The sequence below is a fragment of the Hetaerina americana genome, unplaced genomic scaffold, assembly GCF_022747635.1.
Source record: "Hetaerina americana unplaced genomic scaffold, ioHetAmer1.1.p SCAF_34, whole genome shotgun sequence".
Lineage (NCBI taxonomy): Eukaryota > Metazoa > Arthropoda > Insecta > Odonata > Calopterygidae > Hetaerina > Hetaerina americana.
This window is the reverse complement of record NW_027286919.1, coordinates 1,453,326-1,525,414: the sequence shown is the minus strand read 5'-3', so window position 1 is coordinate 1,525,414 and position 72,089 is coordinate 1,453,326.

Below are 72,089 nucleotides of genomic sequence, written 5' to 3'. Positions count from 1 at the left end.
CGCATCCTCTCGCGCTCTTTCCCCGCATTTGAAGTCACCGCTCCTTCTCCTTTTCTGAACTCGCCATTTCCCAATAAAGTACCTCCGTCCCTTCAGAATCACTTTTTTTTCCCCTGGTTTTGCGACGGACGATTTTTTTTCCGGAAAATAGGAAAATATAGGAAGAGGGTTCGTTGGAATCCAATCCTAAGCGCTGTGTCCTATTTCTAACTGTCGCTCTTGCAAAGACGTAAGGATGAGATTTGTTCAATGGGGAATTTTTTTTTTATTTTGCTTTCGTTCGATGAAATTTTTGAGATGAGAGTTTGTTTTCTCATTTAAAGTTGACCTTGAGTTGAGGTGCCAAAATTAGCCCTGTGAAGCGAAACACTGAAGAAATCCTCTCCATCGTGATGTCTTCCTTCTTTGGGTTTTTGGCTAAAAAATGAAAATTTTGATTACGTATGTGGAGGCAGACGGGAAAATATTGATTTCTTATTTTTTCATATTACCCAGAATATATTTTCCAGGCATAGATATTGTTTCGATTAAATCATCTAAATCATTTGATGATGATTTTAAGTTTAGATCTGTAAATTTGATGTATAAATTTATGGAAATTTTAAAATTTGATTAATGAAGCTCTGAGTGTATCCGTAATCAGTAAATGGATAATGAAAAGTCATTGATAATAGGATAATTCTAGTCCAAATAATTCTAACTGATTTGAAGCAATTGCAACGCTTATAGATATTATTAAGGAACACATTTTTGCCTTAAGAGTTTCAATTATCTTCTCATAATAATAGCTGGACATGATATTTGAAATATGGCATTGTGTATAGTAATATTGAAAAAATAACCAGTCGCAATTATAAGAAATTGTTTCTTGAAGATACATATGCATTTAAATAAGGTTAGATATGAAAAATTCATTCGAAACTTCGAATGAATTCGAAAATTCGAATTTTCGTACCGCAATTCCCATTGCAAAATCAGTCGTTATCATAATTTAAGATGCCAGCTGCATTCAAATAGAATATGTCATAACTGTATGTGACATCAGGGATACATCAAATTTTGTGTAAATATATAACCGGAAACCCATTTATAGCATTTTCCCATTAATTATCATTTGAATAGTTGACATAATTTTCAACTAATGATTGCATTTCCAAACAAACTACTGTCATCGAAAACGCAATTCACAAACAAGTCAAACGACGAAAGAAATTAAAATTGATGTAGCAGGTAATTAAGAAAATAAATGATTTGTTAGAAAATTCGCTTTTCATCTGTTGATCAAATTTAAGTGTTAATTATATATCCAATTATAGATATAGCATGTGCATTTTAATCCAACGCAATCAGTATATTTGATTGAGGTGGAATATTTTGTACTAACGTCGTGACTAGGCTGGGAAGGATCGCATGCCAAGATGGTTGCAGTGCTGGTAATAATTTGGTATTGCCAGGGACCACAATTACTTTATAATTAGCAGTAATTTGGGGGAAATGAATAATGCAATGATTCAATTGTTTAACTTATTACTACACGATAAGAGTATTGAATATGAGCGCCATTGTACCAAAGAACTCAGGCTCAACGCCGTAAGTAATGCAACCAGTAATAGCAGATGTTTAATGCGGACGGTATTGTCCAAAATAGCAGGCGTTATGGAAGGAGGTGGGTCGCGGTAGTACAGTCGATAGAGCGTTGGTCTGCTGACCAGAGGGTCCCCGGTTCGATTCCCGGGCAAAGGCACTCTGGGGACCTGCAGCTCCACCCAAGCTAAAGTGATTTTTCGGGTACCAGGTCTTCCTGGGAAACCATAACCGGCACAGAGAAAGGAACTGGCCCCCCTACCCTGATATGTGAATTTTCACACGCCGTATAGGGCTTAGTACTGGGTGATCTCTACCATCACCTACTAAACCGACCTTCCGGTTGATTACTGTGTTTATGGAAGGAGCCCGAAACTTTTCCATGCATTTCTTCGTCATTAGTTTATGCATTCGTTCCCCATTTAACATTGAAAATATTGTAAATCACGCGCATACAAACATAAAAAATGAAAAGATTCACGTGTGAACATTGATGTGAATAGAGCGTCATTGAATGATGCCCAAGAGAATAAATAGACCGAGGTAACATTGTGTTTATTGATTCGTACCTCTAATCTGATATTTTTTTTGTCAACTGAGGACACTGATCGCAAATTGATGTATTTTTTAAAGAGGAAAAATTGAACTTTAATTTAATGCATGTACGTATGTATCATTTGACGCATTTATTTCCATTGTTTCGAGGAATTTGAAATGCACATGCTTGAATTGCCATTTCATCACAGAGGGTTTATTTAAAATTATGTTGCATGTTTAAATGAAAGATCTGAATCAGAATACATTTATCTTGTTTACAACTAGAGTCGATTATTATGGGAAAAAAAGAAGAAACACTGCGGAATTTGATGGCAGTGTTTACCCTGGAAATGACACGGAACAGAGGTAATGCATATCGTATTTTAGTTGCAAATGAATATATGTATACCGATGCATAAAATAAAACATATAAGTAATGAAGGTACTTTTGCTCTATATTGATTTAATCTATGGATTTTTTCAGCGATGAATAATATGTGCAGCATTAATATTTTTTGATTTTCGTGCATTAATGATATTTGAACATGTTCTATTCTTCTTCGATATATCCCTTAATATGGCGCAGTACAATTTGAAAGTAGGCATCCAGTTTATATGCAGAACTGATCTCTTCACCTTTGAATTATTCGTCGAATATCTCTCTTTACGAACGACTTTTCATTTTTGTTTCGATCGTTTTGATTCCAAGGAGCATCATTAATTATAATTAAATATTAATAATTTACTAACCAATCCAAGTTAAAAATAAAAAGATAAAAGAAATAAAGAGAAATAAAACAAATAAAAATCTAGATTCAAATATCTCATGTCATATTTGACATGCTTAGTTATACAACTCTTGAAAAAAATGGTTTTCTTATTCTTAAACGTAAGACATTTTACAATATAATGGCAACCAACATTTAAATATTTGGAATTAATGTTTTCAGTTCGTGTAAGTCATTTGTCTGGTTGAAAATACAACTGTTTCAGAGTTTAAAAATTATTCGCCTTGACCAGGATCCCTCGATGTCCGGCCGAGTGTTATAGCTATCGAGACATCCTCTTAAACTCTGAAATTTCGTATCCCGGCCAAGGCGAATGATTTTTACATTCTAAAATTGTTGCATTGAAATTCATATTAGCGGATGAATTCGTTAAAAGTCACCTTTGCGGCATCTCTGGCAGTTTCTTGGAATTTGTCTGGCGGATTTGATAGGGGTTTTAAATATTATTTTTCAATGCCATTATTGAACTTATGTCGGGGTAAACATATTGCAGGTGTTAGAAATGCAGGGCATAAACTTTCATTGCACTTCCGTAGAACTTAAAACCCGGGGAACCTTGAAGGGCCGGACGTATGAGAATGTGCGCGGTCCGGGAGGGGAGCGGCGAAAGAGAGAGAGAGGGAGAGTTTGAAGAGGGAGAGGAGTCGGAGGTATGGAGAGAGGGGAGTGGCGTGGGAGGGACGGGTGGAGGGCGTGGGGAGGCTCGCTGAGGTGATGTGGATGGTCTGAAGATGAATGGAAATGGCCGCCGTGTGAATGGACGAAGGAAACGAACGAAGCATGGGAGCTGACTTAGGCTGCTGCTGGGGGAGAAGATGGGCTGCGCTCTGCGTGATAGAAACACATATTGAGGCTGAGGAGAAAACGCGAGTGGTGGGAGGATGGGAAGAGAGAGAGAGGGGGGGGAGAGAAGAATGAGAGGACTCAAAGGGAGAAAATTACACGCTCACTAAGGAATCGGAAACATTACGAACATTTTTATCAAAATTTTTTTCACAATTTACTTTGAAATGCTATTTTTTTATTTTATCTTTAAACTAAATGTCGCATTAAAAAGTGGAGATGACCGTTTATATGTGGTCTGCACAAAAAATTACGTGAAGTGGTGCAATCTGGCGGCCATGACGTGGACTATAGCCCAGCCCACTAGCGGCGCAAGTTGCCCGAGACCCAATGAGCCATTTCTGCTTGGCGGATCGTCGAGCTGTGCGTATGGTGCCAGTTATGCTAGTTTCTATTGACCTTGTTTAAACTGTTCGTCGAATATCGAAATCGACGAAATCACGGAGCAACTAATCAACATAAGTTTTTTTGGTGAAGTGCGGTAAAATTTATCAAGGTATTACGAGCTAAAATGTTGATAGCTGTTTACGCTGATATTGCTCTTAAGAAAACATCACTTTTCAAGTACATTAAGCGTTTAGAAGATGGTCGACAAGACGCCACGGATGATGGAAGGCCGGGACGACCTTCAACCACCAGTGTTGACGACAGCATTGATCGTGCGACGGTTCCTTCTCCTTACCAATCGTTGAAAAACTGTCCAAATGATAGTTGATAAACTTAATTAAGGAAAATAAACAGTGCACACTATTTTAAACGAGCATGATGGGAAGATCCTTCACCATGACAATGCACCTGCAGAATTAGCATTGATTATCCGCCAGTATTTATATTAGAAAAAAATCAATCACCATCCTTGATCATGATCCTCCTTATTCGCCAGATTTCGCCCCCTGCGACTTTTTTCCTAATTCCCAAAATGCAAAAATATGATGAGGGAACATCATTGGGAAGATCTGGACACAATAAAGCAAGACGCGACGGGAAAACTAAAAAGCCTAACTGCGTGGGACGTCCGCGGGTGCTTTTAAAGAGGAAAAGAAGATGAAATAAGTTCATAGCAACGAATAGAGAGTGTTTTGATGGGGACAAAATTGATGTAGCCTTAATTTTGCGAAATGAAGTTTTTATGGCTTCAGTTCGCGTATTTATAGGATAGTATGAATGCATTGGGTAGTATAAATTTCGTTTTTGAGTATTCCGAAGGTGAGTTGAAATTAATGAGGTTGCCTGGACGTCTGGTTTTCGTGTTGATACAACGATTAGTATTTTATCCGTACATGACGATTAGCTTTTTTTAAACCGAAAATGCAATATTAAAAAATGTACATGCCACTAATCCTAAGTTAGCAAATTTCTTCCTTCGTTATTTCACTGGGAAACAGCACCGGCAAAAATCTCTGTATGATTATGTTAAACTTGAGACCATTTATATTATAAATCATTAGAGTTCTGAAGAAATATACCGAGGTAGTCCCGCTTAATTTAACATGAACGTTAGTTTACTAGGTGGAATATTCACAGAACCCAATAAAATAGGTAGCGCAAAATAGGTTGAGATAGCATGACTTGAGTAATCAAAATTATGAAAATTTGAAGTTATTATGAAGGATCCATGCTGGGAATTCCGGGAATTACCGTCGCGTAGGTTGATTGTTAGACAACTGTTTCGCCCCCAGTCCTGGAGGCGTCTTCAGGTGGAAGACCTCTATAACCAAATGATCCATTAAAATTGATTTAACATAAAGAGTTGGCAATTCATTTATTTAATCTTATTTTCAGCATGATTTAGAAATTATTTTCATAGGTCCGACATACTAACTCCTTTTTGATTTTGAATGTATCCTTCCGAATGGTTTAGCCTCGCAGGTTGCTTTCATAAACGAGATTCGTCGATGGATGAGGTTATTTGTCATATATCGATCAAATGCTTAGAAGCATTAACGAAGAAACCAAATTCTCCTGCTGACTATCCTCAAAGGACTTACTGTCATCTATTGAAACAAATTTAAGCGTTGGAAATGTCATAATGAGTACAAATACATCCCACCCTTTCGAAAAAACTGCATCCCCGGAGAAGAGAACATATCTCAGATTTCTGCAAAGTTAAGAGGAGCTCGCTCGTTACGAGGTGGCTGTCAAGGAGGGAGCGTGCCCTCTGAGAAAGCGCGCAGCGCGCTGGGATTGACGGGGGAAGGAGGAGGGAGAGAGCAGGGGTCAGATGCGGGGGGGGGGGGGACAAAAAACGAATAGCGAGCAAGCAGGAGTTTGAAATATTGACTGCGTTGTATGTGATGTTGGGGCGCGCGCTTGCCGTTCCTGAATTATTCCACGTCGCCCGATAAATATTGAGAGGACCGCAAAATAAGGGCGCGGAAACAGGCGAGAGCCTAAATGCGGCATTTTTGGAGATTGGCGGCGAAGGGATCGGGGGATGGAGGGGGAGGATTGAAGGAGGATGGGGGGTGGGGGAGAGGAGAATGCCTCGCGGATCGAGTGAGGCGGGAGGGGGGGGGGAAGGTGACGTCTTGGTGACTACTGCCTGCATATCCGATGCATGTCCGGACGCGTCAAAGAATCGGAGTGCAACGAAACTGTTGCTTGAATCGAGGTAAAAATTGTGGATCATATAGGTACGAGGAGCCAGGAGAAGCTCAAATTGTGAAATATGAACTTGAAAGACGGATAGTAACTACGCATGCAGTATCTTAAGCCACGGAAAAGTGATAATTACAATATTTCACTCAACTCTTCTGCTTACGGTCAGAATATAATTGATGCACTTTCAATTGTGTGCATTATGTTTATTCCGTATTGAAATAAATACATAGGAATATTTGGACTGGTTTGAAGCAATTATATTCCCATTAATAAGCACTTAATAAAAAAATTTCAACATTCATATTTAAGATGCTAGGTGGATTATTATGGCTTTCAATCTGTCTATGAATTTTTATGTATTGGCGGGGAGAGATGAATAACCTGATGTCCTCTTCGATTTAATTGATTTTGCTGATGAGAGTTTATAAATACTGATGCAGTTTCACTAATTAATTAATTATTAAGTAATTTTACTTGCAAACCACATCGTTTTCACATCCTTTGAAATATTATATAAATAGAAATAATATTTCATTTTCATTCATTCATATTTTAAATATATAAAAACTTACATTAAAACATTTTATGCGTATTTATATTATTATTGTAAGGTAATCTACCGGTTAAGGTAGGATTTTGGTGGACACATCTACTAAATAAAACATTTTGTGACTCCTAACAAAATACAAAATCCAGCATCCTACTCTACATCAGACTCATCTTCATCTCTGAGTACCTTCTTCCTCCCTTCATCCTGTCCAATATCCCTATCCTGTTCCTTCCCTTTCCTCATTTGCCTAACATTCTCCCCTCTATCACAGTCTTCAACATCCCACTGCCGGTCAATACCCCCTTCATCCACTTTTCTTGCCTCCATAGGATTGCTCCCAACAAACCACTCTTTTCGCCAACCATACCAAGTACTTCCTCATTTGTTTTCTTCTCTGTCCATTTCACCTCCTCCATTCTTCTCCACACCCACATTTCAAAAGCCTCCAAACTACGTCTATCCTCCTGCTTCAATGACCACGTTTCCGCGCCGCACATAGCTACGCTCCATATCAAAGTTTTTACGAGTCTTTTATTAACATCCTTAGTCAACATCCCTGTCATTAACTCCCTCCTCCTTGTGAAAGCCTCTTTGCCTAGCACAATTCTTCTCCTTGCGTCCCTACTACTTTTATCGTGTTGGTCTAAAACACTTCCGAGATACGTAATCTGTTCTACCTGCTCCAGTTTTTGCTCTCCTATTTTAATGTTTAGCTTAGCCTTTTTCTTTCTAGGAAATCGCATAACCTTTTTTTTATGAATGTTGATTCTCATCCTATACCTGTTGCACTGAATTTCCAATTCACTCAGGAATGCTTGCAGCCCCTTGGCCTACAGACAAACTAAAGCTTGGTCATCAGCAAACCTAACTGATTTTAAGAATTCCCCGCCCACTTTAATTCCTAATTCCAGTTCTTCCCATGCCTGTTTAGTCATTTCCTCTGCATACAGGTTGAACAGCAACGGTGATAGATAACCCTGCCCTACACCTCTTCATAACACTGCCCATCAGGACTCCCCGTTCCCCACCCGCACCTGAGCAGTCTGAGACATGTACCAATTGCGGATTAGCCTACTATCCCTCCAATCTATTCCTATTTTCTTCAATATACTTATTAGTTTTCCCAATTCACTCTATCAAACGCTTTTTCGAAATCTACAAAACAGGCAAATACCTCCTGGTTGCATTCTATATTCCTCTCGATAAGTGATCTCATTACTGCAATGGCATCACGCGTATCTCTCCTCCCCTTCCTAAACCCAAACTGATCATCCCCTAAGTAATCATTTGCCATACTCTCTATCCTTTTGTTTATGATCCTTAGAACAACTTTAGCTGCTTGGGATATCAAACTAATTTTCTTGTAGTCCTCACATGATGTAGCCTTTACCTTTTTCGGAATAGGAACTAAAACTGATTTCACAGTCTTCCAGCCAGATTCCTTCTTCATAAATACTACGAATCAGCCCATGTAGCCTCATCCTCCCACATTTGCCTAAACATTTCAGTAGTTCCACAGGAATGTTATCCACCCCCACGGCCTTATTTAGTTTCATCTCCCTTAATACCCTTTCTATCTCATTGTCTAGTATGTCTAGACCTAAGCTATCTTCCTCTACGTCATATTCTTTTTCAATGTCTAACTTTGTTGGTCGAAGTTCTTTACTATGCAGTTCTTCTATATTTAAGGGAGGATTTAACCTATGGTAATAGGAAATATTCTGCTGGTTCCAAGTCGTGACTGTACGGGGGTTGGGGAATCGTCGTGATGCCGTAGCAAAAGGTCTTCACAAGCAGGCACTATACTCTGCTCTTGGTCGTCCGTCCAAAGACCTTCGGGACAAGTTTAGCGCAGATCTTTCGCACCGCCAAATTTTCTGTGTTAGAGGCATTCACTTTCATTCGCGATTATGTGCACTTTTAATTGACGGTCTGAACTCAGAACTCTCGCACACGTCTGGAAAAATTGTTACTGATACTTTTTATGTCATAGTCCCCTTGCATATCTGCACTTTATTTCATATATTTTTTCAGACAATCTTATTGTCAAATTTTATGTGTAAACTAGCATATTAAGGTTTAAACCTATCCTGGAAAGTACGCATATTTTTTATATGCAATAAAAAACTAAGTAATATGATTTCTAGAGTAAAGAATGCCTAGAAAGCTGCATACTTCTGAATTAGAAGAATATTTAACTGATAATAACATCATTTATTTTTATTAAAGAAATGGCCACACACCTTTTAAAAATGCTTTAATTATATTGTCTCGAATTAGTTTCAAATTACGCAAGTGAATTTGAATTTTAATGGCAGGTTGTTTGTAAATAAATTAAAATGAGCATACCTAGGGCCGTTGAATACGTATGAATGCTTTGAATGCATATTCTTTAAGTAAGTAGTTTGATGAAGAAAGGCACAATAAGGAAAAGTCATGGGCGGTACGCTACGAGGGTTGCTATATATATTTTCAACCTAATAATGATAAGCCAGTAATTCATTGTTGAAAATGGCTTTATTGTTTTTCGAAGTTTTCTCCATGATAATCAATGAGCTTTTGCATGCGCTCAAGCCAATTTTCGTAACACTTTTTCCACTTCTATTGAGGTACATAAAGTGGTCATGTGTTTCCTGCTAATTTGGCAAGCTATGTCATGAAAGATAATTGAATACGAGTGTTCCAAATAAGAAGAAGTATAAATATATGGCATATACTCTCTTATGGAAAGATTCGCCCTTAATGATTTTACATTTTTATAGATTAGACGTAAAATTAAGTAGTTTTGGATCAATAGCGTGAGATCCGATTCCAAAGACAAAATCAATTTCCTGAATGCATAAAATATATTCCTTTACACTCGCATTAATTTACGCATGGCATTCGAAATATTTTAGAATAATTTTAAATGTCAAAAAAGGGAAATTTATATTTATATTTAAGTAATAGGTAAATGCTTGGCGCTGAGAATCAGGAGATAAATTTCTTTAAGATGAAATGCATAAGCCTATATGCATTATTTGACTAATTCGATAGTCTCAGTATAAAATTAGTAAAAATTTACCACTCACTGAATAAATAAGTATGCATGTTATTGCAGTAATGTATGTATGTATGTATTTATTTACCATTTCGGGATTGGGAGGTGGGTTGAAGGGGGCAAAGCATTACTCTTCATCCCATTCTCCACCTCGCTCTCCGTCCTCTGTCACTTTTGAGAAATGGAATATTCATTTCCGGGCCATGTCAAATATATTTGTTCCGGAGGTGATAACACTTATGCGTATAACTCTTTATTACCAAAATAAATTTCCTCGAACGTGTACATATTGTATGCATATTCAGTCATTTAATCATTATTGAATGTATCCGACGCTAATAGATGGACGTAACTGTGCTCTGGTGGTAGTTTCTACTCGTGTATATGTTCTTCGGGATCCAAAATTTTGTGGTTAGGTTAAATTAAATCTCCTCTACTCATTTCCCGATATTGGCCGTGGAAACCGAATTGTAGTTACTAAGAGTGATATTTACATTTTGTCATTATTGACGTTGTCATGAAATATGTAATATATCTTTCCTTATTAATTCTGTTCTCAAGTGTTCGCGTCAATCAATACTTTTTAATGTTTCTTCGCTCAGTCTGCTTGAAAATCAAGAACCAAAACCGTTTCAACTCCATTTTGTGAATGCATTATTTCTGGACCTTAAAGTGAAAATGCAAATCTCATTAAATATGTTTGCGGAACTGGTTGAATCGGGAATCTTGGAGGAATGAAGCGGAAGGAAATAGGAAAGCGGCGAGTGAATGGGAGAAGATGTGAGCAAAAGCGGGAATCTCTTTGTGAAAACAGTTATAGCCTTAGAATAAAATCTGCTGGAGTGCGAGTACCTTAGCCTTCAACTCGACAGATCTTTCACTGAATTTTGCTAACACTAGACGCATGCATAAGCTTTAAAGAGCATTTTTGCACCCACCCCACAAACCGAAAATAGCGGATGTAACTGATGAATACAGAATCGTGAATCATAGTGAATTGGGTTCTAGTTGTTTCTAATCAAGGACCTTTCCGATACTCATGAAGTTGGACGGCTTGTCGGATTGGATCGCGTACAGCGTAGAGGAGCAAGAATTTCAAACTCTCCTATGATAAACTGAGCACTATATGACGATTATTAGAGGAGATAGGTTGGGAATCATTCATAGAGAGGAGGTTAAATTACAGATTAAATCTCTTGCGTAATTTAGAAGGATGTCTCTTTAGCAGTGGTGTTGAAAATGAATTAATAGTCCCATCGTACCTCGGTCGGCGAGATCATTAAAATAAGATCAGAAAGATGAGGCGTAGAACAGGTAGATTTAAGATGCCATTTTTCCCACTAATCATAAATATCAGAATAAATGTAAGTGTTAGCCTACAGGGGAGGAATTAATTTGATTATTTTACTAAATGCAATGACTTTATAATTTTGTTTGACCATGGATCATTGTCCTTGTAACTCGTAGCAGTTCCTCTCTTCAACGTAGAGAAAAGTGTCTCGCTTAGCTGTAGCCATTGTTGTCTCCATCACACGAATTTCTTACGCATCTAATATAACGAAATATTTAGAAAAAATAATTATTTTGATTTTTTTATGGCTGGTATTGGATGCTCCATAAAAAGACATCCAAGCCTTGCAATATATATGTGGATGAAATGGATGAAACCCAAATATTTGTTGAAAGTTATAATTTCAAAATGTATTAACCTAGAGACCTACTTTTACAAGTTTATTTAATGAAAGCGATTTTTTTTTGTTACAATGGTCTGAAAATTAGCGCATTCAAGATACTTGCCAGAGTTAAACAGCCCAAAATCAAGTATATATAATGAAAGTTAGTTGTTTCATGATAATATCTTACTGGTCAATTGTAAGTTCTTTCTATTACGGTTGGGAGGCCATGTCTCTGGCCTCCCAATGACATTGTACGGGCTATTGTAACTCTAAGAAGTAGAGCTAGTCTCGCTACACACTCGTCTTTTTAAAAGAATACGTGCTTTTTTTCTGATAAAATATTATTTAAGTTTGGCTCTCAAAAATTGAAAAAATGTCTATGTGGGTTTAACAAATGGACAATTTTAGGACTTAATAATGTATGTTTTTAGAAATATTGGTGGCAACTTCTGAAACCTGTCAGTGCTGCCTTGTTCAGGGAACCCACATTGTCGGTTAAAAAAATGTGGAATATGTTGTCCCATGATGATTAGATATTCCGATGAGAACAGAGTCATGATCTCAACATATCAGTAATACTTCATGGCTAGAACGATTCAATTGCCTTTGTCAGTCGTTGCTCTTGGTATTAGAGATGAACCTATGAAACTTCTTTCAGTGCAGAAACTGAGATATGCCCGCAAAATATATTATTTTATTTTTGTCTTATCATTCTTGAATGTTAAGTAATGATAGATTAAATAAGTCCAAAACAAATTCGTCCGGTTTGATCAAATACGTTCGAGTTTGAGCAACATGGAAAGTCTCTGGGCCGAGTTTATGTCGAAGTATTTTAACGAAATGCTTTTTCCCTTAATGTGTGCATGCCATAAAAATAATTTCTGCAAGAAAACTCGCCGCTATCCTCTATAAGGGTTCATATTTACGTTCCGTAACTAGCGGCTCTTGGAGTGTGAGCTGAGTGTAATCTTGTTTTTATAAACCCATTGTGATATGCTCTTTGGAAGCTGAGATTATAACCATTCATTAAAACAAAGAGAAGCAGAAAAATGTTATCCCATAAGCAAATGAATTTGTGGAGGAAAAGTGAAAAGGAAATTTAATAGTGAGCCAAAACTATAAAGATTATGAAAACTATTCCAAGCACGGGAGTTAAATTTCTTCCCGCGGGATATTTGGCGAGGGTGGGAACGGGAGAATCGAAAGTCCCGCAACCAGTCTCGCCCATCTCAACCCAATATTTCAAACTTTTTCTTAAGCTTCTTCTTTTTTTTCGATGATACCTGAGCGATAAAAAGGATTTGAAAAACTCCTAAGCCAGAAAAATTGAAAGTTATAGATCAAAAGTTCTTCATTTTATTCTACTTATGCTCTAAAAAAATAAAACTGTCCACATTGATATATTTTTGGGCGAATTTCTGTAAAGAAGGTTATTTTTTAATACTAAATTAACCTATGAATGCAAATGAATGACGAATACATATATATGAAATAATATCTCTCATCATGAGCTTTTTATCTCTACGTACGAGGTGCCTCGGAAAACTATCCGACTTGCGTTCATATCTCCACATTGGTTCTAATCTTCATGGCCATCCGGGCCGTGGAATCCTTCGAAGTGGTCCCCATTTGATTGAACCACACACTCCCAGCGGTGCTTCCACATCTTAAAGCAGTCCTCGAACGCAGATTTTGGAATGGCCTTCAGCTCGCTCGTCGCATTACTCTGAATTGTCTCGAACCGTTTTCCTTTGAGCGCCATTTTCAATTTTGGGAACATCCAAAAGTCGCAGGGAGCTATGTCTGCGGGACTGTACGGAGGTTGGCGAAGCTGTTACAATCTTGTGTTTCGCCTAAAATCACTGCAGAAAGGTTCGATGAATGCGCTGGCGCGTTATCGTGGAGAAGAAGTCTGTCACCGCTCGACCAGAGACGCGGTCGTGTTCTTCTCACGGCATCACGCAATCTTTCCAGAACTCATACGTTATATTCTTTGTTGATCATCTGACATATCGGAGCTAATTCGAAGTACACAACAACGTCACTATAAAAAATAAAAGTAAAAATGCAGGTCAGATATATTTCGGACACACCTTGTAAGTTCTGAAGAAATTTTACTTCATGATTTGTTATCGATCTATACGTTAAATACCACTGGCGTCATTTCTCTAGCTCCCGGGTCGTTAGTGGAGAAAAATCTGCACCGGGACAAAATTTATCCCTGTGATGCTTTGGGTTATTTTCCGTGAAATTCCTCTCTTTCCTTCATCGAACAAAAATCGAGGTGTCACGGCGCCACTCGCCTCCAGGATCGACGCCTAGGATCGACCTCCGTGGGCGGCACTGCCCCGGCCGAGGGCGGGGCCGGGGGCGAGACGAGGGGATGGGGAGGCAGCGGTTTGTGCATAACGACGGGCTTGGGGCGGAGGAGGGTGGAGGGGTGGGGGTGAGAGGGTGAAAGGGAGGGGGGAGCGAGGGATAAGAGGGGATTGGCGCGCAGGGGTTTCAGGGAAGCGCAAGGGGTTCGTGAATAATTTGAAGGGACTGAACGGAAACGCGTTGAGTCAACGAGTGGATACGCAGCAGTGGATTTGGAATATTGTTTCGGGTGATTTCGGGAGAGAGGAGGTTTTAGTAGGAGAGGAGGGTTGGGGGGGAGAGGGAGGGAGGGGTTGGTTTTCCCTGGGGGAGTTATTTTGCGCAAGTGACTGGGAGACGTGGGGGCAAAGGGGGGAGGGAGTCTGAGTGTCAGCCCGGACTCTTGGTAGGGGTTGGATGAGCAAGAGGGCGCTACGGAAGATGAGAAAAGGGGGGAGTCGAGGGGTCAGAGAGGTGATGGAGTGGAGAGAGAGAGAGAGCGAAGGAAATCTCTTGTTCTGTCGGAAGAAGGAATGGGGCGGGGGGGTGGTTTCAATGCGGTGTGGTGTTGGGTGGCAAGCAAGCGAGGGGGATGGCGGGCGAGGTGTTTTGGAGTGAAAGGTAGGATTCCCATTTGTTTGGGATTTGGACCGCGTGTAAGTGCGTGAGGCATCTGCGGGAACACCGGGGACTTGGCCGCCGTCGTGCGGGAAGGCTTTCGGACGGGTGACGGCGCCGGGTCGGGAGGGGGCGGGTCGCCCTCCCTCCCTTCCTCTCCCTCTCCCCTTCCTCCTCTACGCGTATGTTCTCCCGATTGCACGTGCCCCGCCCCCCGTCCGCCGATTTGCCCTCTCTGAGTGCGGGCCCCTCGAATCCTGTGGGGAGGGGGTCGGTCCTTTACTTCTTCTCTCCCATTCACTCGGGGTTGACGCTCTTTCTCCACTTTCTCTCTCACTCCCCATCTTCCCATCGACTCCTTCCCTCTTCACCATCTTGTCCCTCTCTCATTCACTTATGCCTTCCTTCTACCTCTCGCTCCGTCACCCCAGTGCTTCCGGGCGTTTTCGAATCGGCGAAATTATTTATCTTGTCCTGGGCAGGGACTATCAATCAAATTGCGCAAAAAATATACGTTTTTCGCCGAACAATGGAGGACGGCAGTTGGAAAAAAATTGGTTTCCCGGGGATTTATATTACGTGAGGCCTTCGCGAGCGTCCCTTCTTCTTCCCAATACACATTAATTCCTTTCTCTGCTTGTTTCATCGGGAGGAGGAAGGCTGTGGATTTACTTCCCGCGCACAAAAGACCGAGACGGTAAGGAAGGAGACATAGTGAGGACATTGTGGGAAGTAAGCGAAGGTGGGCGAGGCGTGTCGGGTTTACATTTCTCGACGTCCGAGTGACCACGAAGCTACTTGCGCGGGAGGGAAATGCAACGACCGTAACAAGTTTTCTATCAAAGTCATTTCTATATCGACCTGTCAAAGTTGCTCTATGTCCCTCCCACATTCTTGTATTTCAGTGCGTCCGAGTGTCTTATCCTTGGAGACAAACGAAACTTTACTGTAGTAGTAGTTTTTATGGGAGACGACCGACAGCTAAGGTCATTTGTGCCATTAGGGATGGTTGGGAAAGGATGAAGGGTGGAGAGAAACCCGGCGTCGGCATTAGCCTACTCTTAACGAAAGGCGCCAAGGGGTCCGCAGTTTAATGTCCCAGCCGACGGACGACGTACTCACTCAAAGTGCCCTCCACAAAGCACCTGAAGTGGGAATCGGGATACCACTGAGAAATATTTGTCTCCATGGATTTGAACCCGGGCCCACTCGGTGGGAAGCCTGTACGTTAGCCACCGCACCATCCCAATCCCCATGTAGGTTTACTGTACTACTCAGTAATTACTCTATTTTGGGAGGACTGTGCTCCTTTCAGAAGTATTTTCAAAGCGTAATAGTTAATAGGTAATTTTAGTTTGTTAATATTATACTTGATCGGCTAACATATAATAACGCCCGAGGTGAAGCTCGCGCATTAGGATCTACCCTCTGAGCAAGCATCGCCACGCTCACCTCGGGGCTGCGGGAGGCGGTGGACACTGCAAAGGAGAAACTTGCCCAAAGGACTGGGAGGAAAAATCCCACCTCCTTCTTACCGTCTCTTCCTTTGCTGTCGTCGAGTACCTGAATGAGCCCCAGTGGGCAAACGATTCCGAACGAGAGATCTCGGCGCGTTTTGTATCACAGCGCTCGACACCTATTCGTAATCTGTTCTCCATCTCTCTCCTGGGGCGTCGACTCCCTCTTGAAGAGGGACACCAAGTGAAACGTGGCGGAATATTAACCTAAATGGAATAATTCCTTCACGCCTTCGAGGAAGGTGTCGACCACAAAAAGTGTCGTCATAACGTATCGTTCTCTTCGACTGTTTAGTTGCGTTCCACGCTCGTGTTTGCTTTTTAAGCTCCGACAGAAACAAATAATTAGGATTAATAAGAAGAGATAAATGCGTTGAAAAAGCTGGTTAGGCCTCATTTAAAATAAGCTGCTTTGCTACATGGGGGTGTATTAATTGCCGATCGCGTGCAGCGTAAAGGAACTAGATTTGTAAAACGTTGTAATGATAAACTGAGCTGAAAACGAGATAGGCGAGACTGTAAACTTGATTGGCACTAGGTTGTTAATGGGGAGGGAATTAAAAAAATTTACAAGGGGGAAGATAGGGAACCCACAATTGGATGGGTTTGGGAAATAGTGTCCCACGCATACCTCAATCACACACAAAAAGGCAAAATCAATAACATAAAATAAAACAAACTTACAGCCACTCAAATCACTAGGACGTGTTAAGGAATAACAGTAACAATCGTGAATCGCATTTACACAAACACACACACTCAGGGTTTGTGAGGATATCTCCTATGCCAGGAACCCGTTTTCCCTCTCTCCCAGATGATATAAAGAACTCTTCATTTACAACAATATATATGAGAGTACTTCACAAGTTCATTTACCTCAGGTACAAAACTTACTCATTATACTCTTCCTCATTCCACTCAGCTGCTATACAGATCACTGTCTCTACTTTTCCTTTTGTCATCTCAGGCAGTAGAATTTAGCATCATTATTTTTAGTTAATGTTATGTTTCTCATTACCCTTCATGTGTTGTTAATATCATAAATTTATTCATTTCAATTTTAGCCACTAAATAATGTGTATACTATATAAAAATTATTGTCACAATATATATGCATCTTATCACTAATATGTATGGTTTTCGCAGGTTTTTCACACCCCCCTTCTCTTCGTGGGAGTTTTCCTGCGTGGGTTTTTACTAGTTGAGCAATGCCACACTCTACTTAACTTTTCTCACAAACCTCATTCTTTGCTTAGAATAATTCTATTGTTCTCTTTATTCACTATCTTTTACGTTGATTATCGGTGTAACTCTAGGTGTATAATTAATTTATATAAGCATATGTACGCACATTTATATTTTTTATTCCATGAAGCTATGCATAATGGATGTCTGTCTGTTTATTTGTATTTATGTGTATTTTTGAATGTAATTATAAATGTTATGGCTAATATAATATGTAAACGAGGATGGGTTAATTAGAAGAAGGGACCATTTGGTCTCAATTTTGCCCAAATACAGACCTCCATTAATCTATCTATCTTTGTCTACTCCTAGGAAAAACACTCAATAGTTACAGTTAGGTCGGGTCAAATAATAATTGGAAAAGATAAATCGAAGATAAATCAAAAGATTATATAGAAAAACTGTTTTGTAAATACCTAAGACTGTAACGTCCTGAAAATGGATAGATAATATGACATAGATGAATGTTGCTTAATTCCAGGCTTACTCGACGATGAGAAGTGGAAAGAGAATTCTTGGGAATGAAATCAAGTAAGGCCGTCAGGTCAAATAATATCCCTGCGGCACTACTAATAGGTTTAAAAAAATGTGGGAGGAACGATCTATATAGGCTGATTCGAAGTATCTATGAGGAAGGAATCTGGCCGGAAGACTGTGTGAGATCAGTGTTAGTTCATATTCCGAAAAAGGTAAAGCTACATCATGTGAGGACTACAGGACTATAAGTTTGATATCCCACGCAGCTAAAGTTGTTATCAAGATCATAAACAAAAGGATAGAGAGTAGGGCAAATGATTACTTAGGGGATGATCAGTTTGGGTTCAGGAAGGGGAGAGGTACGCGTGATGCAATTGCATTAATGAGATCACTTATCGAGAGGATTATAGAATACAACCAGGAGGTATTTGCCTGTTTCGTAGATTTCGAAAAAGCGTTTGATAAAATGAATTGGGAAAAACTAATTAGTATATTGCAGGAAACAGGAAAAGATTGGAGGGAAAGGAGGCTAATCCGTAACCTGTGCATTTCTCAGACTACTCAGGTGCGGGTGGGGAACGGGGAGTCCGGATGGGCAGTGTTAGGAAGAGGTGTAAGGCAGGGTTGCCCATTATCACCGTTGCTGTTCAACCTGTATGCAGAGGAAATGATTAAAGAGGCATGGGAAGAACTCGAGGTAGGAATGAAAGTGGGCAGGGAATTCATAAAATTAGTTGGGTTTGCTGATGACCAAGCTTTAGTTTGTCAGTCAGCCAAGGTGCTGCAAGCATTGCTGAGTGAAATGGAAATTCAGTGCGACAGGTATGGGATGAGAATCAATATAAATAGAACAAGGGTTATTCTAGAAAGAAAAACGCTAAGCTAAAAATTAAAATAGGAGAGCAAAAACTGGAGCAGGTAGAACAGTTTACGTATCTGGGAGGTGTTTAGGACCAAAACGGTCAATGTAGTAGGGACGTAAGGAGAAGAATTGCGCTAGGCAAAGAGGGTTTTACAAGGAGGGAGTTGATGACAGGGACGTTGAGTAAGGATGTTAAGAAAAGACTCGTAAAAACTTTGATATGGAGCGTAGCTATGTACGGCGCGGAAACGTGATCATTGAAGCAGGAGGATAGACGTAGATTGGAGCCTTTTGAAATGTGGGTGTGGAGAAGAATGGTGAAGGTGAAATGGACAGAGAAGAAAACAAATGAGGAAGTACTTGGTATGGTGGGCGATAAGAGGGGTTTTTTGGGAGAAATCCTATGGAGGCAGGAAAAGTGGATAAATGGCATATTGATCGGCAGTGGGATTTTGAAGGCTGTAATAGTAAGGAGAATGTTAGGCAAATGATGAATGTAAAGGAATACGATAGGGATATTGGACGGGATGAAGGGATGAAGAAGGTACTCAGAGATGAAGATGAGTCTGATGTAGAGTAGGATGCTGGATTTTGTATTTTGTTAGGAGTCACAAAATGTTTTATTTAGTAGATGTGTCCACCAAAATCCTACCTTAACCGGTAGATTACCTGTAAGTACGCGGAATTGAAGAGGAGTTGTTGTAGAGTAGGGTGTTGTGTTTGGTTTTATTATGAGGTAGAAGGTATTTACTTTGTACTTGTGTCAATCCAAAACCTGTATTACCCGGGTACTTTATATATATATATATATATATATATATATATATATATATATATATATATATCGATGATATTTTCCTCATTTGGTCCCACGGACGCGAAACTTTATCCTCTTTTGTTTCCTCTCTCATCTCCTCCTCTTCAGTATCGTTCACTTCTTCTATATCCGACTCGAATATCACTTTCCTAGATATCGACATTCACCTCCAAAACAATACGTTTCACACCTCAGTCCACATTAAACCAACTAATAAGCTACAATATCTTTATTTCGACAGCTGCCACCCACCTCATACTAAGCGCTCCATCCCATTCTCACTCTCTATCCGTGGCTTCCTTCTCTGCAACAACACCCCCTCCCAACAGAAATACTTGGACCAGCTACATGACTCTTTCAGAAAATGTGGGTACCCTGAAAAACTACTAAATAGTAAAATCCTCAAACCGTAAACCCAGTACACTCCCCTCCCCAAACCAAACCGCCCAAAATGCCCTAATCTTATCACCACTTTCTTCCCCGGAACACACAAAATTAAACATCTAATCCGTGACCTCTTCCCAATTATCAATAACACTCAGTCAACATCACTTTTATTCCCACACTGTCCCTCTGTTTCGTTTAAACGCCCGTCGAACTTGCGAGACATCTTCAAGTCCACAAATCCAACTTCAAGCACCCCCGTCTCTCCCCCGCCCCTATCCGCACCGTGCAACCGCCCACGCTGCAAATACTGTCACCTTCTAAGACCCTCCCCCTCCCTCAATACCAACTCCCAACCGCTCGCCACCTGTACCTCAAAAAATATTATATATCGCCTCTCCTGTAACTTCTGCCCTGCCTTCTACGTGGGCGAATGCACGACCGCACTCTCTCTCCGCATGAATAACCACCGATATTCCACCAAATCTCCCACCTTTCTTAATTATCCCATCCCTACTCACACTGCTTCCCACAATCAATTTTTGACGACTGCTTCTCCGTTTCGGTGAGTGAAATCCTTCCCAAATCTGCGAGTATAATAGAGGTGAGAACCCGCGAGATGTCGCATACCTGGGTGGCCCAATCATTTAAACCCCCCGGGCTGAACCAAACCCATTGAATGCATCATATGGCTGCCTACATATCCCCTCCCAACCCCTTGTTCATTTACTATTGGTCCCTTATCTATCCTTCCCCCACCTCTCCTCCGCACATGTCCTCTCCGCTCTTCCCCGAGAACGCCATTATGAAGACGACGGCCGCGCTGTCGAAACGTCAAATAACATATTGTCAGTGTCCTTTCTTTGTGTCTCTATATTCAATAAATCTACATCCGTGTTTTTATATATTTGTGCGTCGCCGAAGAGCGTTCCATTTTGAAGATATTTTTACACACACACACACACACACATATATATATATATATATATATATATATATATATATATATATATATATATATATATATATATATATATATATATATATATATACAGGGTTAGTCCGGAAAATAAGTGTACTGATTTTTTCCCGCCGCTCCAGGCGCGCCCAGCACCGCTCTGACGGGCTGCGATTGGAGGGGGGTATTTTGGCAAGCGACGCTGAAAAAGGCAGTCGGCTCTGAGCTGTGGTGTAGTGAGGAGCTCTGTTAACGCGAACCTCCACGCTCGATCCACGTCACGGAACGCGATGCCGAAGTGTTTGGAGCAGCGTTATTCCATCAAATTTGCGGTAAAGCTTGGGAAATCGTCTACCGAAACTGTCGGTATGATTAACCAGGCTTACGGGGAGTCAGCCATGTCCAGAAACATGATCTTTCGGTGGCACAAGATGTTCGTGGGGGCAGAGAAGAGGTCGACGGCGAACCACGGCCTGGACGCCCATCAACGACACTCACCGACGAAAATGTGCGAAAAGTTCGCGATGTACTGAACTCTGATCGTCGTCTCAGTGTTCGGATGATAGCAGAGCAGTGTAATGTGCCAAAAACAATAGTGCACGAGATTATTAGACACCAATTACAGATGCGAAAAATTTGTGCAAAGTTGGTGCCGAAAGTGCTCAGTGATGATCAAAGACTCAATCGTTTGGAAATCGCGACACAACTTGCGGATCACTGCAAAAATGATCCACATTTTTTAGAGAACGTTGTTTCGGGTGACGAGACGTGGATCTTTGAGTACGACCCGGAGTCGAAGAGACAAAGTGCGGAGTGGCACACCCCATTATCACCCCGTCAAAAGAAAGCTCGCATGAGCAAATCTCGGATCAAGGCGATGCTCATTGTCTTTTTTGACAAAAGGGGAGTAGTCCACTACGAATTTGTACCTGAAAGACTGTAACTTGTATGCTGCATTTTACGTCCAAGTGCTCGACAGGCTTCGAAAACGAGTCGCCCGCGTCCGGCCAGCGATCAAAAACATCTGGCGGCTGCATCACGACAATGCGCCGTCTCACACCGCGCTTGTCGTGTCGGACCTCTTGGCCAAGCACGGCGTGGCAACGCTGCCGCACCCGCCCTACAGCCCGGACTTGGCACCACCGGACTTCTTTCTGTTCCCGAAGATAAAGAGGAGTTTGAAAGGAACGCGATACGGGACTTTGGACGCCGTCAAAGAGGCCGTGACGACGTGTCTTCGAGAGGTTCCCGATGATGCCTTCGCGGGAGCGTTCGAGGAATGGGAACGCCGCTGGAACAAGTGTATCGACTCACAAGGGTCCTATTTTGAGGAATATTAGCTTAAGATATGTAAAAGTGTAATAAATTTTTTTTCCTGAGCTCAGTACACTTATTTTCCGGACGAACCCTGTATAATAATGAGCTGACACAATATAACACAAATAGAAAAGAATAGACACATTTAAAAGAACACTCACACGGTAAATTGTTCGAGCTTTCGGCCCTCTCAGAGGCCTTCTTCAAGAGAGACTCTGTCTAAATGTGTCTATTCTTTTCGACGTTTGACACAATATAACACAAATCGAAAAGAATAGACACATTTAGACAGAGTCTCTCTTGAAGAAGGCCTCTGAGAGGGCCGAAAGCTCGAACAATTTACCGTGTGAGTGTTCTTTTAAATGTGTCTATTCTTTTCTATTTGTGTTATATTGTGTCAGTCCATTATTGTGCCGCTCGTGTGAGTTTTTCCGTACAATCGTTATATATATATATATATGGGGCGTAGAGAGAGTATGAGAGGAATTATTATTCCATAAGGGAGCTGTGATAAACTGCAATGACAAATTTACATTTGGGCCCTTTGAAAATAGAAAACACTCCTAAATAATAGATGAAATCGTTTTGGACCTACCAAAAAAGTTTTAGATATTGTTCTATTTTAATGCAATATGCCGCTAGCATGATAATTCGTGAACCAACCAATTAAATCTTACTTCCGTTCTTGATAAAATTTTCAAAGGCGGTGACTTTGCTTTGAAGAATTCAATTGTTCGTTGAGAATCGAAACTAGGGAACACACACCTCTCTTAATGCAATTTTATAAAAGTGCACCGTTAAAAATTATATTGCTCTTCTGAGAAGCTGGCGGGTGAATTAACGTCATTGGTAGCGACTCCTAGGGAGGGCCACCCCCTCCCCCCTTCCCTTTGTTCCCTTAATCTCAAAATCCCTTTCTCCTAAGCCCTTCGGCTTTCATCTCATTAATCACTTTCGCCCTCCTTCCATCTCAGCTTCTCTCCTTATCTTCCGCTTCCTTCTCATTAAACCTTTTAACAAATAAACGGCAGGCCAAAAGGACGTCGGAAAATAGCGTTTTTTTATTTTACTATTTATTTCTGTTCGAACTGAGAACCTACTAATGCAATGGAATTCCAAATTTATAAAATATTCCATAGATACCCCTCTCTTAATTCACCTTTCCTACCCTAACGCAACCGTAATTTAAATAATTATTAAATATTTGTAGATGTTGGCAATGCATGGCAATGATGCAATGAAAGAAATACCTATGAACAAATCGAAAGGTTCACAACTCAAAATTTTGAAATGGGAATTTAACAAGGTTATATTCGTTCATTTGTAGTTTATGTAATAATACCCGGCTTTATTAAATAGATATTTGCAGTGTCAAGGTTGTCTCTCCTTGGATAACGGTCGCCTCTAAAACAACAAAATACGTAACAAATGTGAACGTGTAATAATTAACACTAATCCTATTTGTTCACCTAGTTTGGCATTCCATGTGGGAGATACGAGGTACTCGTGATGGATGTAGTAACGGAATAGGTGATTGAAAACAAATACGATTTAATGCCATACACTGATAGAATCCATGATTTTACATTTAAAATTACATGTAATTAAGAACTTCAACACGGAAAGTTCGCTTTTGAAGAAGTATATTTAACTTTATTATATAAAATATCCTTTAAGTTTGTCCTATATTGCTGGATAATTGAGTCGCTAGTGGTTTTTCGATGAAACCGGCAAATCTAGATCACCTCACATCTCCATCCCTCGGCATGTCTGTGTGTGTTGAAGATTCTGAAATATTTATTTGAGAATCATTAACCCTTTTTAGCTGAAATACTTCTTCCATTATTTATTTAAGTCAAGTAAGCAAAGCAGTAATTAAAAATTTCAAAAAGTGCAAGTTCAAAGTCATAATTAATACAAATCATATCATCCATCGACAAGTACGTTTAACAATTACTCTTTAAACGTACTTATCTCCCTTGCAGGATGTTTTTCTTAGGCTGTAATAGTTAATTTCTTGCGCTGCGCGGGTGTTTATTGCCACTTTCGTGATGTAATTCTGATATTCGAGGGAACATTAGCTGGAAACTGTAATATATTTCTCCAAGTGATGCACAAAAAAGGGAAAGAGCTCTGTTTGAGGAGGGAATTGGTGGTTTTGGGGCGAAGAAAGAAGGGGATGGGTGGATGTAGGAGTAATGACAGTCTGATGGAAATGAGTTCCAAGATTTCCTGGCCTTCTGGAGGGGGGGGGGGTGAGACGGGCGGGGGGCTTGGGTGGGGGGGGGGGCGTTGTCAGTGGTTGATTGTTATCGGACAGCTATTCCTTTATTTCTCGGCCGTGAAACATCAACCGTTGTTTTGTCATTAAGCTGGAAAAGGTGGGGAGATGGCGAGGCCGGAATGGGAGCTGGATCTATTCTGAGGACTCCAATCAATCATGTCATCAACCATTCGGCGTTCGCTTTTTCAAGTATGGCGGAGGCAAAGCCGCTTCCCTGCTGGCCTTTTTGTCCTCGTGTGCGCCATCGGCCCGCCACCTAGTTCACCAACCCTCCTCCTTCGCGTTATTGACCTCATCCCCTCTCTCCCTCCCTCGTACGCTTTCCCCGCTTAAATAGTATTTCATGTAAGAATCTTGCGAATAATATTTTCCCGCGAAAAGTTTACCAGGATAGAATTTTAATGTTTCGATGCCTCTTAATCGGTCACTAGGGATTACATTTGTGTAAAAGCCATGCTATGTCATGTTGCCTGGTTAAGGAGGCTTAATTAGGCAGAGGGCTCTTACATCGGGGATCGGGGTGGTTTGGTGGATAACGTACTGGCTTCCCAATCAGAGGTTCCGTGTCCGAATCCCAGCGGCGACAAAAATGTTTCAGTGGCATCCTGAACCTAATTTGAGGTGTTTTGTGGAAGGCAATTTGAGTGAGTACGCCGTCCGTCGGATGAAACGTTAAGCTGCGTTACCCCTAGGCGTCTTTCGATAAGAATAGGCTAATGCCGACGCCGGGGTTTTCTCCACCCTTCATAATTTCCCGGCCATCCCTATTGGCCCAAATGACCTCAGCTGTCGGTCGCCTCCTTCCCCTAAATACCACTACTACTACAATTTTCTCTTTCAAACTTGTAGACGTTTAGGTTTATCGTCTTATGAGCGCGAATTTCTAAGGTTTTATGTAATGAATTGAAGTGCTCTGCGGCAACAAACATCGCGCCATGCGGCCGATCGGTGTTACTGTTTCTAACTTGCCCCGCGGGTAATGCTGCCGTAAATTCGCCTCGACATAAGTTATCACATTACTCGACTCCGTCATTCTCGAAGGGTTTACTACTTAAGTACTTCGGTTAGAACATTAAGTGTGTCGCTTCTGAGAAGTAGGACGCTGGCAAGGAGATGTTTCGATTAAGACTTTGATGCCGCCGGGAGATCAAAGGACTGACGTGTATGAATCTCAGAAATTTACTTATAAAACCTCTAAACTTACATTGAAACTCTAAGGGAGTCAAATCTGTTTCTTAAATTCCTGTTTGATCACCTTTGGCAGGACCGAGAATTTATGTAAAGGATCCAAGCATGTCTAGTGTGATTCCAGATGTACGTAGGAACACGGACGCGAATGAAAGCGGTGGTATCCAAAATATTCGTAGCGAAATAATTTGTGTCAAGCCTTTTAAATCTTGGAAGCGATACTAATGAATCCAATATAAAATCACTTTGCTTTATTTTGTCAAAAGGTTTGGCTCTGTATCAATTGAAACCCTTTTACACACAGTTAATGATTTAATCGTATTTATTTCATCATTCATTTACATCTTGATGTCTTATTCTACGCCTTATTTTATTGCACAAAACTGTCTAATTTTCAAAATCATAATGATTTCATATCATGTATCGTCTTTAGCTATTACCCTTCATTGGCCAAATATCCCCAGTTTGGTAATTAAATACGGAGTAAGGCCTAAAAATCTTTAAAAAAACCTATTAAATATCTTCTCAGAAACTGCAATGGCAAAGGTCGTTTACAAAATTTACGGCGACCAGAGCATGAATTTTATTGCCGTATTTGAGATTTGAGTAAAATAGATTTGGGAACCTTTTTCCACCTACTTTAAGTGATTGTAAAATCATTATAGTCTTTCTCAGTATCTCAAAAAAATATATATTTCACTATCATTTATCAATCTACATTTCTAAAATTCTGGTTAATTGAAGCATTTTCATATAATATGTAGATTTTCGTATAATATGCACATAAATATATACTCATATAGAAAAAAAACATTTTTTTCTGACCCAGTGCAATAATTGGTTTGATTTCTATGAATATTATGTAAGCCAAGCAATGATGTATAGCAAAACAACCTTGGCTAATTTGTTAGGTAAAAGCTCCGACTGAAATCTTGATATACGTAATAAGAAATAGTTGCGGGCGAAAGTCCAAATCCACAAACATGTATAAAACTTGAGATTTTGTCTTTGTATTTTCACAATAATATTAATGCATGTAGCACTTGATGGCCTTTCTGCGGTGCCCATCGGAATTTGTCTCGTCATCGCGAGATAGCCGTAGCATTGTTTTCTGGAACCACACATGTTCTAGCGCCACAAGCAAACGGAATTCGCTAGAGACTAATTGGTGATTATCTCGTTTGCGTAACTTTTCTTCTTTTTTTCAATGATATTGAATTACCGAAAGATTGCTTATATGGTTGAATAGCTGGGATAAAACGCTTTAAAGATTGGTCTCGCTATTATTAAATGTACTTGGCTACATTCATATTCTTTAAGCGTACACTTAGTCATTTAATTTTTTGTATTAACTAAGGCAAAGTGAATTGCAGAACAACGTATTTTTGAAGTAGCATGCGATATTTCCGTGTCACACGATATGATATCCGATAGCAGGACGTGAATCAAGTAAATGTATACCTGACGAAGGAATCGCTCATGTCCCGAAGAACATGTCGCCGTTACTCCCACGCAGATTAGTTTCCGATCGCCTCGCCTATAGTTTCATAAATGCGCACGCATGCCAACCTGGGCACGTGAAATGTGACTGAATAAAACAAGAGATAGATTAAATCGATAAATGCAACCTTAATCGATAGTTTCAACATTTCAATGCCTTCTACGGGAAACACTCTAGGCGAATCCATTGGACTCAATGTTTAGCTGTGGCTCTCCCATATCTAATGCACACAAGGAGAGATAAATATTTTTTCACTGACTAATTGCTACATGACCTCTTTATAAATGAAAACAAAACATAATTTATTTACGAAGGAGAAGAGCAAATACTACGCAGATGATCAACTGCGAAATCCAAAGCTAGTAAATGTGGTCAAGTTTTCTGCCTTGGGAAAAGGACCCAGTGGCGATAGAATGACCAAAGCGAATGAACTGTGAAATGGCGAACCTGCGAAAAAATTGAATAATTGATTGTTTTAGTTCCTATTCCGAAAAAGGTAAAGGCTACCTCATGTGAGGACTACAGGACAATAAGTTTGATATCCCACGCAGCTAAAGTTGTTCTCAGGATCATAAACAAAAGGATAGAGAGTAGGGCAAATGGGGATGATCAGTTTGGGTTTATGATGCCATTGCAGTAATGAGATTATTAATCGAGAGGAATATAGAATACAACCAGGAGGTATTTGCCTGTTCCGTAGATTTCGAAAAAGCGTTTGATAGAGTGTATTGGGAAAAACTAATGAGTCTGTTGCAGAAAATAGGAATAGATTGGATGGAAAGGAGGCTAATCCGCAACCTGTACATGTCTCGGACTGCTCAGATTCGGGTAGGGGACGGGAAGTCCGGATGGGCAGTGTTAGGAAGAGGTGTATGGCAGGGTTGCCCATTATCACCGTTGCTGTTCAACCTGTATGCAAAGGGAATTATAAAAGAGGCATGGGAAGAACTGGAGTTAGGAATGAAAGTGGGCGGGGAATTCGTAAAATCAGTTCCTGATGACCAAGCTTTGGTTTGTCAGTCAGCCTAGGGGTTGCAAGCATTGCTGATTGAATCGAAAATTCAGTGCGACGGGTATGGGATGAGAATCAATATTGATAAAACAAAGGTTATGCGATTTTCTAGAAAGAAAAAGGGCAAGCTTAACATTAAAATAGGAGGGCAAAAACAAGAGCAGGTAGAACAGTTTACGTATCTCGTTAGTGTTTTGGACCAACACGGTCAAAGTAGTAGGGGCGTAAGGAGAAGATTTGTGCTAGGCAAAGAGGCTTTCTCAAGGAGGAGGGAGTTGATTGGAGGGACGTTGAGTGAGGATATTAAGAAAAGACTCGTAAAAACTTTGATATGGAGCGTAGCTAAGTACAGCGCGAAAACGTGGTCATTGAAGCAGGAGGATAGACGTAGATTGGAGGCTTTTGAAATGTGGGTGTGGAGAAGAATGGAGGAGGTGAAATGGACAGAGAAGAAAACAAATGAGGAAGTACTTGGTATGGTGGGCGAAAAGAGGGGTTTGTTGGGAGAAATCCTATGGAGGCAGGAAAAGTGGATGAAGGGGGTGTTGACCGGCAGTGGGATGTTGAAGACTGTAACTGAGGGGAGAATGTTCGGCAAAAGAGGAAAGGGAAGGAACAGGATAGGGATGTTGGACGGGATGAAGGGAGGAAGAAAGTACTCAGAGATGAAGAGGGACCTGATGTAGAGGGGGATATTGTGTTTTGCTAGGGGTCACAAATTATTTAATTGGTAATTATGTCCATCCAAAAACCTACCTTAACCGGTTGATTACCTAATAATAATATCGTGGGTTAAATAAATTATTCTTTAAGGCAATCTTTAAGATTGTCGGAGGATTGGCGTCACAATGAAGCCAAGCGTCACAGGGGTGAGCTACAAGTCCATGAAACCACTTGGTAACCGTTTTTTATTTCAATACTTCTAAAGTGTAAATTATAGGGATAATATAAAGTTATCAATGAATATTTACCTTTAATTCAAATATTTAGGGAGAACACGAAGGAGTGCAGAAATTTTATTTGGGAAAAATAATGGAAAATATTGTGTAAAGGTAACCTCCAGTGCAAAGGATTTTTATCGACCCAACCAACATTGTTCGTGAAAGATACTAAAAGTCTCTGGTAATGTGTATTGTATTGAGCACGTTAATGAAGGAATTTCAAAGTTTAGTTTCTTTTTCTTCTCTTCATGTTTGTTCAATAAATTCGTTGTGTAAGTGTGTAAGACAAGGCGCTCAACATTTGAGATTCAGTAGACATGTGGAAATGTGTCAATGGATTACTAATCGAAAATGACGTGATTGCTCTCGACCAGTGTAAAAAGAGGAAACGGTCATAATTGGTGAATTAACAAATCAGAAACGTGTTTGACTTGGAGCATGGTTGCGAGATATTTTGAAAACGACAGAAAGTGGTATCAATCGACGTTGTAATGGGAAGATGATCAAAGTGAAATTAGTTAGAAGGATGTCTCTTCAGCATTGATGTGGAAATTGTGTAATTACCTCATTATACTACGGCAGGAGAGATAATGCCAGTGATATTAGGGAGAGATATTAAATGTAGAACAGATAGAATTAAGACATCACTTTTTCTACGAACGACAAGAGATTAGAATAACACTATCCGACCGCCGTAGGATCATATTTCGGTCAAAATTAGTATTAAGTGCATTCACCCCCTGCCACACACCTTAGTCATGGCTTGCAGGGTACTAAAATTTCTAAAATATAAGAGTGAGTAAGGTGAATGAAGTACGTTTGTGGTACTACACCACTTATTTTTTAAAACTGAATTGCGAAAAAAATTTTAAGCTATCTCTCACATGCATCATATTTAGCACAAAAAAATCATGAACACTGTAATCAAAGTCGAAGGCCGGTTTTTAGGTGATGATAGATTTCACCCAGTACTAAGCCCTATACGGCGTGTGAAATTCACGCATCAGGGTAGTGGGGTTAGTTCCTTTCCCTTTGCCGGTTATGGTTTCCCAGGAAGATCTGGAACTCGAAAAATTACATATCTAGGGTGGAGCTGCAGGTGCCCAGAGCAACTTTCCCGGGAATCGATCCTGGGCCTTCCGGTCGGTAGTCCAACGTCTATCCCTGGACTACCACGACTCACTCATATTTAGCATACATATATCGCTCTATTTCTAGGAAGCATTCATTTCTATGAGGGCGAAAAAACTCCAAGAAATTGAAGTGGACTCGGGGTAAAGCGCCCTTCATCGACTGTTCTCGTTCAAAGTACGTCTTTTACTCTTTTGGAGCGAGCCTCTACAAGTATTTTTATTTAGGGAAGTACCCTAAAAAACATCAATAGGGTGTGTGGTAGGGGGTGAATACACACAAGACTTAAGTTTTATTTTTACAATCCGCAAGGTTTAGACTTTCTAAGAATGTGATAGCCAACGCAGTCACCTAAGAGGAGTAATATCCCTGCTGACACATTAGAGTGGTGAGTCCAAAAAGAGCAGGTGAAGAAGGAAGACGGTAATGAATTTCGTCATTTATAGTGGGATGAAGAACGAGAAAATGTGCGCATGCGAATCGGCTTCCCTTTGAGAAAGGTTCTTTTCTGCTAGCGAGAATCTCCCAACTCAGTCAGCCGTCAGAAATGGACGTATTGGTGTAGTTGGCAATTATTCTCACATAATTTTTGTGGCGCTAATGTTATGCTAATATTGTACCTGGAACTCAGATTTTTACACAATTTAAGCATAGAATTTAAAAGAGAAGAAAGCAAAATTCAGGAGAAAGTTTTCCTTCATATTAAAATAATATCTGAGGTGTTGCTCTTTACCGACATGTTACTAATGGAATCTACAGTGTCAATGAGATGATTCCGTCAACATTTGAGGAGTCATAGAAGTATAAAATGCACGTGTCACGTTCAACCAAGGATATAAGAGGTCTATCCAATAAATACGCGAACTGAAGCCATAAAAATTTTATTTTGCAAAATTTAGTCTAAATCAATTTTTTCCCCTTACTAAAACGGAGAGTACTTTACCCAAGTACTCTCCGTTCGTTGCTATTCACTTACTCCATCTTCTTCCATTTCACTGTTTAAAGCACCCTTGGAAGCCGTCGGCATTTAGGCTTTGTAGTTGACTCGTCGTTTCTTGCTTTATTGTGTCTTCCACATCTACCCAGTGTTGTCCCCACATCACATTTTTGCATTTCTGGAATAGGAAAAGGTTGCAGGGGGCGAGATCTGGCGAATGAGGAGGAAGATCAAGGATGGCGATTGAATTTTTTGCCAGAAACTGGCGAACAAACAATGCTGAATTGTCTGACTGGTGCATTGCCATGGTGAAGAATCCATCCATCGCCTTGAGTCAAATTTGCTCACATACGATGCACGCGATCTCTCAAACCCTTGAGCACTGTTATGCAGAATTCAGCATTTACTGTATGCCTTTCAGTAAGAAATTCATGACGAACAACACAACTTCGACATCAAAGTAAACCAGGAGCATGACTTTGACTTTCGATCGGCTTTTTCTTGAATTTTTAGTTTGAATTAATCCACTTGAAAACGGATGTTTTCTTCAGAGCATTACCACCGCAAACAGCTGTTGACATTTCAGTAATCCCTTGATAACTTTTACCGCACTTCATCGAAAAACGTGATGTTGATACGATTCTCCGTGATTTCGTCAATTTCCATTTTCGACAAACGGTAAAAACAAGGACAGTATAAACTAACATTGCTGGCACCATGCGCACAGCTCGATGATCCGCCAAGTACAGACGGCGCCACTAGTGGGCGGGGCTATAGTCCTCGGCTTGGCCGCCAGATTGCACCAGTTCGCGTATTTATTTGATAGACCTCGTATAACAGCAGCAGACACCAAATGATATCCTAAATAAGGTGGAGATCAGTGAGCCTCGCATTTGGAACTCGGAAAGCACCCTTTAAGGAGGGAGGTAGGAGGCGCCCTCTGCACGCGTGGGAGGGGAAGGAAGGACAGAATTGAACATCGGACAAAGAAACAAAAGCGAAACGGGATTCTTTGCCGTAATTGAAATTGCTGCGTTCCTCTCATTACGTGTTACACATACGTAGGAAAGAGCGTATACGGGGAGATGATAAAAAGGCGGTCGCGGTGGGAAGAGGGGGGCTAAAAGGGATAGAATCGAAGTGAGCATGAAAAAGTAGGAAGTAGCCGAAGTAGATTTTTCATCGTGTGGTGGTGGGCACAGCTGGCGGGGGTCGGACCCGGGCGTCTCTCGAGGCGGGCGGCGGCGCGAGCGGGTGTGGGACGGAGGCTGGGGGCGGCGAGGGGAGTGACCCGGGAGCCCTCGTGTTGTGTTTTGTTGGCGGGGCGAGGGGGTTGTTGGGGGTGGCGGACGGGAATGGGGTTTGGCGACTGCTTGCGACAGGGAGGGGGTGCCTGGAGTGGGTGGGAGGGATCGAGGAGAGGGAGCATTTGATCGAATGTTTCCCCGGGGAGTGTGGTTGCAGGAATCGGAAGCACGGCCTTCTTTTCGTTGAGGTCGATGAAAGAAATGGGGCTGGGCGTTTGTCAAAAGACACTTTGGTTTGTTTGGGATTTCCGTTTGGTCTGTTTTATTTCGAAGTTTTGGCGGGTGGTGACACGAAGAAGGAATTCAGATCCTTCGGTTGGTTTTTCCACTTTTGTGTTGTCATAGTCCATTGTAAGGGTATGGTGTCAGTGCAAAGTCTATATCGCTACAGAAAAGAAAACTTTTTCTATTTGAATGAGCATTTGGCCATCGGAAAAGTTTTCTGGAAATTGATGAAATTTTTCTTGTTAAATTCCCTCTATGAAAATAGTTCCAGATTGATGTTGCAAACGCACCCTCTGGCTGAAATTGCTGATTACTATATTGTACGCTTTTATTTCCTCCCTTTCGAGGAGTAGTCTTTAATGTTTCTCACTTTCATAAGAGGAAGTCATAGAAGTCAATTTCATGGTCCCCTGCGTTTTCACCGAGGAAAACCGAATGCCTTCCTGTTGAGTAACTGGGGTTGTTTCAACGAAAGCAGCAAAAATTATTACTGATCAAAAGGAGAAACTGCCAACATAGGTATCAACGTTGGAGGTCATTTGACACGTACTTGCTCGTAAAAATGTACTAATTTACCGCCAGATATTATTACGGATGCCATTAAAAATAAAAAAAAATCTATCTAAATTGCGCGAGGCCTTGGGAAACGGTGTGCGAATTTTTATTTTCAATTTCTGCGGGAAAAGAAATTCAGTTTGCCGTGTATTACAAAGGGAAAGATTTGTTGCATCAATTCAATAAATTATGAACAGCAAAAGATATATTGAGTTGATCTTTGTGGACCCAATATGTTATTTGCCATCGTCTGATTATAGTGATAAACATTTCCAAGTTGAGGGTTAATTGCGTGATGTGACAACAAGACTACAACTTCACATTTCCGTTCTTAACCCTTTTAAGTCCCTGTTACTCAATGACTGTTATAAGCATGGTTGTCAAAAAGGAATGTTAAAACGCTGAAATAAACACTTCAGTAAAATGGGGTTCCACCTAACATCCTACAATCACATCCTTGGGTAGGAGTGTGATTTTATTAAATACGGATATTGAATGGCAATTTATTTCATAACATATTATTTTAATTAAAACCACAGGTATTGCAATTTTCCACTAGATATTTTATTTCAACACTACCGGTTTCGATGTTTTCACATCATCATCAGGTGTGAGCACAAGTGCGTATCTTCTCCACATATATAGATGCATACAAGGGGTGGGAGGTTTAAGGGGGGGAAAAAGGAGGGGAAAAAGGGGGGACAGGGGAATTCCATGAGGGGAAGGGATGAAAGGAGGGGTCAAAGAGGCGGGGGGGAACAGTGGGAATTCCATGGGGTGGGGGGTTTTTTGGGGGCAATACTGAGAATTAACAATACGGCCGCCGGATTGGCACAGGTAATAAAATAAAGACATTGAGCTGTAGAGGGCCCCGCAGCAATGAAGGGCCGGAACAATCTGCCGGTGGGCCTCGCGAGTGATGTCCCGTGGCGAGGGTCGTTGCTCTGCTGGATGGATGACGTCCTTAGGACGCCTGCGATGCGTCGGGGGATCAGTGGTGTTGTCCGTCGAGTCCTTCCGGGAAATCGGAGGAACGGGGAGGGGAAAGGGGTGGTCGTTAACGGGGAGGAAGTGGGGACGGGGGGCAGGAGAAGAAGAAGGTTAAAATTGGGGAAAACTATTGGGGAAATTGATGGCTAGAAGGGGGGAATGTGAAGTGACAAACACATCATTAAGGAGGGGAATTCCTTTTTTTGTGTGTTGTATTATTTCACACTGTTCGAGCGGGCGTTTGCAAGCATTTTTTGTTGACATTGCTTGAGTGCGAGTGTCAGGCCAGCTACATTGGTCAAACAGGGAGGAGTTTTGACAATCGGATCAAGGAACACCGAAGAGGAATTTATGCAGATAACACGAATTCTAATCTCGCGAAACACATAATCGAAACAGGCCATCACTGCAACTTCGAATTTAAAGTGCTACATCTACAAACGAAAGGGCGCAAGTTGGACGCACTCGACCCCTCCTTTTTCCCCCCCTTAAACCCCCCACCCCTTGTATGCAACTATATATGTGGAGAAGATACGCACTTGTGCTCACACCTGATGATGATGTGAAAACATCGAAACCGGTAGTGTTGAAATAAAATATCTAGTGGAAAATTGCAATACCTGTGGTTTTAATATGATACGCTTCCACCATATCACGCCTGAGACCTCATCATATTATTTTAAGTTGATGTCGTCTTGTGTATTAGCATCTAAAGACTTTTTTCCCGGCAATGATTCATGTAATTTCCTCACAAATATAATTAATATTAGTTCATTTTAAAGAACTGAAATAACAATACAACCAATTCAGGATATACATATGTTTGTATGGGGAGTTTCAGTCCTAATTAATGTTATAAGAATAAGTTAGTTTAACTTCAGGACAGTTTGAATCTGCCGTGCCTCACAGGAGTGTCGTTGTACCTACATGTATGTACTTCTGTTGGGCAGGGACGCAATGCGGACAAATAATTAAGTGGTGATCACTTGGAGGTTTACTTTCCCAAGAAGTGGATGCTTTGGAGGTGGCGTCGTCCGCCAGAAGTGCACGTAAGGGAAGTGCTCCTCTCCAGTAGCAATCGTGTCAGGTGCCACCCGGCGTAAGCTCCAAGCCGAAATAAAATCGGCCCTCCCCTAGCAAACTACGGTTACTCTCTTGGTTCCGTCGAGGCATCACCTCAGCGGGGCCACTCCCTCCAATGGACGACATGTAAACATCTTCCTGATCACTTCATAACGCGGTTAAACCTTCAGCTGTCATCAGCAAAAAGGAACTCCTCCACCCGAGCTTTTATATATTGTCGTCCCCTTTTGTGCTGCGTGAATATTTAGGCCGAGGTTTCTTCAGCTCTCTCTCCGCGCGGGAAAGGGAAAGTATTTATTTCCCAAGGACACCCTAACAAAAGGTTTCCAAAAGGTTTGGGCGGTCGGGCGGGGGTGGGGTGCCGTTCCCGGACCGACGAGAGAAATAAATGGCGGGGCCCGGGCAGAGAGGGTGGGGGGGGAGGGGGATGCCTCGTGCCGAGGGGGAGGGGTAGAATGGAATCGGGGGTGGGGCAGGGATACGAAATAGGGGTTGGGGTCTCCCTGAGTAACCCTTTAGCTTTAACTGCGGTGCAATCGGGGAGAAGAGACAATCTTTCCTCCATCTTAAGACCTCACTCGCACACTGCCCTCCGCGCACTCTCTCTCCCGCTCCCTTGTCCGTGCCGCTCGGTCCTGAAGGGATGGGGGGTCGTCGGGGGGGTGGTTGAACGAGGAGGCAGCGGCACGGCAACATTTCCGGGGTTCTTCACCCGCGTCGGGGAAGCGCAAATTATTTGAAGAGCTTTAGAGCCGGGGGCACGCAAGGGAGACTAACAGAAATGCGAGCGATAAGAGGCCTCCCTCCCTCGCCCCCACACACCCCTCCGCCCTTCTCTTCACTGCCACATTCCCTTGCCTCTCCCATGCGTCTCACTCTTTACTACTCTACGCGAGGAGGAAACCACTCTTACTGAAACGGCTTCAGGCTCCACCTTCGAATTATTCGCCACAGTTTCCGCCGAACATTTGTCCCGTTTTCTTTTTTTTCCATCCAATGAGAGTCAGTGTGTAAATGTGTAAATCATAATCACTATTTCAATCTTAGAATTAGTTCCCTGCAGCCCTCCATTCTAATACCCTATTCTACATCAATTTTCATCAATCCCTGATACCTTCTCTGTTTTACGTCCATCTTAATTTGTCCTTTATGTACATGCCTCTTGGTCTTTCTCGTGGAATCTTCCCTTCTATTTTTCCTTCTATGATATTCCTAATCAATCCATCGTGCCTCAATTCGTGGACAATCCATCTAATTATTCCTTGCCGTACAGTTCCTAATATGGTCCTATCCTCTTCTGCTCTTCAATACAACTTCCTCGTTCCTTACTTTGTCTGTCCATTTAATCTTCAGCATTCTCCTCCAGCAACATGTTTCAAAGGCTTCTATTCTTCGCTAGTCCCCCTTTCCAATGGTCCAAGTCTCGGAACTATAGAGCGCCATGCTCCACACGAAAATCTTGGCGAATTCCTTCCATGTTTCCAGGCTTAGGTTCTTTGAACATAATAATTGCCTCTCCTTCATGAATGCTTTCTTAGTTCGGGCTATTCTTCGCTTGATGTCGGTCGAACTTCTCCCATCCCATGTTATGCTGCTGCCCAGGTAGATAAAGGGTTCCACTTTTTCTAGTTTCACCCCAAACTCACAGTTCCATTGCACGTAATTTAGTGTATTTGATTTAGTATATATTTAATTAAATTCAGCATTCTATTTAAAAGGTATCACAGCGAACATTTTTCCATTCCTTTTTTAATCCCAATTATGAATAAAGTATCAGAATTGACATTAGATCATTTTGGTCTATTTTCACCATAATTTAAAACCATTTTCTCGTTGTTCTGTCGAAAAATCTCTCTAGAAAAGGTTTTTCCAATTTTTTTACAAGTCAAAAGCAATATTACATAAAAATGCAAGAATTAGGTTTCCAATTCACAATAGTGTTTTTAGAGTACCCTTCCTTTTTAATTCAAGCCGACTTCTTTGACGTTTTTCTCCTTTCGCCTCCGCTCCGCTCCGTGAGTTCCCCTGCGGGCACCACGCACCAGTGCGTGGTACCCTCTTCCTTAGCCTTCTTCTGCCCACCTCACCGCATCAAGTGTCATAATATAATCTCTCGTCTTTGTGGAACCCCTATGAGTTCGCTCAGCCTTGACACCTTCATTTCTCCGCAATTTGGTTTATTTATTCCTCCTCCGTTTATTTCGTTTATTCCTCAACGGGCATTCACGCATATGTCCCTTTAGAATCCACCACTCGCTCTCAGCTCGTACTCCGTTCTGATGAGTGAACTTCTTACAGTTGTACCTGCATTTGTTATCCTCAAACATGAAACTGCTTCTCCATGTATATCAGTGCTCACTTTGAGGCCTTGGAAAATGTGTGAACTACATGCTTTTTTGCCCTTTTCATCCCCAGGTTATTTTTAAGGGGGTAGAATATAAAAATGCGATCAGCCTCCTAAGTCGGTGGGCTGATCGCATTTTTATATCCTCAAATTAGATTTCAAACGTGCCTTCACTCTTTTTATATGTTTCCCTATCATATGCTCATCTCATTAGAATTTAAGTCACATTCCGAAGTTCCAGTTTTTCAAAATTGCTCTCATCTGATGGATGGCGCACATTTTTTTAAATGCTTGCAGAGATCGCTTCGCAGTATGCTGAGATCTTGTAGTTTTGTGAGCTTCTATTTCCCAGGGAAAACCCTTTTTCGTTGTTTCACCACAGCCTCCGCTTCTTCCCCCCCCTCCCATCTCACCCTTTCCTCCCCCTCCCCATCCGCTGAATATTGCCACTTGTGTGTGGATGCGGTGGGGTTGGGTGAGCCCCAACTCCGCGGGTCGGCGTTTTGAGGTACGCCCCTTCCTCCCCCCACCCCCACCACAGCCGCGTGTGTCTGTGTGCGTGTGTGCGCGCGCTCTCTCAATCGTGCGTGCATGTTCCTGAGGGGGATGTGCCGCTCGGATTAGATGGGATGGGCGGGGTGGCGAGCGGCAAAGGACGGAGGAATACAAATCGAGGCACAAAGCGGGCGGGATTATGATGCCGCGAGGGGTGCTGGGAAGGGCGTGGAACGAATGAGGGCGACTGCATCGAGACGGAATGAGGAGGAATTGGCGATAGGCATTTGCAGCCCGCGGGGATTCGCATTTATGAGAGACGAGCGTCGGATCATAACTTTCTCGATCGCCCAGATGCTAAGGTTTCTTCTCTCAAAAGTGTACATCAATGATTCTCTGTGCAGGAGAACTATTGAGAGCGTTATCTTCAGTGTCTGGGGTTTACCGCTGACTTACACTTTTGATGAAACCTTTTTGCGTTGTCAGCTGCTCTTAAACCTTTTATTGTTTCATCTATTCTTTTTCTTTTGCTCAGATTACGTGTTTTTGAAGTATCCTTTTGGTGGAGCGAATGACAAACACTAGATTATAGTGAAACTCCGTAATAATCATATACAGGGTTCGTCCGGAAAATAAGTGTACTGAGCTCAGGAAAAAAAATGTATTACACTTTTACATATCTTAAGCTAATATTCCTCAAAATAGGACCCTTGTGAGTCGATACACTTGTTCCAGCGGCGTTCCCATTTTCGGAACGCTCCCGCGAAGGCATCATCGGGAACCTCTCGAAGACTCGTCGTCGACCTCTTCTCTGCCCTCCACGAACATCTTGTGCCACCGAAAGATCATGTTTCTGGACATGGCTGACTCCCCGTAAGCCTGGTTAATCATACCGACAGTTTCGGTAGACGATTTCCCAAGCTTTACCGCAAATTTGATGGAATAACGCTGCTCCAAACACTTCGGCATCGCGTTCCGTGACGTGGATCGAGCGTGGAGGTTCGCGTTAACAGAGCTCCTCACTACACCACAGCTCAGAGCCGACTGCCTTTTTCAGCGTCGCTTGCCAACATACCTCCCTCCAATCGCAGCCCGTCAGAGCGGTGCTGGGCGCGCCTGGAGCGGCGGGAAAAAATCAGTACACTTATTTTCCGGACGAACCCTGTATGTTGCCATCTGGATGCAATCATTTATTATTATTATTATTATTATTATAAATACACATGTGCTAATAGACACTGTCAGGTGGCACACAAGTCCCAAACAATTGCAAAATATAATACATAAAACCAGACAAACACAGATCTCTTTAACAAAACAAGTGAATCCCCATCCCATTTACAACCATTAACCAGCAAGAAAAAAAAAAGATACATAAAAAAAAATTAAGCTATAACATATAATACCATACACCACACATAAATCAAATTTTTACATATATACCTTACATCTATTCTTAAAAGTATACACTCTGTTAGGAAAGGGCTCGAATATTTTTGCAGGTAAGTTGTTCCACTCAACAATTGTTCTATTTAGAAATGAAAATTTTTTTTTATTTGTCCTCTGTGCCCGGCATTTTATCTTAAATTTGTGATCATTTCTGCCTATAAAATTTGGGTTCCCCGCCTCTTTCCTAAGATCTGCCCAAGCTTTCTCCCCCTTCAAAATTCGGAACATTCCACAAAGTCTGCTTACTTTTCTTCTAGATTCTAGAGGTTCCCAGCCCAGCGTTTCTAGCATGTCAGACACACTATCCATCCTCCTATGCTTCCCCAGTACATATCGGGCAGCCTTTCTTTGCACCTTTTCCAGTTTTTTAATATGACCTTCTTCATGAGGGTCCCATACAAGAGAAGCGTACTCTAAAATTGGTCTTACTAGGGTCTGATAAGCCTTCTCCTTGGTTGCTCTAACGCTCCCTTTTAGGTTTCTCATTACCCAATGAAGAGTTTTGAAAGCTTTCTTATAGATGTACTCCACATTTAGCCCCCACCCTAAGTCCTTAGTTAAATATACACCTAAGTATTTGACAGTATCACTTCTAGGAATGACATTTTCTGAGAATTTATATTCCCTATGGTTTCCATTTACCTTATTGCTAAAAGTGATGGATTTGCATTTGTTAACATTAATATCCATCCCATTTTTTGTCACCCAATCAGCCATTTTATTAATGTCCCTCTGAAGTTTGTCACGGTCTCTGTCATTTTCGACTTTCCTGTAGATAATACAGTCGTCTGCAAAAAGTCTTAACTGAGAATTAATATTTATTGGTAGATCATTTATATATATTAAAAACAATAGCGGGCCAAGTACGCTTCCTTGTGGGACTCCCGATGTTACCCTTGCTTTTTCAGAATACACTTCTCCTAATTTTACCCTTTGTGTTCGACCTTCCATGAAATTTCTGACCCAAGAGATTACTCTTCCATCTGTGTGTAGTGGCAATTGGCCCATCTTAAGCATTAAGCGATCGTGGTCAACTTTGTCAAAGGCTTTTGACAGGTCGACTATTATAGCATCCACCTCTATTCCCGCATCCATAGAGTCGAACATTTCTTGGCAGAACCCTAATAGCTGAGTTTCACAAGAGTGCCCTTTTCTAAAACCGTATTGGCGACTATACAACCAATTCTCACTCTCCCACAGGTCCCAGAGATAATCAGCCATTATCTTTTCTAATAGCTTGCATACAACTGATGTCAAGCTTACCGGTCTATAATTATCAACTAGTGCATTATCTCCTCCTTTGAAAATTGGCGCAACATATGCCTCCTTCCAAGCATTTGGCAGGGCATTATTGTTTAAGGTAACATTGAATAAATGATTTATATAATTTGAAACTACACTACCGCCCAATTTAAGCAAGTCAATTGAGATACCATCTGGCCCTTTTGATTTATTTGCCCTCATTTTCATAATTTTTTTATAAATTTCTGCGCTCGTCGTTTTAATACTTTTGGTATTTAATATTTTTTCGCCTCCTTGTTGACTCAGAGATGAATCTACAGGATCCTTTTTATTTACCATAACCTTAAATACACTTGCATACCAATTATTAAACGTATTAGCCTTTTCCTTATCATCAACGATTAGTGTCCCATCCTCTTTTTTTAAAGCTGTTATGTTTTCCCTGTTGCCTTTCCTCCTCCGGAGGTACTTGTAAAATTTATTTCCATTATCTATCCCGATTATTTTCTGTAGAAAACTATCTTTGGCTATTTTCTTTTCTCTATTCAATTCACGAACTAATTTTTTATAAATTATGAGCCATTCCGAGCTCTCGTTCCGTTTTTTGTGAATCACTCTCAGTTTTTTCTTCAAGGATCTAATTTTGCGGTTGTAGAATTCTGGATCAGTATTTTCTTTAAGAATTTTTTTCGGGACAAATTTATTTAATCCCTCCTCCATTATCCCCTTAAATGTTTTCCAGATTTCTTCTACATTCTGCCCACCACTTACCCATTTTGAATATTTTTCCCTTAAAAAGGTCTGTAACCCTTCCCTGTCACCCCGTTTATATTGCCAAACTATCTTTTTGTTTACTAGCCCCTTATACTGAGCCCTCTCCCAGTTTAGATATATACGCACAGCTGAATGGTCACTTATTCCCGGAAGGACATCGACTTCCCCTACCCACTTTTTCGGTCTCACAAGTATGACGTCGAGGATGTTTCCCCCGCGCGTGGGTTTTTCCACCATCTGTACAAAACCCTCCTCGTTTATAAGACGACTAACGATTTCTTGGGCCTTCCCACCCCCCACCGTGACCTCGTCTGCCGACCATTGAATACCTGGAAGGTTCAAGTCCCCCGCTATGAGGGTGTGATCCTCAGGGTTAGCCGAGCATATGTCTGCTAATACCTCGACTGCGTACATCCCTTCGTTGGGGCTTCTGTACATAGCAACTATTTTTAAAATTTTCCCTCCATTCCTACCTTTAACATGAACACACATCATCTCACAATCATCTCTTACCCATTCCAATGTACTTATTAGGTTTTTATCTACACATATAAATATCCCCCCTCCACGACCATCCCTATCCCTTCTGTAAACTGACAAATTTTGGGGAAAAATCTCGTTTGACATAATATGATCACTTTATTAATTGTCTCTCGATCTCTTTTGGTCCCCAATGAATTATGCAGATAAAAGGAAAGCCAAGATCACATCCACGTTGAAGTCAGACTCCTGGAAGTGGGGTTTGGTGGAGGAGGGTGGATTGTTGATACTTCAGCTACGTGGGATGGGATGTGGCAGTTACAATCGCACTCAAAGGGTTATGAGACACTCATGCACGGATCGTTGTTAGTAATATCAGGAGATTGCTAGCTAGCCTTTATATTTCATGGTAAATTGAGGAAAACAGAGGAAGTAATTGCACTAAATGTGAGTCATATCTTTGAAAACCGTGTAATGTTATAAGGAGAAGGAGAATTGAGTGTAAGGAATAGACTGGGGTACATGAATAGTTTGCTACGCGAGATTCGTATTAGCAGCATTACTCATTCCACCTGCGGTTCATCGAGGACCATAAATTCACCGTTGGAAATTTAGTATTATTAGCCGAGCAGAAGAGAAATTTTACACACATTTTCGGCGTCAAGAATACTCTTCAAAATAAAGAAGCCAGACCGGAAAAGGTAACACAGGGATACTCACAATAAAATAAACCAATTCATACATTAAAGTATCAAGAGTCAAAATCCTTCCTTATCAATGGGTCCTTAAAATTTATTTTATATTTAAAATTCAGCGAAAGTATAAGTACTACGTGTCAGTTAACTTTATCGATGGAGATACAACCTTACTCTTTTTAATTCCCATGAGGAAAAGTTATTATTCGTTGTCTGTGCAATAAACTCGCGAACTGGTACAATCTGGCGGCCATGACGCGAACTATAGCTCACCATCAGGGCTAGTTGCCTGAGACCCAATGAGCCGTCTGTGCTTGGCGGATCGTCGAGCTGTGCGTATGGTGCCAGTTATGTTAGTTTCTGTTATCTTTGTTCATTATGTTTGTCGAGTATGGAAATCAACAGAATTACGGGGCAAGGAATCAATGTCAAGTTTTTTGGTGAAGCGCGGTAAACGTTATCAAGAAAATACTGAAAAGTTGACAGATGCTTACGCTGATAAAATATATAAACTAAAATAAACGCTGATATGAAAACATCCGTTTTCAATAGGATTAAGCGTTTTAAATATGGCTGACAAGACGCCACGGATGACGCAAGGCCGGGACGACCTTCAACCACCTGTGTTGACGACAACATTGATCGTGTGCGGTCCCTTGTCCTTACCGATTGTCGAAAAAAAGTCCGAATGATAGCTGATGAACTAAATTTAGGAAAATCCACAGGACACACTATTTTAACCGAACATGTTGGATGGATCCTTCACCATGACAACGCACCTACACATTCAGCATTGATTGTTCGCCAGTTTCTGGCAAAATATTTAATCACCATCCTTGATCATCCTCCTTATTCGCCAGATCTCGCCCCCTGCGACTTTTTGCTATTCCCAAATTGCAAAAATATGATGAGGAGACATCACTGGGAAGATGTGGACACAATAAAGCAAGAAACGACGAGAAAACCAAAAAGGCTTACTGCCTTGAGGACTTCCAAGGGTGTTTTTAACAGTGGAGAGGAAGATGGAATAAGTGCAAAGTAACGAAAGGAGAGTACTTTGAAGGGGAAAAAATAGGTTTAGGCTAAAGTTTGCAAATTAAAGTTTTTAATGGCCTCAGTTCGCGTATTCATTATACAGACCTTGTATATCAAAGTAGGTGTCACAATCATTCGTTATCAATGAGTAATTTAAGTTAATTTAAATAAAAAATTCAGCGAAAGTATAGGTAAGTACTATGTGTATGTTAACTTTATCGATGTAGATGCCTCTCTATTCTTTTTAACTCCCATGAGGAAAAATCATTCTTTTTCGATATTTGAAATTTGACGACATTTAACGGAAAATATAGTTTTTGTTGTTGACAATATTCCCTTTATTCGATCCTTATCATGAGCGTCAAATCAAAATTCTTTGTTGTTGCATCCCAGTAAAATTCAAATCACTCGTCATGTGAGACTATTAAGCCAATAAACAACTGGACATAACTTATGCAAATTTTCTCGAGTATGTTGATGATGTACCTTGCTATATTTTTCATCACTACTGCATCTAACGTGTCTAATGATCGAATAAAAAATGTATGAAATTCAATTTATCAAACCCCTTCAAGGTCATGTTAGCCAAAATAAAAAAATCAGATTTGTGCATGAACTATATTATTTTGCTCAAGTTAGATCCCATTTGGAATAAGCCGCAAGTGTTTGGAATCTTTGGGAGGAAATTTGACAAGAAGAATTAGATAAAGTCCATAGAAAATCCGCTATATTTCTTTTAAATTGTTATAATAAGAACACAAATGTGATAGGTCTCTTTACAGGATTACAGGTGACAGGATTTAGGCTGGGAGCCACTTGAGATACGAAGAGAACAAGCGAGACTTAGACTTTTGGAAAGGTTCAGAAAAAACGAGTTTAACGAAGAGATTGAAGAAATTATAATGGCCGCAAACTACTTAGGTCGATCAGACTATAAAGATAAAATTAGATATAAAAATGATACTCCTTCTTTTCCCGGACCATAAATCCTTATTCTTATAAATACTCATTCTTTCCCAATAAATCATAATAGCAAGACACCGAAGTCACTTAAGAAATATTTAAAATATTGAATTTACGAGTAGAAATAAAATTAAACATTGAAAAGAAAGACATCGGGTATATTTGTGATGTAATGTGTAGGTTATTTGGTAGTTTATTTGTTAGCATGTTTGTGGGGTGTAAGTGTTTTTGCTTGAATGCATATCATGTTTTTTTGTGGACTGTATACATTAGTGGCTTTTGCATGTGGTTGTTACTTCTTAATTACGGTTGGTGCCCTACCACATCCCGCCCCACGCCCTTGCGGCGGCTTGCGGAGAATGAAGCAGATGTAGATGAAGAACTAAATTCTCGAATAAAGAACAGAATTTCTTCTTATGTCAGTAAGGAGCGGTGTAATTTCTCGAGAAATTTACAACTAGGACGACAATCTTAATAGCGAGACATAACATAGTTCTAAACAAAAAAAAATGGAAGATAAGAGTGATATGTTTTACAGGGTTCGCCCGGAAAATAAGTGTACTGACTCCTGGGCTGGGCGCGCCGCTCCAGGCGCGCCCAGCACCGCTCTGACGGGCTGCGATTGGAGGGGGGTATGTTGGCAAGCGACGCTGAAAAAGGCAGTCGGCTCTGAGCTGTGGTGTAGTGAGGAGCTCTGTTAACACGAACCTCCACGCTCGACCCACGTCACGGAACGCGATGCCGAAGTTTTTGGAGCAGCGTTATTCCATCAAATTTGCGGTAAAGCTTGGGAAATCGTCTACCGAAACTGTCGGTATGATTAACCAGGCTTACGGGGAGTCAGCCATGTCCAGAAACATGATCTTTCGGTGGCACAAGATGTTCGTGGAGGGCAGAGAAGAGGTCGACGACGAGTCTTCGAGAGGTTCCCGATGATGCCTTCGCGGGAGCGTTCCAGGATTGGGAACGTCGCTGGAACAAGTGTATCGACTCACAAGGATCTTATTTTGAGGAATATTAGCTTAAGATATGTAAAAGTGTAATAAATTTTTTTTCCTGAGCTCAGTACACTTATTTTCCGGACGAACCCTGTATTTTATCATTTTATCCCAAATTCAAATATCGGTACACAAAAGTATCATTTCTGCGAAAATTAGGAGTGAGTGATGACCTTGTGCGTATTATGTGGAGAGAGGGATTGGGAGAGAAAGCAAGAAAATGAAGCTGAAGAGTGGGAGAGAGAAATGAAACATCGAGAGCAGTGAGTGGATGAAGTAGTCACCGAGAGAGCTTACAGCAGAAATTGTATTGAACTCGTCCCATTACTAACTTGTGCCATTCTAGAATTTAGAAGTCAATCGTCATCAGTTAGAAGCAATGAATACTTGAATTGATTCCTGCTGGCCACGCGGAAATTTAATCAAAATGGGGAAAAAGGACGACATTTTAAGAGCACTTTTGCACAAATTACTATTCAATTTTACCTATGAACTTCACAGTTTTAAACAGAATTTTCAAATTAATTCAAATAACGGTAATTGATTATGGTGGGTTCTAATTTTTGAAAATATAACACAGTTAACATAATTTTTTTCAATTCGAAACAAATGTAGAGTGTACCGGTTGACAGGTTATTTGTGTTCTGTTTTTTGTAAATATTTCAGGCGGGAAGAGGTTTCGAATAAGGGTCGAAACGTATGCACGGGAAGTGGTTCCTTACGATTTTCATCACTTTTGTCAAGATAGCTGACGTTTTCTTTACATGCCACCAATTTGGTGCCAGAAATACTTACTTTTGAATCTAAAAACGCACCAGACCCAATGCGCTTGAACGATTGGAAACATTGCAGCGGAATCGGGAAGGGGGACTCGGATTTTGTGAACCACTCCACCTTCTCGGCGATAGACTTCCGTGAATCTCTATCGCTGCATCAATAGTCACCGCACGGTGACTATTGCCATGTATTTACCAGCGCACCACGCACCCCTCCTCATACACCACCACGCCCACTCTTCCGTCCGGCTCCATATAGTCTAATGTGTACTCCAATCCGGATCGAAACCTCTATTTTGTCCCAGATTTATTGGTATTTTTCGGTTTAATTTCCGAGGAAAAATGCTGCGTTAATATTATTTTGAACTTGTATATTACTTTATGCATCTAAATACATCTATATAATATCCCGCAAGCCGTCGCAAGGGCGTGTGGCGGGGGATGTTAGGTCATTACCCGTAAAAAGGAACAACCACGTGCAAAATAAACACACACATGCAAAACTGTAACCACAGTGGCGTATTCATCCATTTAAAAATCCTTTCATTCTACACGCATATACTATCATCTAACAAATAATTGCACCTTAGGATGCAGTATGAACTTTATCCAATGGCGTGCAAACTAGACTTGGACTAAGTAGGAAGGCAAAATTCGCCTGCCTCATGGACATGCAACATGGACATGCATCCTCTCCCAAGGAACCAGGTAGGGAATGTAACCCAACGCTGCAGGTAGCAGGAAGGTCCCCTTTCTCGGAAAGAGACGAGAGGTAGAAAGGGAATCCTAAAAACAGAAAAGGCAGAGCAAGCAATACTGTAAAGAGGACTAAATTATTTAAAGGCATTTTAATGAGGTCATGAGGAAAGAAAGGGCTTTGACGACAAAACACACGAGATTAGTGAAAGTGCATGCAATTGAGTAAACCTAATTATTCTTTAAACACTGAGCGTGACAAGTGGAATTTTTGCTTTCTCTAACCCTGCAGTTGCTATCCCGTATTGTCCGTGGGAAGGAGTCCTTGAGTCGGCTAGTTCTGGCATCTATTTCCCTAATTTTTATATACATGATCCAAGCGACCAGTGTATGTTGGATTGCGAATAATTTGCGAGACCTCGGTGTCGAAACATGCGCATCTGAATTTATTTAGTAAGTTCAATCTAGGATTGAATCCCACACCAACTCCATAAGCATTTCGGTGACGCTTTTCGTTTTATCGTAACAGGTTTTAACGGTTTAACAGTTTTAAATACTTGAAAACACTGCTCCTGAATATGAAGTTTTTGCTTTAGAACTAGAAGTAACTGAATAATATTCCAGCGGAAGAATGGAGTGAATATTCGTGAGCGTTAACTTACGCAGAGAGGAGCCTGAAGTCAGCGATCAGTTGAAGCCGTCTACAATGGCTAACTTTTTATATAAATCAACCTTAACCCCTCTGTTTTATGATGGAATTATTGGTTCTAAATTTTCCTCCAAAGAGAACCTTAGCCAGACGATTCCACGTTTCCAGTTTTCTTATTACGTTCGCGGAGACAATGGACCGCCTCCCGAGCCAAATTCGGATGGGAAGCGAGGCGTTCGAGGCACACGGGAGGACATGATAATGGAGGACGCGCCCCGTACCCGACCGCATCGCCCGCGTGAGCAAACTCAAATGTTGTATTGAAGCACAGGAGAGCAAACACGATTCGACACAAATTCGAGAAATGTTGGGAGTGAGTCGGGGGTGGGCGGGGGTTGGAGAGGGGGAACTCTGCGAAAGAGAGTACTAATTCTTGGAAGAGGGGTGAGGCGATGGCTTGGGCGGACCGAGGCGTGTGGTGTTGGCAAAAAACAAAGAAAAACTCCGGAGGAGGAAATGGGAGGGGGAGAGGGGTCGAAACGAGGGATTCACGGGCGCGTGTTTTTTGCCCGCGTGCTAACCGCAAAGGGGGTCGATGGAGGGGGAGGGGAGGATAGGATGATGATCTTAAACGGGGTGACGGAGGGAAGGGGTGGATGGAAGGAGGAAAAATACATCGTTATGTGGGAGACAGAGATGCAAAACCCATGTTTGTGATGTATCGGATGAGTAAGCTCTTTGCTCGAATTCGCAAGGTCTAATCTCTTGCGATAGGATACAGCCTTGAGGCGACAGTACCGTGGCTGCTGACTGAAATGGAGGCTAACAAATGGATCTGTATTTTCTCCTCGTTCGTCGCAAGGTGGCTGGGAATAGTTGTTTACCTAACCTTTCAAATTTAGCGGAACCTATATGAGATTTAGGATGGTGGTCCTACTGTTTGCAATTTTTAACTTACGTACAGGAAATTTGAGTGATTCTAAAAAATTCGTGCCCCATTAAATTGTTTTCAAATCTAGTATAACTTGAATTTAGCTTTTAATTTTTAACAAGTTGAAAAGGTTAAGTCAATTTTTTTAGCAAAGAAAACCCTCTTGTTTTTTAATGCTACCGTTCAGACTCGTTGGTCATACATTTCCCAAGGCTCAATATCACTTGATTTTTTTATGCATTTATTTTTGTATAGAAAGGTCGAAAATGTGAAACTCTGCATAAGCCATGTGCTAAAGGTATTGAATATTTAATTTCTCAAAAGAGTGTAATAAATAAATTTATGGTATCCTATACTTACTCTGACTGAGATACAGGTCTTTTATCAGTCTTCTTCCCTAACATCAATTCCATGCTTTTTCAGGCTTCCCATAGATTCGTCCCATCTATGCCTATTTAATGTTTTCTGTGAGTCACTTTAAACAAAATAATTTTTTTTCTCTTCCCTGTTTCCTTCTTCAATTACTCTCAACAGTTCAAATCGCTTGTATCCTCACCTCCTCTGAATCCAAATTATTTTTCTCCCATCGCTTTTTCTAGTTTCCCGTGCTATCCTCCATTGATTGTTTTTAAAACTCCGTGTATTACAGCCACATGTGATATCAGGCATATCATTCCGAGTTCCTCGCATTTCCTGGTACTTTTCTATAGGAACCATTGTAGTTTCCTTGAAGCCTTTAGGCCATTGTCCCTTTTTGTAAATCTCGTTACTCAACCATGTCAATTTTTATCCATATTAAAAGAGGTTAATATGGACATCAAACAATTCCACGAAGTGAGGCCAGAAAGTGTGATGTATACGAGTATACATGTGTCATTTCTTTCTCACCTTTCTCAATGAGTGCTTTTTCCATAAGTCAACTGGAATTTCGTCGACTCATGCCGCTTTCTTTTACAAATGCTTCAACTTCACTCTCATGGGTCTCACACCCTCTTCCATCATCCACCGCATTGCTTCATTCCTCTTTTCTCCCTTAGTCTCTTTCCTCTTTTCTCACACTCATATCCTCATTCAATGTGTTCCTTCCATCTGCTCATTACCTCTTCTGGTTTACTAATACTTTACCCGTCTTTGTCTTCTATCTCAATGATACAGCTTCTTTGTTCTTTGTTCATCACTTCATGTCTTCTCCTTACTTATCTAAATTTTTTATTTCTCTCCATTTTTCCGTAGACTTATCTGTTTCTCTTCCGAGTTCATTATTAATTCTCCAATATTCTCTCCTACCTTCTTCTCTATTTACATTTTTCCAAATTCTTCTTTCCACCATTTTCTCCAGCTTCTCTCCTGTGATCCGTTCTCTTATTAATTTCTTCCTGCACTATACATCAAAATGCTTCTTTCATGTTTGATGCTCTCCCATTTATCATTTTCACAGCTCTTTTTCCCTTTGGCTTTCAACTTTTCGTAACTATTTATGGAATTTTCCCATTCCTCAACTTTTTCTTATTCCTTTAGCTTTCCAAAATGTAATTTCTCTTCTGTACTTCCTTTCCATGTTCTATTCGACTTTAGACATAACTGTATTATTGCTAGGTTATGATCAGAATTGAGAGCGTCTCTTGGACAATGTTTGGCTGTTTTTATACCTATTATGTACCTATGTTTCATTAAATGAACCTCAATTTAGTACCTCACTTCATATATTTGTGATTCCCTTTCGTATTTATTCCTTCATGAGTTTCAAACAAGATGTTACCAACTACCGGAAAGTTGTCTTTACAAAACGTCAATTAATCTTCGTCCACTATTATTCCTTCTTCATAGCCCAAATTGTCCCACTGCCTTAACCTCGCTACCTTCACCCACAGCTCCATTTAATCATCCAAACACTACACTGCGATCCTTTCGTCTTTCCCTTTCGGTGATTAGCTCCATCTTCTCATAGCACTCGCCCACTTCTTCTTCCCAGTGTTCACTAGTTGGGATGTATATGTACTTGTGTTATCACAGGGTCTTTGCTTTTTCCTTTCAGTCTTTCTGTTAGTATTCTTTCATTAATTTTCCCAATCAGTATTACTTTTCTCCGTTTCTCTATCATTATTTGATATTCGCAAAGTTATATCTTTATTGGGAAGTAAGAAAGGAAGATCTATGCTTACAGTTAGAGATAAGGTGGGTAAGGTAATAGTTGCCACAGGAAAGATCCAAAAGAGATGGAAGGAATATATAGAAGAACTGTATAGTAAAGAACTTAGACCAACAAAGTTAGACATAGAAAAGGAATATGACGTAGAGGATGATAGCTTAGGTCCAGGCATTTTAGACCATGAGATAGAAAGGGCATTGGGGGAGATGATACTAAAAAAGGCCATGGGGGTGGATAACATTCCCGCGAAACTATTGAAATGCTTAGGAATATTTGGGAGGAAGAGGCTATATGGGCTGATTCGTAGCATCTATGAAGGAATCTGGCCGGGAGACTATGTGAGATCAGTATTAGTTCCTATTCCGAAAAAGGTAAAGGGTATATCATGTGAGGACTACAGGACGATAAGTTTGATATCCCACGCAGCTATAGTTCTTCTCAGGATCATTAACAAAAGGATAGAGAGTAGGGCAAATGATTACTTAGGGGATGATCAGTTTGGGTTCAGGAAGGGGAGAGGTACGCGTGATGCAATTGCATTAATGAGATCACTTATCTAGAGGATTATAGAATACAACCGGGAGGTATTTGCCTGTTTCGTAGATTTCGAAAAAACGTTTCATAGAGTGAATTGCAAAAAACTAATGAGAATATTGCAAAAAAAGGAGTAGATTGGAGGGACAGGAGGCTAATCCGCAACCTGTACATGTCTCAGACTGCTCAGGTGCGAGTGGGGAACGGGCAGTCGGGACGGACAGTGTTAGGTAGAGGTGTAAGGCAGGGTTGCCCATTATCACCCTTGCTTTTCAACCTGTATGCAGAGGAAATGATTAAGGAGGTATGGAAAGAACTTGAGGTAGGAATGAAAGTAGGCTGGGAATGCGTACAATCAGTTAGGTTCGCTGATGACCAAGCTTTAGTTTGTCAGTCAGCCAAGGGATTGACATGTATGAGTGAATTGGAAATTCAATGCGACAGGTATGGGATGAGAATCAATATTAATAAAACAAAGGTTATGCGATTTTCTAGAAAGAAAAAGGCTAAGCTAAACATTAAAGTAGGAGGGCAAAAACTGGAGCAGGTGGAACAGTTTACGCATCTCGGAAGTGTTTTAGACTAACACGGTAAAAGTAGTAGGGACGTAAGGAGAAGAATTTCGCTAGGCATGGAGGCTTTTACAAGGAGGAGGGAGTTGATAACAGGGACGTTGAGTAAGGATGTTAAGAAAAGACTCGTAAAAACTTTGATATGGAGCGTAGCTATGTGTGCGGTGCGGAAACGTGGTCATTGAAGCATGGGGAAAGGTGTAGACTGGAGGCTTTTGAAATTTGGGTGTGGAGAAGAATGGAGAAGGTGAAATGGACGGAGAAGAAAACAAATGAGGAAGTACTTGGTATGGTGGGCGAAGAGAGGGGTTTGTTGGGAAAAATCCTATGAAGGCAGAAAAAATGGCTGAAGGGGGTATTGATCGGCAGCGGGATGTTGAAGACTGTAATTGAGGGGAGAATGTTAGGCAAACGAGGAAAGGGAAGGAAAAGGGTAGGGATGTTGGACGGGATGAAGGGAGGAAGAAAGTACTTAGAGATGAAGAGGGACCTGATAGAGAGTAGGACGCTGGATCTTGTGTCCATCCAAAAGCCTTCCTTAACCGGTAGATTACCTAATAATAATAATTAGATATTCCTTTTACTTAAGTTTTTTCTTCGACTGAATAGTAGAGCTTATACTCTCAACGCTGCATCTCATTTCACTCATTTCAAGAATGCCTCGTCTATTTTTAACCGTTTCTTGTTTTGTTTAAAGTGTCTCCTTGAAGTAGGGTAAGCGCGTTTCATGCTCATAATCTAATATTTTCCTTCCCTTTTCTTACTTTTTGCCATCTCTTCTCTAATTATTTGTTTATCTCTTTGGATACATAGCCCTTAGGAGATCCAAATGAGGGGAAGGGGGCTTTACTTTCGGAATTTTGTACTTAGGCATTTATATCATGCCATGAACCTCTTCGTATAAATAGTGTGGTAATTGTTCGTTGCATTATACATAGAGGTAGACATTTTCAGAGCTTAATTCAGCTGTCCGTTCTAGTCAGATGCTATCTGCAGCGCTCAAATGAGTCAGACGCTGCGCTCTTGGTTTCTCTCAGCTTTGCTTCTCACCTTCGACCTCAGCGGCGAGGGTGGTCCTTGCTCCACCGCGCCTTGCTCTCAGGATTATTGTAGCCCTTCCCCCCTTACAAAACAAGATGGTAACATGGTGGTTATATTATGGTGGAAAGATAAAAATAATGGATTGCGAAATAATTGCATGGGCATGTTAACGAAGGTAAAATATTATCAAATAAATTTATTATAACTAGGTTACTTCGATATATTATGCATACTTCATTAGTACATTCATTCATTCGAGTACATTCGCCCAAATGCTTTTACGTTTCGACGTTCTTATCGAGGTTAATAAGCGGCAGAGATTTATTTGATATGCGTTTGACGAAAGTCGAATTTTATTGGATGAGCACGTGTGTTGACAAAATACATATGATTGCCGCACAATGAGGCTATGCTAATGTTAAATGAAATAAAGGACCTTGAAAAGCTTTCTTTGGGAAAAAACTGATCAAAACGATATGCCTGTCACTGAAATCATCTCTCCTCAGAACCACAATTCTCTCGAAGCTCTTTTTTGAGGCGAAAAATTTGACTATCGATGTGTGAAAGACGTTATCTCTCCTTTTCAAATAGACGCAATTATGTGTCCTTTGGAGATGTTATTCATTGTATTTGATGTTATTATAGTCATTGTAGTTCCAAGGAAAAGGGAATATTTTGAAAGAATACTTTCTATTTTACAAAGAGATGGAGGGAATACTCCTGAGAACGGTATCAGGGGATATAACTTGTGGCAGATAGCTTAGTGAAAGTTTTGGAGGAAGTTGACGAAGGTAACCAAGGGATAAGTAGGCACACAGCGAAATTGGCGGATCAGGGGGAGCTACGTAGAAAAACAAGGCGTTCGGATTGCACAAAGCTCGCTTGTAAATCGCTAGGGTCCTTAACCATAAAGCCAAACTTGCTTTGTGTGTAATAAACAAAGCTACAGCTCAGAAAGATTCCCAAAGGATTTTGGGAAGAGTTATGAAAGAGAAAGTTGTGATGATAGAGAAACTTGAACATGATGCCTCATTCATTCAAAATGTTAATACGAATACTCAGCCAAAGGTTAAAAAGAAAAAAAAGAAAAAAACAAACAAACTTTTGGAAAATTATTTCGAGTTCATGAGAACAGAGGAACGAGATGGCCCGAACTTTCCCTGAGAACATTGGTTGAAGGACGATTGCGGTCTTGAAGCCTTTGTGTGCATTGTATGAAGAAGACTTTTGAGAGGATGAGGTACCGAAAACTTTGAATTTAATACAATGTTAGAAAGATGAATATAACTCTCGAAGAAAAGGTCTCCAGAGCGAATGAAAAATGGAAGACGAACCTAATCAAAAATATAGGAAACAGACGAGGACTCAATGTTTTGCAACTTTTAATTATCTAAAGGAATGTTTAATTTGATCAGGAATTTTCCGTTTCAACATTCCCTTTTGGTAATTTACAGCGCAGAATTCTCGGTTCAAAGTGAACGATGAGAGTCCTCTTAATTCTGTGCAAGTGCTAGACGTACCAAGAAGAGGCGCGGGAATCTGGAAATGGACCAGAATGCCGTCGCGACAAAGATGTTATTTCACGAGGCCACGGCAGCTTCAAATTAAGAACGTATTCGAATTTAAAAATGAAGTCTACGAGTTAGATAGAAAGGTCTGTCTCTCCAACCTTCTCTGTTAGACGTTTTTTAAATAAATCTCTCAGATAGAACCCCTTGCGCCTGTCTAATGCTCTATGCTTCCTCTCAACTATGTATTTAATTAAAGAGTGCAGTTCTTTCACCCGCTGCCAAATGTCTGCATAGCGGTTCGGTGAGTATGACCCAAATAGATGTGACTTTTCCGACGTCGCTCCTGGCGGTTGCGTGACGAATTAAACGACCGTGGGAGTTGAAATCTGAGGTTTTTTTCTGCTTGCACAATCGCGTCATCCTTGGAAGGTCGGAGGCAGAACTACAGGGGGGTGGGCGGGGAATGGTCCGAGGGAGAGATGAGGGAGGGGGGGCAGGGTGTGAGAGGGGCTGGAGGAGGGGGAGGGGGCTGCGACGGTTTCATTTGAACGCCGTGATCCAACACTAAACGAATCACACACCAATCCTCGGCACATCAGTGCAAATATAACGCTTCAAATTTTACTAATGTACCGTTAAATGGTTCAACCTTGTAGAATCCACGCTCATTCGTGGGTTGTGTTAGGCCGTGATATGGACACGATAGCCTGTCTCCAAAATCTCATCTAGTTTCACTTAGAATTGGGAAGTTTATCCGTTTCAAAGTAGGTGAAATGGTTTATAAAATAATATATTGATAAACTAATGGAGTTGAGAGTACTTAAAAAGTGGTGGCGTGGATTAAAAGGGGAAATTCCTTGCGATGTGTTAAAGAGGTAATTTTTATATTGAGGGCACAAGTTTTGAATTTTTATCTTTTCTGTTGACAATGAATTATAATTGAAATAAAACATTTACTCCAGGAGTATAGTGTTATAATAGACTTTATACCAGTCTCGATAGTTTTTGGATCGATTAAGACTGTTAACTCTACATATAACATCGTGTTTTTCTTTAATCTTTGAAACAAGGAGGATTCAAATAGAATTAGATAGAAAATACGTTGAACTCCAAATTTTCTGCATTCTGCTGGAATATTTCATACCTTACCATTATATTTTTGCCTACTCGAGGATACACCGCTTCGCTTCACCGCTGAATAATCTTGCCACCCGTAGGTTTCGAATCCGGGCCCTCTGGGTGGTAAGCCAGAACATTAACGACCGCATCGACCCAATTCCCTGGAGCTGGGGTGGAGAACCGATGTCACGAGTGCCCAAAGTTGCACTCGGGGCAAATATTTTGTCACGCAGAGCGGCGAGGGCGCGTTGCGGGCGATTCCGGGACGAGTTAAGATTACAGGGCCGAAGTGGTACCGGAACGTGGTCCGTCTAAGTTGCTGAGAAAAAGGAGTGCGCCGGATACGTTTGTGGTCCATGCTATCTGAACAATCCCTTAGACTTCGAGACGACAAACCTTTTCTGCGCTCTATGCTTTATTTCGGATTCGCATCGGAGCACGCTCAATATTATTCCCATACGAGGGGATTGATTTGGCTTATGGGAGCAAACTAAGCTCGTATGTCACATACTATATATGACCGAGCAAGACTAGTAGTTCGTCTGAATCCGTCAGAATATGTCATTTAATTCGATAACAAATATTCTTGATTTGTTAGTAAATATTCTTGATTTCTTCGCAAATATTTTTGATTGCTCATAAAATACTCATCTTTACCTATATAAATCTTCGTGATCGACCAAAAGGTGTATGGTAGGGGATGAATGCAGCAGGTTTGAAAGGTAAATGAAAAGGAAGGGTCTTACGCCAAGATTAAAAATATTATGGATGATACCTCTAGTGACAAAGAGAATGAGATCACTTATGATTACAAGATACCTAGGGCGAATGTCAAGGAGTTTCGGTAAGCGTTAAGCGAATTCAAAAGGAAAATATTAACACGAAATTTAAAAAAAAATCCGAAGTATTTCTGTCGCACATCAGAGAGTTCAGTATTTTGGTCGTACATCAGGAAAATGAGCCAACAGTTACTTCATCGAGAAAGTCGAAGGATTAACCAGCAGTTTGGAAAATGCCAACTTATTAAATTCCACCTTTCACATCGTCTTTACCAATGTGTCACCGTATGTCTCTGATAGCTTACCAAACCGTTCCCGCTAACCGCTGTCAAAATCTAAAGTTCATTAAATATAATAGAATGTTTGCCGAAAAAAATTAAATCTATAAATCCTCCGAGCCCGATTAAATACCCGCTCGTACATGTATATGTAAAGAACTAGCGTCGGAAATTGCACCCTATCATATTTTAAAAAAATCGCTTGTTGGTCGAATGGGTCTCTGGAATTGGAACACGGTTGATGTTACTGCTATATTTAAAATCGGAGACAAGGAAGTGTTTGCCGACCAATTTCTCTTACATCTATATCAGGCAAGTCTTCCGAAGTCGTGATCTCACGAAACACTTGCAAAGCAAAACCGACTGCAGCCTCACCGAAGACGAAGGCGGAATTAGTTAGAATAAGAAATTGAAGTGTTAGGACAGTTTTGAGGTCAGGAACATCAGAGAATATAAAGCAAGAGGTGGAAAGGGGAAATATAAATATGTTAGGTCTATGCGAGGTGAGATGGAAGGATAGCGGGGATTACTGGAGTGATAATTATAGAATAATATACACCGTCGTGGACGAGAGCCAGTCAGGAATTTTTAAGTACCAAAATCATCCATGTTACATAAACAAATCACCTTTATCTACAATAGATGATCAAGAAATAAATCTTAATCACGAGGGAGAAACCTTTCTAAGTTTAAAAATACATATTAAACCTATAGCAATGTATTGGTATTATTTGAAACAAGCATATAGTATACGTCGCCTGATATCAGGTATAAGGGAACCAAAAGCGACCTACCTGGAGTCAATCATGGCCGCCGATCCCGCTCCCTCTCCTGCTGACCGGAAAATTGGTAAATTCCTTTCCAACATTCCCCCGAATCCTCCTTTCCTCAACACACTTATACACTGCCTAAAGATACTACTCGCCTATGAGTCTTTTCTATGTCTTTTAATGTTAAGTTTTCTTCATAGCAATAAGCCGCTTCACGGCCGGACGGATCTCTTCCTCCGTCCTCTTAAGTTATTTTGGTATCATTTTATTCGCTTCACGGTCTTGCTGTCACCCTTCTTCCTCTTGCCCAAGTGTAATTTCCCGCTGTGGTAAATGGGCGACCCTCGCCTCTGCTTCCTTTTTGTACCGCTCTATGCTCAGAGTGTGCCGGTGGGCTGTTAGTGCTGTTAGTGACGTATTGTTTTTTCCTTTTTTGTAAAAAGCCGTTCCCTGTCGGCTTTCCTTTCTTGTTAGATTGAGAATTCATATTTTATTCCTAGTTTTAAGTTTCACTTTCTCGCAAGCCGCACTTCCACCTCAGCCATGTTTCCTCCTTCAATGTCATGCGTTTCTTATGTACAATGACCGGTAAAGGTGGGACTTCACTCACCGGGACGGTTTATACTTGCCCGCTTGGGCAGTCAATGAAAATTTGTGTGTGTGAACCCACTTAAATGAAGTAAACATTCTTGTAATATTTAATTTTCAAGAAATTCACTGCAGTCAAATTTCAAGAGTCAATGAGGTCGAATGAAATTCTCCATGTTTACACTGTAATGTCATAGTTTCGCTAAATGAATAAATAAATCATTATAGTGTTGAGTTGTTTTCCACCATTTTTGGCGGAAATAATTTAGATGGCTGAAAAACTGATTCTTTCAGCTTTTTCAACTATGAAATTTGCATTTCATTAACTTACACACCAGTTACGGTAAACGGTCATTATATTTATTCATTGTTTTAAGTTATTTTTTGTTTGGTTTTTTTATCACATACTTGCTGCCCCTAAAAAATCAATTGCGATATTTTAAACGAATTTCTTGTAATTTCACATCTACTGAAAATGCCAATGAATCTGCGGTGCGATACGATTGAATTAATTTTTTTTAATTTTTAATTTTTTTAATTTTTGGACCCATTTGACCAATGGTTTCCTGGGTCCACTTTTATTTTACTTTACAGTTAGTTGGGGATTCCTTTGAATCTTAGTTCCCCTTTTTACAAACAATAATGAGACATAAGGAAACAACATACATAACAAAACAGACAAAAAGACAAAAATAATCAGACATAAGGAAAGTTTTTCTAAAATTTTAACATCTACAGGTGCTTATATATGTTGGGAGTTAAACTAATGATAAGCAATTCAAGAAAAGAAAAAAAAAATCACTCAATAGACATATAGAATACATTGCTACATTTTACACAAAATTTTACACAAAATATTTCCCAGTTAGTTCGCTTGTTGTGGTTCACTATTTGCTGGTTTTCTTATTGCAAATTTTCCGAGCAGGTTATTGTTGTTCTTTAGGCAGAATGTAATCATTTCCCTAATTGTAGGATCTGACTATCTTATTTAGTTTTGTTGCTTGATAACTTGTAGGTGATCCTGAAATGACAGGAGATGCGTAATACAAATTTGCCATTAATACCCTTCTGATGTTTGAATTTCATACGCCATATAGGCCTTGGAACTGGGTTAACTCTACCATCACCTACCAAACCGACCTTCGGGTTAAACACTGTGTTCTATGTTTGTGTTTGTAATATTATTCTATTCTATTTATTTTTTGGTACCCAATGGTGTTTCCCTATCTAATTGAAGTCATTTTTGTAAAAGCTCATAATTGTGGCATTAGGCATACAGGCATCTATTCTTATCATTCTGGCATAAATTCCCTTACCTTTCCCCAAATTGTAACTGTAATTTTTGCAGACATTACTTCTCAATGCCATTCTGCGATTTTTTTATCCGTAATTTTTTGATACCTTTGAATACTCACTTGGAGTGTTGACAGAGATCAACATACTTGAAAATTCAACTGTCAAGGTCATTTATTCTTCTGGAGATGCGTAGGGGTGTACCCGTATCTCTGGTTCCATTTCATGCTCTCGGGTCGAGCTCAAGCTTTTCGGATCGATATTCTAGTGTCTGAAGCTTTGGCTGAAATATATCCTTTCAATACCTTTTGCAAGTATTGCAAATCAGTAATATGCATTGAGAATCAAGTATTTTTGAACGGAGGCAAATAGGCCCTCGAAACTTAGGAAGGCTCAGTTGTATATCAGTGATGGAAAGGATGTTAGAGTGTTTGGTTCAATTTAATTAGTTCGAAAGTGTTTTCAATAGAATTGAGAAAAACAGTTAAAACAATAAGAGAGTATTAATGGATTAAGAAAATCCATATTAGGTTACATAGAATTCTAGATTAGAAATCCATTAACAGAGGAGGGAGTTGGTGGAAATGACTTAAATTATTAACTAAAGGAAAAAATGAAACTTTGAAATAGAGCGTAGTTTTGTACGGGCCTGAGTATTGTTCATGGATGAAAGAGGATTAGTATGTATTGGAATGTTTTGATAACTGAGCGCGGAGAATAATGGAGAAAGTTATACGTTAAAAATAAAAAAAAAATGAAGTACTTGGAATATTTGGAAAGTGGGAAAGAGAGAAAATTGCTGGAAAAATTCAAGGAAGGTGGGGAAAGTGGATGCAGAGATTAATGATGAATGGCATGGTATGTCGATGAGAGTGAATATTGAGAGGGATTGAGGCTGTATCACGTTGGCGACACCAATAAAGGCAGAGGTTATGTGAATTTGAAATTTTTTAAATTCTCAAAAATACGAGGGTTGCTATTTATATCTTGGCAATAAAAAGTGCTTCAGGCGCCATCTGACATTTACATCGGAAAGTTTGACCCTTTTAACGCTGACTTTCTTGTAAAATTTTGTCGTTTTATCATACCTGTAAATTGTTTTGTTTACACTGACTCGAAAATTTTTTCTCAGCAAAAAGATGGAGTTAACTCTTGAACACTTTTGTGCGATGATTTCTTACAACTTTCGACGTGAATTATAGAGACAGGCGTGCATTGATCAACTTACTTCCACTTTCGGCGATACGTCCTTGATTCTTTGCCACTGTGAAACGCTGGTATGACGAATTCCGTATTGTGCAAGAACTAGTAAAGGGAAATCGTCATGTGACTTATCGTGAGACAGAGGCCTCCTTGGGGATCAGTATGATGAGCATCAATAAGATATGGACAAACAATAGCGATATTTTCAAGAAGAATTTACTGTCTTTTCATTATTAGGCTCAAGATATAAATAGCAATTCTCGCAATAATAATAATGGGTCCGTTGATTATTTTAAAAGATTAACAAAAGTCCAGATTATACTAAATGATTTACCATGCTTTTAACTCAACCGATATATCTTAATATACGAGTACATATGATATTCTTTGCATTGTCTTTTCAAATGGGTGATGAGAAATAAATAAGATGTAAGAATTATATACTATTTTCATTTAAGCCTCAATTATCGAACTTAATTTTTGTGAAAATCTCCTCCAAGACTTGTTTATCTTCTTTTTCAAAAAATCACAATACGATATATTGGATCAAAAGCAGTTTGTAAAGAACGGACTTTTAAAATATTTATCACAGCTTCTCATATTTGATGGTGTACGGTACTTAATTTTGACTGAAAAATGCGTTCTCATATTCAAAGTTTGAGTGCAGAACTGCGACTTTGGACGCACTCCTTAGGCTATGCTTTTGATCACCTTGGCAGCCACCGTCACTCTTAGCGGTCCACTTCGTTTCACCTGCGAACCAACCCCGTAAGGGGTGGGTGGAGACGACATACGAACATGTTATGCATGGAGCACAGTGTGGGGGAGGCGAGGTGTTTGAGGAGTGGAAGGTCCGCCGCGGTGCCAGACGCCGGGCGCGGGTCGCTGTTCAGGAGCCATGCAAGGAACAAAAGAAGGGGGCATTCGCGCAAGGGCGGGACGGTTTCGCATCACGCGTGAGGGAGATGGCGACGGATGCGAGCCGAGGAGCGAGTAATAGCGCGAACCGAACGGAGGTCAAATACGCCGGATTCGTGAGAGATGGAATCACCCCCTCCCACGGCCCCTGAGACGGTTGTACGATTCTAAAGAATTAATTCTGGGAAATGGCCGCTCATTGAGTGAGAAATGTCGTGAGATTACGGAGGATGGATTTTGAAGCAATACATAATATTGCATGGATAAATCGGCGGGGTACTTTCTTCTTAACATCGATAAACGTTGCTGATTTGAATATAGTATTCTCACAGAAAAGTATTTAATAATCTTAATACTATGTAAAAATTTCAATGAGTAAAAATCATTCCCTGGATTTTTGGATGTCCGGCTAAGTGTTTTAGTTAGTTAAGCTAATGAGGTCTCCTTACAACTCGACAACTGTTGAATTATAATGCTCATTAGTGGTTGACTCCGTTAAATTTTACTGTCGCGGTATCTCCCACTTTTCCTTTGAATTAAATTACAGCAGAATCCCGGGAGCAGAAACTGGAGGAGGTCCAAAGATCTTGCCATAATTGCAATATCCTAGAGCTACATGACGATCTGTAATAAAGCCTTGCTTGCAATAACTGGGATTCAGCCTGTAACATTCTCAGCAGAGGAGAGAAGAATCAAGTCACGGATGAGGCAGATGGAAGAGGCTATCCCTAAGAGATGTAACTTAGTCTCCACCTGAGAAATGGAGCGGGAACGGGAAGGTTATCAGAGCGCCTTTCCTATAGAAATGGGAACGGGAATGGAAAACATTAGAAATGAGGAAAACAAAAAGACGATTCCTACCCAGAGTGAAGAAGAGAATAAAGATAAACTTTAACACTTACAAAGGAATTACGCAAATTTTAACAGGACACGGGAAGTTTAGATCATGTCTCAAGAAAATAGGGAAAAAAAGGAGGGGACGTGTGAATGCATGATGGAGGAAGAGGACACGGCAATACAAAGAGTCCTTTATTTAGTCCCAATTTATGCCGAGGAATGACGCAAAATGAAATCTATCCTTGGATATTTGCATAACGTCCAAAAATTGGGAAAATCTACCCGAGGAACCGATTAGGAAAATATCGGATAGATTTATCCGCAAAAGATGAAGTGGGAACGAGAAGAATGACGGGAAGGAAGGTCATGTAACTCATATTTTGTATTTTGTAAATAAATTAACGAAATTGTATTGGGGGTTTGAAAATAAGGTATCCCAAAAAATTGAAACAACGAATCGCCCTATTCTAATCTAAGGGGCCATATTATTATTATTATTAATTATTATAATTGTTCCTTCGAATCTAATTTATACTTTTGATCATTAATTTTCTGATTAGATACTAGCGATCCACGTGAGCAAAAGACTTTAGCTAAAAGTGATTTATGCGAGGTTAACCACCCTGTTTATGATTTTTGCTTATGAAAATAGAAGCCCTTCATATGACACAGTTGAGGTGAGAAGTGAATTTTCAAACTGGCAGGTAAGTGTTCCTTACAGAGGATCCAAGAAGGGGAAGACCGTCACTAATGGACAATGCCACTACAACAGTGAAGAAAGTGAATGACACTATCCTTATATTAAACCGAAGGTCAATCATCATCAAGAATGAGACTGGTCTTAGCTACGGCAGTGTGTGGAGAATTATTCACGAAGAATTGCACATGTAAAAGGTGTCAGCACGCTATGTTCCGCGACAACTCACTCCTCTCCAGAAGTAAACACGGCGCTACCTTTCAAGGAAGATGTTGAATCTTATGGAGAAAAACGAAGGGGAGGCTCTTGGTCACCTGGTAACAATGGATGAACCTTGGATCTATTCATATGTAGTGGAGTAGAGTGGCTCTTATTAATAATTTTTACCTTGAGCCGATTAAGTTCCTGTGAGAATTGTCGCACTGAATGGTAATAAAGGAAATTTCAAATTGAGGATCTTTGTATAAGCATTAAGCCTTCCGCATTATTGATATATGTAAAGGGCCAACTGCCTCAATTACCACATTATAATTTTTATCCATGGATATTGTTCGTATAGTCTTCTTTTTCATAATATCTGCATATGTTGACTCGTGAAATATTTTGAGAATAAATAAAAATTTTGAATTGTTAATTTAAGAAAAACTTTATTCTGCTCCTCCGTAAGTGCTTCGTGCCTCCAGTTTTTCAGTTTTGCTTTCAGTCAAATACGGGAGTAAGGGAAGGGGCGAATCTGTAATTAAGATGCGGCTCAGCTTCCGAAAACCAGTTCCCTCTTAAATATTCAGCTCCGAGTAAATATTTGTCCATTTGCAGGGGATATGGTAATTTTTCAGTTGCATCGTGGGATAGCTTTTGTGCTTTGTGGAGACCGGGACCTGAAAACAAAAGCCCAGCGCTGGGATTCATTTCCATGAAATTAATCAGTCGCGGCCAGACTCGGCCTTGTATTTTTCTCGCTTTGCTCCATTCTGTATATTCACGGGGTAACGGAAGAATGTCCGTCGATTTCACTTCTACTCCATCGCTTCGAGATGGGAACTTCATGAAACCTCCACGCTGGGGCGTTAAAGCTTCCCTCGCAGTTTCGTTAAGTCATTAGAGTAACTGAGTCCCTCGACACTCACATTTATCGATCTCAATTCAGCAGTAAATCTTTCAAAAGTAAACTACCTGAAAAAAGTATTATGGACAATGGTTGAGCTAAAAGTAGGGTTACCCTCTGACTTACTTCATACTTTTTACTCATTTTACCGATTCGCTGCTGAAATTAGAAGTTTACCGAAAGCTAATACGGACACCAATATACGATCAATAAAATCATCTTAAATGATATTATATCCGGATTAATAGTAGCAGGGATCATATTTAAATAGTTTTTGAAGATATTTTTCCTTGGTCAAAAGTAAAGAAACACTAATTTTTTGAAAATACTGATCAAAATAAAAATTAATTTTCGTCAATATCGAAAGGGTCAGAGTACTGAATTATTAAACGATTATGTATAAACAATTAAAGAAAACAATCGTACACTTATTGTTCTCGGCGAACGGTAAATCAATGTTTGATGTTGTAATTTCCCAAAAAAATGCTCTCTGAATATTGAATAACTACATTGACTACTTGATTTAAAAAATAAAATCGCATGATATAATCACATAAATTTAATTCGAGCGTTTGTTTGATCGCCGGATTACAGCACTGTATTCGTTTGAGCGCACTGAAAATTTATAATCATTTGAAATAAAATATTAATTCATATTAAATATATATATATATACTGAAATAATTGAAATCATAGGATAGCATTTTGCAGAGTCTTACTTATCTAGCGAAATTTGTTTAGAGGATTTTTAGAAAATATATGAAACAAGAGTTCGAAGGGAAATGAAGAATGAGTCAGGGAAAGAGCAAGCGAGACTTTTGGCAAAGTACAGGACACTTGTGTCTCTTTCCGGGGCCGAGGGACATTTTACGGCCACAAAATCCATGGGCACATCAAACCTGCTCCTCTTTGACCCCCCTGTCCATAACAATAAAGAAACTCCAGCACAAAAGATTTGTGCAGATCAAATCAAATGCATTAATATGCGATCAGTTCCCTGTTATCATAAGAAAACCTCAGATTAGAGGTACGAATCAATAAACACAATGTCGCCTCGGTCTATTTATCCTCTTGGGCATCATTCAATGACGCTCTATCCACAAAAATGTTCGTTCACAATTGGATCTTTTCATTTTTCTATGTTTGCATCAGCACAGTATTTTCAATGTTAAATGGGGAACGGATGCATAAACTAATGACGAAGAAATGCATGGAAAAGAGTCCGGCTCTTTCCATAACGCCTCACTATGTGATGTAATGTGGGCACTGAAAATAAGAAAAGTAAGTATTTCAATGCAACAATTTCAGAGTGTAAAAATCATCCGCCTTGACTGGGATTCGAACCCAGATCCCTCAATATCCGGTCGAGTGCTTTAGCAACTTAAGCTACCGAGGCGTCCTCTTAAACTCTGAAATTTTTGGGGCTTTTAAAGGAACAAGATGTTGTGACGAAATACCGTACATACAATGTCGCATGCATTCGTAGTCGTGCGCAAGGCAATGTTATAAATGGGCTTCAGGTCATACATTTAAACAAATTTAATTTGTCCCCGATGTCCATACAGGTATGATATACTCTATGTGAATGCAGCTGGCATCTTAAATTATGATAACGACTGATTTTGCAATGGGAATCGCGGTACAAAAAAATCAATTTTTATGTTTCGAATGAACTTATCATATCTATAATGTTATTTAAATGCAGATACATGTATGTTTTCAACAAGGAATTTTTTAACTGTTGTTATTGAAAAGGTTTTTTTTAATATTACTTCAAACAAAGCCATATTTCAAATATCATTTTCAGCTATTATTATATGAAGATAATTTAAACAATAAAGATTACAATATGTTCCTTAATTACATCTGTACGCATAGTACGAGGGTAATTTGAAAAGTTCTCGGAATGGAAAAGAGAAAGTTCTCGTCTTACGCCAGTGAAACTTCTTTATTTTTAAATATAGTCTCCCTGTGCACTAATTCACTTGGGCCAACGATGTTCCAGCGTCTTGATCCCATCTCGAAAATTAGATTCCTTGAGGCATGCGAAATACCCCTCTGCTTCGGCTTTGAGTTCTTTCTTTGAAGAAAATCTCCGTCCGCCGAGGAACATTTTGAGCTTGGGGTAGAGATGGAAATCCGAAGGGGTGAAATCAGGCAAATAAGGCGGGTGTGGCGACAACTGGTATCTTACATGTAGCTCACGTGTTTTTACTATGTCAACGACACCTGTTTGCGGGCGTGCCATATCTTGATTAAAGAAGTCCTTCTTAGTCAAACTTGGCTTTTTTTGTGCTTATTTTGATTTAGTTGATTAAGAAGTTTAGCGTAGTAATGTCCAGTAATTGTTTAACCGGTGGGGAGATAATCTATCAGCAGAACCCTTTCGCATCCCAGAAAACTGAAGCCATCACCTTTCCGGCCGACCCTATTTGCTTTCTTTGTTATTGGCGAATCAACATATTTCCACTGCTCTGACTGCTGTTTTGTCTCTGGGGTATAGAAGTGGACCCAAGTGTCATCTGCAGTCAATAAATGGTGCAGAAAACCTTGTTCGTTGCTCTTTAAACAGGTCAAACCTCATTCAGTAATTTCCATTGGTAGGCGTTTACGATCCTGCGTCAAGAGCCTATCTAGCAGATAACTTTCTCCAAATCATTTTCTTCAATTTCCTTCCATATCAAATACCGCCGTTAAATTGTAATAAACCCGTTCAGGTGACATTCCTACAGCTTCGGCAATTTGTCGCACTTTAAGTCGACGATCCTCATGCATGACCATTCCATGCACTTTAGCAACGATTCCTGTGGTAGTGGTACATTTCGGCCGACTACTATGCAGATCATCATTTAAGCTGTCCAGACCAAACTTGAACTCGTTTGTCCACTTGACAGCAGTTGAATGCGAAGGAGCACAGTCCCACAGAATGTTCTGGAAGTCGGCATGAATTTCCTTTGCTTTCATACCTTTATTTACGAAGTATTTAATCACTGGTCGAATCTCAAATTTTTCCATTTTTATAGATCACTGCACGGGAAAAACAACCGAGAGGCGTCCGCATCACGTCTCTTCCCAAAGCACTGACTCGTTTCATGTATACTCATATAGGAATACCTATTACTACTATTCTCCCACCCGGATGCCATACCCAACCGCCTTACCCCCCTCCCCCTAAACATGCACAACTGTTTCCCTTATCTTTCCACTCCTCCCACCTCTCAAACACCTTCCCCTTCCTCTTCTCTGTCTAATATAGAAAGCCCTGTGTCTTTCTCTACTTTACCTGATGATGAATTTGTAAGTCGAAACCCGGGTCGTGTTTAATAAAAAATATATGTGGAATAACCAAGTATTTATTTTTCTGAGACCTATTACTACGCGGGAAACCTGTTGCGATAGCACTGTCATCTGGTGGTGATTCCGAGAACCCTTCAACCTACCCTCGTTACTCAACAACTGTGATTAGAAAACCTGGTTTTAGTGTTAAATTCATTGTACGTAGAAGCGTTAGATCTAAGCCCACAGTCATTTATCAAGAAGTGGTCAGCACACAGCACAAGTTAAAAATACCCTTCGTGGTGACTTGCTGGCTGCGATTCAGTTTACCAAGATTATTCGGGTCTCCCACCGAGTCCACGTTCGTAGGTTTGCCGACGTTTCGATGGCCGAGTCGTCCATTGTCTTCCAAGACGATGACGACTCGGCCATCGAAACGTCGGCAAACCTACGAACGTGGACCCGGTGGGAGACCCGAATAATCTTGGTAAACATTATTCGCCGGGATAGTACCAGATCATGCGATTCAGTTACCGATGAGGCATTATGCTCACCAGCTGATATGAATTAAAAGACGTTTCCTTTAAAAAATTCTCATCTTAAGTCCTCATTTAATCGAAATTCATCATCTTCATAGCATGAATCTTTATTAAGGCACCTTTTATTATTTTTTAAATTTCATATTCATCTGCATTTAGTCTATCCTACATTTTGATATTAGGCAGCTATTATGACCTAGGATATGAATATAATTACTGTACCTCTTGCTAGAAATGGGATATAGAAATCAATACTCTCTCATTGCTCCCCATATTCCAGTTTCTGCTGCTGACACCGGTCGCTCTTCAAAGCGATGGAAAAGACTGCTTTAAATGTTTTAGTGAGGCGTTGTTTGAACCTTCAGTGCTTTGACAGAGTGTCCGCTCATCGGTAAGGCGAAGTGACTGACGCCTGTGCCGGTCGAGGACGCCGCTGCCACCTGCCGAGCGGCTTATGACGGCATAAGGGCCGGCACGTTCCTTTTAGTTTCTCGGAAAGGGTGACAATCCTGGTATATGCCATTGTTTTCTTTTCGATCTTGCCTTGCCTACGCTTTCTTCCTCAGCGCCACAATTTCCCTTCGCTCCCCTACTCCTCTCCCCCCTCCGTCCCCCCCTACCACCCCTACCGGCTTTTGATTGTGGTTCGGGGAGATTGCGAGGCTCTTGGGATTCCACATTTGCATAATACCGCAAAGGCAGCCACAACAGCATGCCACGTGGTGTTAGGGCACCAGCCATACATGCAGGTATATGAGAATTTGAATAGACTTCAGCTCGTTTACAAAAAAACTTGTGAAAATTCACAAAATTAAATGCGCCTTCCGGGTACGTTCCAAATTTAATGCAATTATTTTATTTTTAAGTAATTTATTGAACACATTTTCACAAACACTTAAAATTCTTCAAAGTACTTTCCTTCGACCTCTATATCTTTTTTCCAGCGACTCTGCCATGACCGGCGCGCGCCCTGAAAGGCATCTATGAGGGACCTCTAGCAAGGTCTTCATCACGGCTGATTGGATCTCTTCTATGGTTGAAAAACGGGTTCCTTTCAGGGCTTCATTAATCCGAGAGAACAAAAAGAAGTCTGCTAGGGCGACGCCAGGACTATTTGGGGGGGTCAGCGTTGGCACCTGGTCTTCGGCCAGGAACTCGCGGAGTCGTAGCGCGTTGTGGCATCAAACACCTTGGGTACGAGCTTGGCGCAAACTTTCTTCATCGCTAAATCTTCAGTAAGAATGCGAAACACAACAGTAGACGAAAATTTCAGTTCATTGGTAACCATCTTGATACTCAGTCGATGGCCGGAGTCCAACAATTGTTGAACGCGAGCCACATTGTTGAAGGTTCTGCTGGTTGAAGGCAGCCCAGAGCGTTCTTCGTCGTGAACCTCTTCCCGGTCCTCCTTTAAGGCCTTTAACCACCTCAAAACTAGTGAGTAGGACAAAGCAGAGTCCCCGTAAGCCTCAAAAATCATTTTGTTAGGCTCCTCTAGAGATTTTCAGTTAAGTACAAAACTTATTAATGACGTAACGTTTCTCGATCGTCGATTCCATTTTTTTCGCGACACGGTCAGCCGCAGAGGTTTACAAACACTGACGCTCTGCCGCTTCCACAGCGTGGAGAGCACTGAGACCGGCTTTGCGGCAAAGATTAGCATCCCATCTACCTATTCCAAGTAATTTGAATCCACTCCAATCCATAGGAGCGGTGCGGGAAATTCAATTGTCTTACCTTTGAAACGCACCGTGTATATGAATCATTTAATAATTGGAGTGTTTGACTGAAGCGTTAGAATTTTTCAGTACATACATATGATTGGAGGATATTGTTCGATATATTTGTGACTTTGTATCAAGGGAAGGATGAGTGAGTTCTAGAATCCCTATATGACGATGTTTATCTCTCGTGTTTTATTTTCCCAGTGGTCGAATCTACCAATATAATTTGGTGCCATGATTCCCCCTTGGTGCCTTAAGAAATCTCAAAGGTGTCCTCTTCCTCACCTGCTCTCTCCGTGAGTCAAGGACTCCCAACCTAATTCCTCCAATATTTCCGCCACGCCACTCTCTTCTCGTGGCAATTCCAACAAACATGGTGGGTTTCTCGAAGCCTTTTTTATTCCTTAATTCACGATTTCTCCCATGGATGCCGCATACTTGCCTTGTTCTCGAAATGTGGCCTATAGAATGTGACGTGCTTTCTTTCTTACCTTTTAAATACATTTTCCAGCAACCTGTTTAAAGTAATTTAGCTTCTTTAACACATGACACACGCTCTTCTGATGTTTGTACCCTATTAAAATCAAATTTAAGTAGATATAAGTGTAACACCTGAGTGTTTGGCCTTTCATTAGATACTTAAATCGATACCATATTTGTAATGCATTACGAATTCTTAATCGTTCTTCTTTCCCAAATCCTTAGTTTCGTTAATATTGTGGTCTTCAATCATAATCTCCATTCCTAGAATGCTCTTCCGGTATCCTTGTTTGTCTGTGAATCAATGTGTCGCGTGCAATAATTTGAGATTAGGTCATTGATGTTTATGAAAAAAAGTAGCAGCCCTATAGCCCTAGATACTTCCACTTAAGAGTGTTGGCCGTGCTACTTCTTAGAGGTTTACACACACATACATATACCTTTTAGGAACTCAAACCATCGACAAGTAGGATGTGGTTCTTTCGCGTTTTCATCCGCGTGTATCAATTTTCCGGACAATATTTCGCCAACGTTCCAGTTGGCATCCTCAGGTCCACTGAAGTGCCGATGCAGTTTCAGTTTTCAGTTTTATAGGTTTTTATTTCCGTATCTGAACAGTATACAAGAGATATATAAAATATATGGAAACATAACAAAAACAATACGGAAACCCCGCATTGTTTTTGTTATGTTTCCATATAAGGTTTTGATCCAATATATATACCCTCCGTTTGGCGCCTATTTTGTGGAGGTGTGCTCTGATTCGTTGAAATCCTTGAGGACACGTTTCCACGCGCTGGTGAGGGGGTAGCCGTCCTCGCGGTTGAAATTTCTGGGCGTTTTTGCAATTTCAATTGCCTCTCTGATAATCCTTGGATAGTAGCGGCCTTCTTTATTCAATAAAGTGGCCTTTTCAAACTCAATATTATGTGTCGGTCAACTCCAATGATGTTCAGCCACCGCTGACTGCTGGAACTGTCTGTTTTGTACGGCTCTTCTGTGTTCTTGGACTCGGCATTTCAGCGCTCTTGATGTTTGGCCGATGTAGGAGTTTCCGCAGCTGCATTTGATTTGGTAGATTCCTCCAGAGATGTCTTTTGGGAGGCGGTCTTTCGCGTTGAAAACCCGAAAGAAACACTTCCTACATCAAAAATCTCCGCGGAAGCCTACATGGAAACTTAAGACATCAACAAGTGCTTTTTGTTTGCGATTAGATGAAAGTCCCTAAAATACTTGGTCGCTTTCTCATTAAAATAATGTCTCAGTTGGCGAAATTGACTTCTTGTGGAAAACCGGGTCGAATGCTCTCTTAAATTCTAAAAATACGGCAACCACCTGTATATTCCCCTCCCAATATCAGCAAGACCCGATTATATTTCGCGTGATCTGCTTTTCCTAAATGTTTACTACATAGCATGTTCCTGATTTCGAGGATACCATTACATAGCCAGCCGGCTAAGACGTGTTCTAAGACATGTCCTGGTGGAAATATTCTCTCCACGTGATTTCCGTGCATCATATTGAAATGTATTTATCACTTCTTAATTTTTTAAGCAGTAAGGTAATAATTTCAATGAGTTATTTATTATTAAACTGCTAACAAGTGAAAAGGTTCTAAGATTCAATCTAATTGATGGTGCATTGTGTAACTTGAGTCACCGTTGCTTAGGTAGAGACAAGTGTTTTTAAAGAAATCAATTACTTATTCAATTGTTCCTGGCTCAACCTTATGGAAATTCATTTTAATGAAATTAAGAATACAAAATAACTTTCCACTGTCCTTTATTAGCGTACAACCGGTTTCAACTGTTCCTGGCTCAACC